We start from the raw sequence: 72,089 nt of genomic DNA, 5'->3' as shown, positions 1-72,089 counted from the left end.
GGGTGCATTGTAAGTAAAAGGTAGGACATTACCTGATATGTGTGGCATGTTCTGATAGTGAATTACAGCCAATTTCGTGTGTCACTATTGCAAGGTTTGTGAGAACAAAGATGGGTACGCAGTTCCCTAAGGGGGAAGGGGGAACGGGAGAGGAAGGTATGTTCTGAGAGACCAAGCTAAATCAAGGGTACCCAGAGAGCAAGCAAAGAGTAACCAAGGGAGAAAGGGAGGAGTCCTCCCTTTCGGGACCTAAAACCCTCACACACCCAGCAAGCTAGATGTCATGCTTCATCATATGGGTTTTTGCTCCTCGTCAAGCTGGCGGTGCAATGCCTGACGGGCACCCAGATGGGGCTCTTTATCGGAGATCTTTTGTCCCTGCCTGTTGGTGCATGCGGGTATAGGGGCCTCGTGTGAAGGGGTGTAGATGTGTGCAAGTGATGGTGGTGCAAAGTTAAAAAAGGTTAGGTAATCCACAGGGATTTTTATTAGCGTGGTTATCTACCTTAATAAAAAACAATGTGGCGAGATAGACTTCCTGGTGCAGTGATCCAGGACAGTGTACTCTACCATGTGATTAGTTGGTGTTTGGTCAACATGTTTCTTGCGGACGTTCTTAGGGATACAGCGCAATTCGTCAGGACCTATAAAATTACACTATCTACACAGTGTGAACGGCGAATCATTTACCTACTCCACATGGGGTCAACAGGTAGGTCGGTGGTCCTACCCAGTCTTAGTGCAATCTTGGAAGAAAAGAAAAATGTAAGGGTACATTAAAGCGTAAGCTGGCGTGTACATAGCCCAAGAGCTAGCAGTGCTTTCAGAAGGTCATACCTAAGGGAGGTGGGGGGAGTGAACTGGTTACCCTATGGAGTTAGCGTAACTGTTTACTGCTCATCATGATTAAAAACAAGGTTAAAAAACAACAGATGAGTACACAACAAGGTGACCTGGTTAATTCACTGTTACGTGACATTCAGAGTGAGAAATGACAGATATAAGTATCCTCACCCTAGTGTAAGGTATGTATTGCTTCAGCGATATCCTCCAGTCGTGTATTGACGATACAATAATAGTTTGCCTGGTAGGAGAAATATGGCAAGCACAGAAATGAGCTAATGCAAAAAGAAGGGGACTGGTAAGGTAATGATAAAGTCCACCACATGGGGCGGGGGTGTAATAGCAATGACAACGGTGTCTCCAATAGTGAAAAACACTTGTGCCAATGAGCCCCGCAAGTGCAATAATCTACAACATTGTAGGCGTCAGTCCGTGCACCGTGGCAAGCCTGACACGGCGTGTAGCGGGAGCTGAAAATCACCCACAGGGCGGCCGGGAGAGTTCTCACTACTTTGTTCTCACTACTTTGGGCACGTACGCTGGACCCTCTTGAATAACATCTTATAATCCTAACTGACCCAGGGAACATGGTAGAAAAACAAATTTAGTATCCTGGACTCAGAATGATAAAATACATCTTTTAGTAAAGTTGGTTTTAACATTCTGTGTTTGAAAATACCACTTTTAGAAAGTAGGTATTTTATTCCCTAACCATCCAGCGTGCCACTGCTAGGTTGTCTATTGACAGGAGGGCTTGGGCTCCAGCAGTGTGATGAGTCAGGGCTAGGCTGAATAGGGCCTTGACTGCACGGAGAGTGGGGGGACAGAGATTTCCTTTCACTCCCCTGAGAACTCATAGAATAGAGAGTAGGGGGAGGAGATTTCCTTCCAGCTACCTAGGCCAGGTCTGCCTTCAACGATGCTATCTCCACCTCCTGCCAGGTAGCCGCACAGAACTGGTTCTGGCTAGGTACAGGCTCCCTCTGCCCTCAGAGGACAAAGGATTTACTAGTATAAATATTGGGGCCCAAGCCCCAAGACTTTAGATCACTTCTGGACATCAAGTTGGACCTTTTGCCAAGTAGAAGAACCAGAGAATCTGCAGGAGTTGGACTGTCCCTGTGCCAGTGTGTTACTTTTTGGGGTTGGCCTGCAGTGGTTTCTTTATTGCCAAGGAAAGGAGAAACACTTTTATTGCAACTTTCATCATCTTGAAGAAGAATCTCTAGGGGCTTGAACGGTGCTTGCCTCCTGCTGAAGTCTCAGGGATACAAGACTTCACCCCCCAGCTCCCCCCTGAATTTCCTTGCTGGGAATTTTGTCTGCAGAAGCCTGCATGTTGTTGGGAGTTGGAAGCGCAACTCAACGAGAAGAGGCAGGTCGCATCCACAGCTTTTGCCGTCGCATCATCAGAAAAGCATGTCTCCACCGCAAGGGTCGCCGTCGCATCACCAGAAAAGCGTGTCTTTGTTGCAGCTGTTTGTCATCGCAACCCTGGAAAAGCATGTCGCCACCGCAAGGGTCGCCGTTGCATCACTGGAGAAGCGTGTTGCAGGGCCTGTCACGGCTCAGAAGTTCTAGATTCGCCGCACAGCCATCGGGCGTGCATGCATTGCCTTCACACCGTCGCATCGCATCAAGGCGCCATCTTGTCACATTGCAACCGGGACGCACCACAAGATCGTTCCATCACCTCCTCTCTGGTAAGGAACAGACGCATTGCCTACTTTGCGCAAGCACTGAGGAACCGACGCATCGCCTCCCCCGAAGCAAGGACTGACGCATCGTTCTCCCTGTGAACCTTTTGCTTATCTTGCGTGGTGCATCCAAAGGTACTTTGTGAGAAACGTGTCGCTTTTACCATCTAAAGTGAACTGAGTTTTTTCTACCATCTTCAAGTCATTTTCTTAATACTGTATTGTGGATTTTTGTCGTTTGGGCCTTGTGTTAAGGTTATATAAAGAAAACGTATTTTTATAAAACCTGTGTTGTGTCCATCTGTAGTGTTTACACTGAATTACTGTATGTGTTCACATATGCTTTACACACTGCCTCTGAGATAAGCCTTCCTGCTCTTGCCAAGCTATCACAGGGTTGAGCAGGGGTTATTTTAGGAGTGTAGCCCTCCTTACTCTGACTAGAAGCAAGGGTCCCTATGCGGACAAAGGTGCAAGCCATTGCCAACTAGAGACCCCAAGTTCTAACACCCAGATACTTGTATTTCACAGTGGTGCTGACAGCCAGACCATTTAGATGCCACCAGCCTGTCTTTTTTTATCTGCCTAAGATCATTATCCTTTTTTTTGCAAGGTTGATGGTGAACCCATTTTGATTTGTGTACAAAATGGACTGAGTCCAAATGCCGCTGTAGCCCCACTCTGGTCCTGGATACTAGGAGGGCATCAACTGCTTAGAGTACGCAATAGATTGGAGCATTCATATTCTCTTCCTCAAGGGTTTTAGAGAGATTCACAAGGAAAATGTTAAAAAGAAGGGGAGCGAGGACGCAGCCTTGTTTAAGGCCTGTAGATGTCTATATTTTTCGAGACAGGGATCAGACATCCCCCAGTTTAACTTAAAGCTAGGTGTTTGAGTACGTTAACAATGCTTTTTAAAAGGTGGACCGGGATATTCCTTACAGCAAGCTTCTGCTATTTCTGCTATAATAAGTTGCGTGGAATTGCATTTGCAGTCCACGAAGCAAAACTATAATAAGGATTTGTTTTTGGTTGTTTTATCCACTAGTTTTGACAGTGCAAGAAGTTTTGCGGTGGCTCTCAACGATTCTCTAAACCCTGCTTTGTGGGAGGAACAATGTTATTTTCATCCACTCATGTCACCGATTCTCCTAGTAGTAGACCTGCTTAGTATTTGGCTTCATTGACCAACAGGGAGATTTGTCTACAATTTCCCCGTTCAGAAGGCTTCCCTCCTTTGTTTATGGGGTGATTTATCACCCCTCTCCACGACTCAGGAATTAGTTCTGTGGTAACGCTGTGATTGAATAATGGGTTAAAAGGGAGATGCAGTATTCGAGGTTATCTATGAACAGTTGTTGTGGTAGGCCGTTTGGTTCTTGGGCACCTTCTCATCTGTCACTTGCGATAATGTCTAGAATCTGATCGCAGGAGTAGCCTATCAATTCTGTGAATAAGGGGAGGGCACAGGAAAGTGTGCTCTGCTGATTTGGTTGTCCATTTTCTATGCCATTTTCAACCCCAGTGGTTCCTGCTGCTATATACTCAGTACTTGCGCTGTTAGAGGGATAATTTCTGCAGAGGTTTCATCATCAATGATTTCTGCTGCTGGGAGACTTTGGCAAGCCATTGCATGCATACTTTGAGCCCTAGTGATTTAGTTTTCCCGTTGCTGCACGGCCATGTTTGCAGAGTTTGCCACTGGGTGAACTTCTTGGCAATTGTTAATGATCTCCCAGAACTTATTTGCTTTTCTTGGTTTGCTTGCAAAGAGGAGGGTTGCCGAGAAATTGTCATGAGCAGTGCCTCTGAGTACCTATATTTCATTCTTTTATAGATTCATGGTGGCTGCAATTGTTGCAGCTATTCCCATCTCAGTTGGGTTGCTTCTAAGGCTTTTGGAAAAATTGTGTAGTTTCTTTTAAATTACCCTTACATGAGGCGGAAGTTTGCAGTAGAATCTTTTGTTTTGTGTGAGAACCGCTGCTCTCTGTGACTGGGAGGGGAATACCCAGTGATTCATTTGAGCAGGTGATTTCCGGAGTTCAGTACTGGAACTTAATCGTCAACAGCGGTGCTTCTGATAGTCTGCCACAAGGTGGCACAGTCTGGCTAATTCAGAGATGACCATAACAACAGTTGATTATTAACTCAATATACATTTAAAATAACTGTTACCTGCCGTCCAAGCCATTCTTATAGCTTTGGAAACCCGAAATAGACCGAATTGTCACACTAGGAGTGTGATAGTAGTTGTTTTGTTACTATCATTGGCAACATAGCAAGGGCAATCTGTGGTGTAAGCTGCAGTGGCCTCCTGACGAGAGCCTTGGCACTTATTGTTTTAAACAAATTAAATACTAGGAATTTCTTAATCAAAGTTTTAGCTACAAGTTCCAAGGCTTTACTATGGCCCAGACCAGTTGAGGCCAGATTTTCCATGAACTGTTGGCAATGCTCCTCAAAAACCTTTGCAGGAGGAGGAGCTACGCAGCAACCAATATGGCCGCATAGGCTCCCGGCTCCGCTGACCTCCGTCTGCTGCTTGATGATCCTGCCAGATATCCTGATTTTACACCCGACCCCCGTGTGGATGATCTGTTGCTGAATCTGACGGTGCGGTCCCGAGAATTTTATCTTCCAGATTGACGGAGTTGTGTCGTGTTTAAGATCTCGGCCTAACCCAGCTTCCCGAGCTGGGGCCTCGAGTACTTGCCCAGCCGGGTTGCAGTTGAATAACATCGGCCGTGGGACTCAGACAGGGTCCGGTCTCTTGCAGTGGAGGTTATCCTGGCCTGTTTTTGGTGGCGAGCGTCTGGTCTGTTTTATACTGAAGGAGTGGTGATAGGCTTCGTCTGTGGCTGTGGGGGGGAGTCCCCGTCCCCGGCGACCCGGTCGCCACCTCCCGGGTCTGCTGGGCCGGGGCCATCGCTCGCGGTGGCGTACTGATCACCGATAATGCACCCTCTGTTGCCGTCCGCTCCGCTCTTGCCTCTTCTCCCGGAGAGACACGGCTCTCTGAGGAACCCACACATGCTTGGAACCGAGCGAGTGGAGGCGGATCGGACGAACTGTGAGCCGTCCTTGAAGACCGTAATGGCCGCCATTGGGGCACTTCAATTGCATCTGGAGACCATTGTCCATAAAGTGATCGCTGGTGACATCGAAACTGGGCGACCGAGTCTGGGCTCCGTTCTATTGCATGACTTTCAACAAACTGATTCTCCCACGATGCCCGTAGTAAAGGAGGGTGGAGACCCCGTGCGCGATAAAGTTTTGATGCCATTGACCTGTTTGCAGAATACTTGCGGAATTGTTTCTCTGGGGGTATCGCTGCATTCACCATCGCAGCCGATCATTGTGGAGCTACCTGGTTCTTACTCCTTGAGACTACGACTAGCAAAAACCGAAAGTCCCCACCGTCCCTTCCCGCCCTTGTGGTTCTTTTACATCTACGGAGGAAAGGATATCTGGACTGCATGTCGGTGAGGGAGATCTTACCGGTGGCGGATGCTTGCAGAGACTCAATTTGTTCGACTGGTCTCATATTAATCTTAATTGAACTTCCTATGAACTTTGACTCTCCTGGGGCGGTGATGGTGTTACCGGACAGAGTCCGCATGAAAGATCGGAGGGGTCAAGGATGAGACTGTTGGTCTGGGTCTGATTTCGGGGCTTTAGAGGACAAGGGATTCGTTAACGTAATGCTTGCGGGAGGTTGGGCGGTGTTCAACGTCTCCCCTGTCTGGCTCTGTCTATAATATTTTTGGGTACTCTGTGGTCTTAGGACAGGGGTTGTTCGTTTCAGGCGGGGGGAAAGGTGACCGGGAGTTTGTATGACATTCTCCTCCTCCATTCTTCTTTTACTTTTTGTAGTTTAGTTAGTCAGGGCGACAGGCACGGTGCTAGTTGGGGGTTAGGCGAAAGCCACATGCAGGGGTGCAGGGTGGGGGGATGGGTCTATAGTTTTGTTAGTTAGTTTAGTTTTTATGGTTTCTTTATCTCACGCTTTCCTTTCGCTCTCCTTTCATAACTTTGGGGTATTATCCTGATTTCGTATGTATTCCAGTATCTGGTAACCGTACTTCTTTTTCTATCCTGGAGTCAATGGGTGGGCGGGGTCTGTGTGAGGGCGACTGCGTTGGGTTATAGATTGCTTTGTCGTATATCCTGTTTTTGTGCTTGCTAGCGCAGGCGTCTCAGTCGTTCCCTTTAAATTGATCTGTGATTATTCTATTTTTGTACCTGCTCACTTTATCATAGTGTTTGAATGTATGGCACCAGATATGTCTGTTTCTTTTTTCCTGCTTTTTAGGTTGGGGGGGGGGTTAAACATAAAATGAAACCTTCGTCTTATCCTGTAACGTGTTGTGGTTCAATACAATGTTTATCCTGATTCGCTGCCGGACCTCAGGGTTGTCGCCTGAAGAGCTGTGTCATTTGATAATATAGTTGGTCTTATTCTTGTGTTGCGGCCGGCCCCTGCGGTTGTTGGCCCATGCTTGTAATTTTATTGAACTGTACAATAAAGGTTTTAAAAAAAAAAAAACCTTTGCAGACACGCCTTTCCATTTTAGTCTCTTTAGGCTCAACCAGCAATCAACCAGCAACTCACTGAACACCTAGAACACAACAACCTTGTGGACCCCACTGAATTCAGATCCCAAGCCTACCTCATTCCTGCTCCCCCTGATGCTGCTCATTCCGCCTCTGGTCCATTTGCCCGACTGCCTTGCTGTTCTGCCGGCTAGACCCATCCAGACTTAGTGCTTCTGAACGTTTATTTTTTATTTCACTATATATTTTCTTTTCCCTGTTTTGCTACGGATCGCACTCTCACTGCTCTCCTGCCTATTTTCCATTGCCATTTCCCTCCCGCTTCCTGCCTCCCACACACCCGGCCTAGGACCTACTTACTGGAGGCCACAGCATGACCCCATTAAGCAAGTCCTCATTCCTGATTCACCTGTTGCTGCTCATTCAGCATCTGCTCAATTTGACCCTGACTGCCTTACTGTTTTGCCTGCTAGACCAATCCAGACTTAGTACTTCTGCACTGAGAATTTAGCAGTTTTTGGTAGCCATATATTATTTATTTTTCTTGTTTCGCACCAGATTGCACTCTTGTCACTCTCCTGACCATTTTCGTCCATCATTTCCCTTCCACCTGCCCCACCCCCCTCCCAGGCCACTGTGCAGCCACATAGTGGACGCACCACTGGCGTACCAAAGGCAAGCCCTTCTCTGCCCATCTGCATCTAGACGCGACCAGTAGCAGTAACCCTGGCTCCTCCACAACACACAGCTACCCCGCCGCAGACCTCTGAGTCCAATATCCCGAAAACATCAACAAAAACTGCTACCTCACATCTCTGTGCAAAAACACCACAGAGATCTGGGACATGATTTCATCCTTCACCCTGTGTCATCTTCCTCTCAGAGACCTGGATGAACCAAGCCCCACACCGGACATGTTCACCCCTGACGGCTGCAAACTAGCACACGGGACAGAACCGAAGAACTACCGGCTCATCTCCCTGCTCCCCTTTATAGCAAAGTTTCTAAAGAAGGCAATCAACCAGCAACTCACCGAACACCTGGAACACAAGAATTTCCTGGACCCCTCTTAATCCAGACTCCTGAGCCAGCCACAGCACTGAGACAGACCTGATCGCAGCTGCTGATTACATCAGAGCCTTCCTGGACTGTGGAGAAATAGCAGCCCTCATCCTCCTGGACCTGTCAGCCACCTTCCACACCATCTCCCATCACATCTTAATCAACAGACTGCATGGCATTGGAATCCAGGGAGACACCCTCAAATGGTTTACCTCATCAGAAGAACCCAGAGAATCTGTCTCCCATTGTTCACCTTGGATTCCAAGAAGATCATCTGCAGCTACCCCCAAGGATGGTTTCTAAGTCCACCCTCTTCAACACATACCTCACCCCCCTGGCCAACCCTGCCAGATTGCACAGTCTTAACATTATCTCTGATGACACCCAGCTCATCCTCTCGCTGTCAGGAGACCCCTCTACCACCACAGCCAACCTCCACAGATGCATGATGAATGTCACCATGGAACTACACTTGTTGCCCTGTTGAACTCGGCTCTTCCCCTGCCCAGATGAACCACACCTACAACATTGGCATCATCATGGACAGAAAACTATCCATAAAGAAACAGGTAAATGCAGTTTCATCCACCTGCTTCCACACCCTGTGCATGTTCCAATAGATCTTGAGGTGACTCCCATCAAACACCAGAAGGACCGCCATGCATGCCGTCGTCAACAGCTGGATTGATTAGAGAATTCCGCTCTACGTAGGAATCACTGCATGCCTCCTGACGAGACTACAGACCGTACAAAACTTAGTGGTCAGACTAATCCTCAACCTCCCCAGACAAACCCACATCACACCTCACGTCAAGGAGCTACAGTGACTTCTGATCCAGAAGAGGTCACTTCATGATGTTGACCCACGCATACAAATCCTTGCACAACAAGGGACCAGCATACATCACACAAACACATGACCTTCCACCAACTGACCGGACACCTACAATCCACCTCCCTGTTCCTCGCAGACACCCGCCAAATCCACAGAGGCTGCAGAGGAGGACACTCCTTCTCACACCTGGTGGCCAAAGCTTAGAACAACCTTCCGCTGCACCTCTGGACTTCCACAATGCTCCAGCTATCAGGAAAGGACTCAACACCTGGCTGTTTGAATGAACAGATCACCCTGAAGCAGCCAACAACCCCAATGCCTTGAGACCCTTACGGATGATTTGCCATGCTTTACAATTGAGCAAGAAATCAAGGCGGTGAAAGTTGGTACCGGAGGCCGAAACTCTCTTGTTCTTCCATTCTAAGGCCATCTTGCAGGCATATGCCCTGAATCTTTTCCCCGAAATCTTTACGTCTCTTGGTGAAAGGGATCACTTGATGGGGGATGTATCAGAGGTCGTCATGTAGCAGTGTGGTCTAGTCTCCTTGGCTATTTAGTAATAAGTTTGAATTAAAATCACCTGATAGGATCATGTGAGCCCCTCCATGCATTAAGCTTAGAGTTGTTATTATTAACTTCCGTTTGGGTATGATCAACTGTTTGGAGAAAAGGTGTGGGTGAATGAAAATATTTAAAGTCACATGCCCAGTTGTGAACAAGTAGAGCCATAATCCATGGTTCGTGAAGGCTGATTTCCTTTGTGCAACATCCAAGTCTGAGGCAATGTAAATAGTCAGGTCGCCTTTGGGTCTGCCTCTTTCATTTGTTTTGATTGCCACTGACTAGAGCTCCAAGGGCTGTATTACATATTGGCATTGTTTGCACCCAGTGAACCTTTGAAAATGTGTGCAGGGCGCAAACAATGCCAATGCGCCCCATTATGGTGAATGCTCTGCCCTAGGGGAGAAGTGTGGAGAAGTGTGGCTCACTGGTTAGAGCGGCAGACCTTGATGCAGAGCTCTGGCCTAGGACCAGGGTTCGATTCCCGCCTCGGTGGGTCTTGGGCTCAAAAATTCCTCTGACCTGATATTCTCGCCTCAGTGCCTATTCTAATCATGGGTCCCACTCTGCAACTCTGGGCAATAGCTTGCTTAATCTCCACAACAGCCCCAACAGTGCTGGGATGCCTGGCCGCACCTGGGGAGTGCCCAGGAGTGGACATTTCACAGGGAAGCCAGGAGGGGTTCCTAAGCAGTATACGGGCAGCGCCGGGACACTTCCAGCGGAGGTAGCTGTGCGCTTTACAAATGTCGCTATTGTTATTATTATTAGGGGCAGCCGCAAACTTGCGGTGCCCTGGGAGCAGCGCATTCATATGAAAACACGGAGCAGCTGCTCTGTTTTCACAGAGCAGGTGGCATTGAATGCAGTGGTTGGAGCCGGTTCTCTGGTTTGGAGCCCTGAGTGCCCTTTGAGGCAATAGAAAACATTGAAGACGATGGGGGCATGTTTTGACTCCCCTCCTTGATGTTTTGACAGTCTGTAGTGGAAGGTGCAGTGAAGCGTGGGGAAGAAAAGTGATTTAGGGCTGATTTTTGCTGGGATCTTCCATAGACCTGTTCTGTCGCTACTGCCGCGCAGTGATTACATTAATTTTCGAGTTGCTTAGGACTTTAGGTCAGTGATGCTAGATGCAAAAACTTCTGTCAGGGTTGACAATGTATTAAGGATTGGTGGGCAGGCACATTTTCCTAGCTCAGGGAGTGCCAAAGGGTCAAGAGCCGGTGATGACCCTTGAGCTCACACAATGAGGTTGCTGTACTTGTCCAACTTGTCATCTATCCCTGATACAAACATCTCCAGGGTGTTTAAGAGATCCACTCGAATTTCTAGTTTTTCGGAGTGAAATTTGAGTGATTGCACAATGGAATTGAGTTTTGCCAGTAGTGCAGGTCAGCAGTCATCATTTGTGCTGGTGGCGGGGTTGGGGGGTTTGAGGGAGATGCTGATTGTATCCTGTGTACCCAAAGGGTGAGAAATAACAATGAGATAAGCAGGGAGTTCCTCACGCTCGTACTCTGGAAGTCCTGGTTGCTTGAGTTTCGATCTAGTGCAGGACCCCCTTGGGCCCTAGAGGAGGGGAAGCGGCAACTTCCCAACTTTATCAACTTCATCTTCCTTAGGGGAGGTGTTGTACTTGACTAAGCTTTCCATGTTTTCCACGGTTATGTTGGTATGGACAACTGGGAGGGGCGTGAAGAAACTGAGGGGCAGATTTACAAGAAAGTGCTGCAGCGCAGCAACACAAGCCTTTCGGCTGCGCCACGCTGCAGCACTTTCAAAGCACAGGAATACGACATATTTACAATAATATGTCACATTCCTGTGCTTTGCCCTGCACTGGCGCACAAACAGCTGCCAAGCGCGGGTGCAGGCATCCTTACACCGTGGTGCAAGGATGCCTGCATCAGGGAGAAATTGTTTTTGTGCAGGAAGGGGCACAAAATAAAAATAAACAATTACCATAAATATTTATGAATTGATTAATTAATATTAATGATCAACTAATTATTAAACATAAATAACTTTCCACCCTCTACCCCAATAAACACCACAACCCACACCTAAAAATCATTACACCATTTCCATAAGGAAGTTAACATTAATAAATTAATATCAATTAACAACAACTTATTAATTAATTTAAAAGATATTACTTCCCACCCTTTACCACTATAAACCCCACAACTCACATCTAAATGTGAGTTGTGCGGGGTCGATTCCCCGGCCGAGGTTATGGTATTTCGCGAAATCCATTCTCGCAAGGATATAGACCCGGAGGTTTCCAGTCCTCAGGGACTTTCAGTCCCAGGTTCTATCCTCAAAGGAATCGAGGAAGAGGACAGTTCAGGGGAGATTGAAGGCAAAGACAAGGTATGTTTGGTAAAAGACCTTTCTTCTATTCCGGTCAAATTGGGTGGCAGACTCGCCCAGTTTTTAGACAGGTGAAAGGGGATAATATCCGATCCTTGGGTATTACATACAATAAGTGGTTACAAGATAGACTCTGTGAGTATTCCAGTTCAGAGGAAAAGGTCGACCCCGTTGAGGTTCTCAAAAAAGGAAGGAGAAATGGTAGAGAAAGAAGTTCAAGAGTTGCTAGAGAAAGGTGCAAAAGAAAGGGCAGAGGATTTGTCTGCAGGGTTTGTAAGCATTATATTTCTTGTAGAGAAGAAGGACAAGGGTATGAGACCTGTCATAAATCGCAAGGAATTAAATGAATGGGTGGGATACAACCATTTCAAAATGCAGGGAATTCACATGTTAAGGGACCTCCTTAGGAAAGGGGATTGGTTGACCCATTTAGATTTAAAAGACGCTTACCTAACTATTCCAGTATGTCAAAGTCAGAGGGTTCTTTTGAAGTTCCAATGGAAGGGTTCCATGTGGAGATTCAAAAGCCTCCCTTTCGGATTAACATCGGCACCATGGTGCTTTACAAAAGAAATGAGACCAATTGTAGCTTGGTTGCACACAAGGGGAGTGAGGCTGATTGTATATTTGGACGATATCCTCATTATGGCCGAGAGCAAAGACCTAGCCCAAGTACATACTACTCTGGCTGGGCGTATTATAGAAGATTTGGGATCTGTGGTGAATAAGAAAAAGTCTGGTTTGGATCCAAGTCAAGAGACGGTGTTTTTAGGTTTTCAGATTTGGACCTTGGATGGAGAATTGAGGTTGCTGATAGAGAAGGTAAAAAGATCCACAGGGAGGTATGGAGAGCTTTAGTAAGCGAATGGTTAACTCTGAGACAGATTGCAAGGGTACTGGGACTGCTGTCTGCCTCAATTCAAGCTGTTTTCCCTGCTCCCCTGCATTACCATGCATTGCAGAGACTGAAGAGGACTTATTTGAACAGAGGGCTGAGATATTCAGACAAAGTTCAGACAGATTTCGAGACAAGGGAGAAACTGAGGTGGTGGCAGGAGAATCTAGATGCTTGGAACGGAAGGGCCATTTTCCGTCAAAGTGTGGATTTGATCATAGAGTCAGATGCCAGCCTTCAGGGTTGGGGAGCAAGGTGTGGTTCAGTAACAACAGGAGGGAATGAACAAGTCAGAAGAAGGAGATGAACATCACTTTTCTAGAATTACTAGCATGTTATTTTGCAGTGAAGAGTTTTGTGAGGAACCAGGTGAAGTTTTGTGTCCTATTAAAAATTAACAATGTGTCAGCGGTGAGATATGTAAACAAGCTGGGAGGCCCGCGTTCAAAGGCTCTTGCGGATCTGGCAAAGGAATTTTGGCATTTTTGTCTGGGAAAGAATACCATGATTCAAGCACAGCATTTACCAGTGGTGAGCAACTCTGTGGCAGACTGGAATTCGAGACAACTGAGGGATTTCAGCGATTGGAGTTTGAACAGTGAGGGGTTCTCTGCGATAAATTCAGTTTGGGGTCCGATGAAGGTGGTCATCAACACAGAAGGGGCCCAAGGCGGAAAGAAACAGTCAGGCCGCCCCCCACTCAGCAATCTATCAACAGAAAAAGACCTGACTGATAATATACAACACCCCTTATCTTTAAGACACTAGAGGGGTCTGTAACTTTCTTTCAGAAACTCCCTGTGTCGTTCTAACCAGCCATACTCAAGTTTATCTACAACGGCTACTCAACACATTGCATAGGTATGCCGACGAGAATTATCTTGAAGTCAACATCGACTAAACTAAAACACTGACAATAAATGGAAAAAAACAATCCCACTCTTGGTTACTAGGAAAGACTGCAATTACCAACTGCGATGTGTACAAGGACCTAGGTGTTATGATCGACAAAGGGGGTCATTTTACAGACCAGCTCTAAACCCTTAAGAGGAAAGGAATGGCAATTGCGACCACGTTAAGACAACTTAAAACAAAACAAACAGAACCAACATTCACTCCGTTTCTTCGTGTTGCGCAAGCAAAAATTCCATCATCAGTTACATATGGCAGCGAAGTTTTGAGAGTCAGGGATGCCCTACTGCTGGACACCATCATGGCAAAAGCATACAGAGTAATGTTAAACTTACCGCCTTATACGCCGCCAGCACAGATTCGGCTCGAGCTTGGTCTACCGAAGCAACTCCTCGCAAGGCGAGGCTCGTACATCACGTGCTGGCATAAAATTAAGAACCCCGCCATAAACACACTGAAATACCAGCTCTGGCAGGAACTGTGCAGCACTCCTACCCCACCGGCCAAAACCTACTTGGAGTAACCAGTCGCCATAACGGGACTATCCGACCTATAGGAAACTCCAACAATGCACTTGTACTTTAAACACACCACTAATAAGGTTATTAATAAACTTTCTTTCATAGAAGACAAAGCTACTTTTGCACACCGGAGCCATGCATGGATGACTCTATCCAATTATAAACCATTTGGATCACAGGCATACTTTAAACTTGGGTATTTAAGGAAGTCCAAAGAAGCCTTTTTAAAGCACAGGCTAGGAATCCTCCCAGCCACACCTCATCTTCCACCATGGCCAAGAAAGAACTACGGAAACTTAACGCTTAATAAGGAAAGGGTTGACCTGCTAAAAACTCATTTTAACGAACGAGGCATACGCACCCGGAGACAAGCAGTACTCGCATGCTTCAACCCACAGGATCCACAACCAAATGGGAAGCTCGTTAAGTTCTTATTTTTAGTAGCCTCCAAGCAAAAGATGCTTGGGACTCCAACCAGTATATAATTATTTACAGGCTCCCAGCAAAATGATTCTGGACACTCTGTACTTTTGATTTACGAATGTATGCATCAACAGTTAAAAACCTTTTAATAGAGCATTGATTGAAAAGTCATTTTTATAAAAATGTTTCACTTGAATGTAATTTTGTTTTGGTTTTAATTAATCAAAAACAATAAAAAAAATCTTAATTATTTACTTACAGTAGATTCCAGAGCCTTCTTTTGGCCCTTTTTTGTAAATCGGGACAATCTCTGCAGTAAACCAGGAACTGGGGATTGGGCTGCCTGCAAGTATAGAATGGAACAGTGCCTGGAAGTATGTGGCCGAGATCAAAGGTTCTGAACTTAAAAGGTCCCCGGGAAAGGAATCAGGACCGGGAGCTTTATGTACTGGGAGTGACATTATTTCCGCCATTACATCCTTAAGATGGAAGGCTAAAGGGAGACCTTCATCTAGGGGCAGACCTGAAACATTTCTTGAATAGGCATACTCTGAGTTGGGCTTAGCTACGTACATTTTTTTAAATGGTCCACCCAGGTCTGAGACTGTAAATTGTAATCGACACTGGTAGTAGCGTTAGGTCTGCCATAAGCCACAGTTCCCCAGAAAACATTAACATCCCCTGCCTTAACTGCAGCTAATAGGTCCTCCCACATCGCTTGTTCCCAATTAATTTTGACTTGGTTGAGTACTGCTTTATATTCCTTCCTAGAGTAAATTATTTTTGCCTATTTCCGTTTTTCGGACTTTGTATAAGGTTACCTCTAGAGTACCTGCAACTGGAATTTAACCAGGTACAGTGGGATTGGACCTTTTGGGTTTTGCGGACATCTTTGCTAATTATGGCTTTAATGGATCTAAAAAGACTTTTATTCGATATAGCAATAGAATTATGAACTATACTAGATGTCTCCACGGTGTTCAGTGCATCCATGGGATAGGCAACCCATTCCTATATCTGGGCCACCATTTTTGGGTCCTTACAAACAAACCCCATTTTAAAACTCTCATGTTGTTTGAAATTGGCAGAGCAACTCCAGAGTCCAAGGAAGCACATTGATGAGCACTAGATTTTTCCTCACTTTGGGATAGGTGAGAATTATGGTCCCTGTCATAGCGCTCAACAACTACCATGTATATGAGGGATGGCCATGGCAGGAGGGACAGGAATATGCAATCAATACGGCTCTTTTGCAATGCGCGCTTGAAGGTGTTGACACCACTAAGGTCTGAACGGGACTTATCTTTACAAGCCCCAAGACCAAAGTGAAGGGTTAGGCTCATCAATTGGTCAGCAATGGGAGAGCATCTTGTAGCGGGGCCTAGGTCTAGCTGAGGGACCCACCAAGCTGCATCTTCATCTTCAGTAAATTTAGAGGGCTCAGGCAAATAGTATCTTTGTATGTATATTGCTTGAGTCCTGGTTGCAACATTCTTTTAAAATATACAGTCATTTATTTATTAGAAGTAGTCCTACATCAATACTAGGCAGGAATTCTGAAGTATTGTCCTTGTAATGTCATGGGGGATTAAATGGCAGAGCACTATAATCTGGCATGTATCAGTCAATTTGGGTGCTAACTGATATTTATGGGAGGGGCTTAGGGAAAGGGTTGCACTTTTGGTTAGACAGGGTAGCAAGTGGGGCACTGCCATGAGATGCAGAACCAGGTACCAGAGGTGAGAACATTAAGGGGATATCAAGAGTATACTGTCAGGTATAGTGATTTCAGTCCGTTCCCCTACTTATTACTTTCCACAAAGCATCCCGGGCCGGCAAGAATAGTCCTACTTAAAAACGATAACTTTTTTTTTCATTCCGATTCCGGGCCTGCTCGCACTTCTCTGTTGAACTCCAGAGACTGCAGCAACCCCTCCCTGAGCTCTCACAGACGGTAGGCAGGCCCATTGTCTTTCCGATTGAAGCCGATTATCCCCTTTCGTATGACAATGCGCCTGCCCTTTGCCTTTAGCACAGGGGTTCCCAATCTGTGTGCCGCAGCACCCTGGTGTGCCTTTAAAACTAAACAGGGGTGCCGCGAACAGATGCTATAATTATTAATTATGTACCTCCTCTAAGTCAAAGTCTCGAGTAAACTTTTAGCTCAAATTTCAGTTCTCATCAGCCCGTGCGTGCTGAGATGCCAACGAATGCATCAGTGTGAAAGGCTGTTTGAACTCTGAGGCAGAAGCTGCAGCACATTCGTAAGGAGTATTTCACTGCAAAATATACGTTATGTTTTTTTACCACAAAATATGAAACCAATTGCCTTGAATAGACACCAATAGAAAGTAGGTTGCATCACTCATACGCATAGATTACTTATGCTGTTTGTTAGTCATTTTAACTCCAGCTGCACTCAAATTCCTGATTTTTGTTGATGGCTGAGTAAAAGTGTTTCTGTCTGAAGTCAGTAGAGGGCTGTGTCTTACAGGAGCCAATCGGGCTACTAAATGTTGCATGCAGGCCTCGTGGGCCAAGGGGGGCATTTGGAGGGCTGGGTGGGGGTGGATGGGAGATTCCAGCAAACGTCTCAGCATGTATCACTAGTTTGGGGTTTTATGCACGTACCACCAGAGATGGTATCAATGTTTAATTTGGTAGCCGTGCATGTTGAGGGGGATTTGGGTATGATAAACTGCACAAAAGAACAGGCACTTCCCTGCTAAGCTCCTAATTGTCCCAAGGATTGTATATGAACAGCAGGGTCTGGAGCTGTGTAGTGGACTGGGCAGAAGGCTGTTTGCCAAAACGAATTTCAGCTGGTTTGAAATTTAACAGCATTTGGCCAGCGAGCCTAAAGCTACAGCTCTTGAGGTGGATGCTACTAACTCTGAGTGGGCAGTCTGTACAGCAGTCTCACAGAACTGAGTTACTTCTTGGCACTATGTGAACTTTGCTGTGGTTTTTGTAGCTTTTAACTACATTGCTGCTTGGTAGTTTCCCCTGCTGTGCTGGACAGCAACGAAAACGGGTGTGGTCATGACGAGCTCAGCTCGCCATGAGCACCTGAGAGGTATAAGCCATGACAAGCTGAGCTCGTCATGAGCATGGAAGAGGTTAAAAATTGCTTTGTTCTGAGCCAATGGAATTAAACATCCCGTAAAGTAAATAGATTTTTGAGAGGCAAATGCTCTTTTGCTCAGTCTCTTACCCTCTCTTCTGAGAGTGCCAAGTTTTGCCACTTTTGCTTTTGTGCACTTCACACAGACCACCAAGTACTGTACCACATCTGACTGATTTAGACGACTAGTGACCTGTGTCCAAATTATGGAGTGTGATCTTTTTCTTACAAATAACATTTCATCATTATTAACATAATGCTATTTTGGGATCTTTAGTGCCCTTGAGGCATTGCACAAAGGTGTCATGTTGTGTCTTGGCTCTGCCCAGTGGAGTGTTCGTCCAATGGCTTTTTGGGTAGATTTGTTCATGTTCACTCGAGTGCTTGCATTGAACTGGATGACAAATAATTTGCTAACTATACTACTCTACATTCACCCTACTGCTGCTGGCATGCACTGGCACATTAAAATTTTGCTAAAGGTGTAAATGAGAAATATTTAAGTAGTCCCTCATCCATCACCTGTTCCACTCTGCTCCCTGGAATGAGCTCCCCTAGAGGCAATTTTTTAAAACAAAAGATAGTTTAAAAAAATTCCATATGCAGACCTCAGATTATTGTTTCTGGCTTACTTAACAAATTCAAGTTTTTCATTAAACAGCTGTCATATTTTTAATTTGTTACATCTACGATTATAATACCTTCATCTGCTTCATCCCAATTATTTTCAAGGTGAAAAATGGAAGTAGCCCCAAATCTGGGCTTACATCCTTTCGCCCACAAAAAAAAGTAAAATAATGGGGAGCCATGGCCAATAGGTCAAGGGAGCCGTAGGTCAAAAAAGTTTGGGAACCACTGCCTTTAGCATATCAAGTGCCAGTGAGATCGGAGTTGGTTATTACAGAGGGCTTTCCCCCAGAGTACTGTGGGGAACTTGAACCCTTGTGTAATTTGTCAATGTTGTACATGGAGTGAACTGGGCAGGAGCAGTGACCAGACAGAAGAGGCGACAGGAAAGGAGAGGTACTAGGGCAGGAGAGGTGACTGGGCAGGAGAAGTAACGGGCAGGAGAAGTAACAGGGCAGGAGAAGTGACAAGCAGGAGAAGTGACGGGGCAGGAGAGTTGACGTGTCAGGAGCAGTGATGGGACAGGAGAGGTGACAGGAAAGGAGAGGTGACATGTCAGGAGCAGTGATGGGACAGGAGAGGTGACAGGAAAGGAGAGGTGACGGGGCAGGAGAAGTGATGGGGCAGGAGAAGTAAAGGGGCAGGAACGGTGATTAGGCATGGGCAGGAGCGGTAACCAGCATGAGCAGTGAACAGTTAGGGGCAGTGAACGGATAGGAGCAGTGAACGGGGCAGGAGAAGTGATGGGATAGGAGAATTGATGGCATAGGAGAAGTGACAGGACAGAAAAGTGACGGGACAGGAAAGTGACGGGACAGGAGAAGTGACGGGACAGGAGAAGTGACTGGGAAGGAGAAGCGACGGGGAAGGAGAAGTGACGGGGAAGGAGAAGTGATGGGCAAGGAGAGGCAACAGGGCAGGAGAGGTGACCGGAGTGACCGGGCAGGAGAAGTGATGGGGCAGGAGAAGTGACGGGGCAGGAGAAGTGACGGGGCAGGAGAGGTGATCGGGTGGAAGGAGAGGTGATCGGGTACAAGAAGTGACGGGCAGGAGACATGACAGGCAGGTGACATGACAGGCAGGTGATGTGACGGGCAGGAGAGGTGACGGGGCAGGAGAGGTGACGGGGCAGGAGAGGTGACGGGGCAGGAGAGGTGACGGAGCAGGAGAGGTGACGGGGCAGTAGAAGTGAGGAAGCAGTAGAAGTAATGGGGCACGTGCAGTGATTAGGCTTGAGCAGGAGTGGTAACCGGGCAGGAGCAGTGAACGGTGCAGATGCAGTGAATGGGGCAGAAGTGGCGGGCAGGAGCAGTGAACCGGGCAGGAGCAGTGAACGGGGCAGAAGTGACGGGCAGGAGAAGTGACGGGACAGGAAAAGGCGACAGGGCAGGAGAGGCGACAGGGAAGGAGAGGCGCCAGGGAAAGAGAGGCACAGGGGAAGGAGAGGCGCCAGGGAAGGAGAGGCGACCGGGCAGGAGAAGTGATGGGCAGGAGAAGTGATGGGCAGGAGAAGTGACGGGCACGAGAGGTGACGGGGCAGGAGAGGTGACGGGGCAGGAGAGGTGACGGGGCAGAAGCAGTTATTAGGTATGAGCAGGAGCAGTGACTGGGCAGGAGCGGGAACGGACAGGAGCAGGGAACGGACAGGAACAGTGAACAGGGCAGGAGCGCGGAACGGACAGGAGCAGTGAACAGGGCAGGAGCAGTGAACAGGGTAGGAGCAGTGAAAAGGGCAGGAGCAGTGAACAGGGCAGGAGCAGTGAACATGGCAGGAGCAGTGAACATGGCAGGAGCAGTGAACAGGGCAAGAGAAGTGAACAGGGCAGGAGCAGTGAACATGGCAGGAGCAGTGAACATGGCAGGAGCAGTGAACAGGTCAGGAGCAGTGAACAGGGCAGGAAAAGTGAACAGGGCAGGAGAAGTGAACAGGGCAGGAAAAGTGAACAGGGCAGGAGAAGTGACTGGCCAGGAGAAGTGTCAGGCCAGGAGAAGTGACAGGACAGGAGAAGGGAGGGCAGGGCAATTGACGAAGCAGCAAAGAACATGTACCATGCATATCAAAGAGCAATATGTTTTGTGCATAGTTCAGTGGGTACTGCTTTGTGTTCACTTTCCAAATGAAAGGACACTTGAATACATATGGCCTGGCAGTTCGGGCTGGACTGTTCACATTGGGCACAGGATCAAGACTGATTTGCATATGGCTGGGTCCAAACTGGAATGGCATGGTGAGCAAAGAAACAATGGATTTAGGCCCAGATCTCTGTACTGGGGTGAATGTATGATATTGTTCTGCATTCTGTCCACCAGTTGTTCTTTTTGCTATATTATGATTGAGCAGCTAGCTGGCTGACATGAATATGAAGGAGCTTTTGTGGGTTTCCGTGAGTCTAGATTCTCCTGAAGAGTCCCTTTCTATTCTGAGCCCTGCTTAACACATGTGTACAGGAGGAGCCCTGTATTCATGACCTCAATGTTTGAGACTAAAAATAATCATGGATTTCTGAACAATGAGAGTAAAAGCATTAAGGTAACATGTTGTTCCTGCTTATATTTCACGCGCTTTACATAAACCTGTATTCCCTATGAGTGTTTGCTTTTTCCTGAATTAAACCTCAAATAAACATGTTTATCCATTGTTTTAATTAAATAACGTTATAAGCTGCAACTGGTCAGTGAAATGCTAAACGTACTTAAAATGTGTATGTTTTGCTATTTCTAGCCACACCCCTGACTCCGCCCACTGATTCAATCTTCGGTTATTCCCGCCCCCTCATTCTCCACCCACAGTTCCCCTACTTTTTTTCCCACTTCGACCACTGCTCGGGACAAGATGGCAGCACGCTGGCATCCCTCTTCTCAGTTCACTTGCACTCACGATATGACAGCACACACAAAGTTAATTTTGCATTGCGTATGGATATCGGCTGCCTAAATATTTGGCATTGAATGTAATTTATATGGACAAAACTTGCAATCGCTGTATATCATTATCAGATTATTATGGTGTTCTGTGATGGGTGTGAAATGCACGTTTTTTAATGTATCTGCGTGGCAGGAGATATAAGGTCGGGCATGTCCACAAAGTGCATTTGTTACACCCAATCAGGGCCGTTTCTACCATTAGGCCAGACTAGGCGGCCGCCTAGGGCGGCAAAAGGGGGAGGGCGGCAAAAAACATGCCAATGTACGGGCCATAAAGGTTTGGTTTAACCAGTGACCCAAATTATTTTACCCAGTGATTTTAATATGAACCTTTGCTAGGTTACGTCTATGGAACATATAATGGACATTATTGATCACATTTGGCATGTGCTGCCTATCCAAGTATTTAAACAAGCATTTGACAAAACATTTACAGAGACTGGGAGAAAATGCGCAAATCAACATTCTCCGCACACTTGCAACAATATCGAGGCGGTGTGTTCCTCATCACACATTGCTGCTTTTGTGCACTTTAGGGAGGAAGGGTATAGACAGAGTCTGTAAAGACATTGCTTGTAACCTGCCTATTTCATAGTGTTTACGTCTTTGCTGTGATGTGCCATTAGGCTTCTGCAGGTGCAGCTTTCCAGGCATATAAAAGATCATGTAAAGGCAGGCTTTCTTCCATTGAATATAGCGTGACAGTACAGCCTTTTCTGTATTATTGGAAATAATTTGATTTTATGTAGAATTTCACAGGGCACTTCTACGTATCTAGGCTCTAGTAAATAAAGGTTTTAACTTTACCTGTATGAATATTCCCATATACCACCAGGGAGATATTATGGATAGTGTGCAATGTTCCACTCTGGACGGGGCGCCAGGCATAGATTGAGATTGGATTCCCTATGTTCTTTGAATGCGATGTTCCCAATGCAAGCACACACTTCCATTTGTCTTTCTCTCTCTGTTCCTGTCTTTCTCTCTCTGTTCCTGTCCTGCTCTCTCTGTTCCTGTCTTGCCTTTCTCTCTCTGTTCCTGCATTTTTCTCTCTCTATGCCTGTATTTCTCTTTTTGTTCCTAATTTTCTCTCTCTCTGTTCCTGTCTTTCTATTCCTGTTTTTCTCTCTCTATTCCTGTCTTCCTCTCTGTTCCTCTCGTTTTCTCTCTTCCTGTGTCTTTTCCGCGCTTTCTCTTTTTGCCAGCTGCCATATACCCTGGGGAGCTGTGGACAGATGCACCGGTCGTCTGTTTCTGTCCTGCCTTTCTCTCTCCGTTCTTGCCTTTCTCTCTCTGTTCCTGTCTCTCTCTCTCTGTTCCTGTCTCTCTCTCTCTGTTCCTGTCTCTCTCTCTCTGTTCCTGTCCTGCCTTTCTCTCTCTGTTCCTGCCTTTCTCTCTCTGTTCCTGTCTCTCTCTCTGTTCCTGTCTCTCTCTCTCTGTTCCTGTCTCTCTCTCTCTGTTCCTGTCTCTCTCTCTCTGTTCCTGTCTCTCTCTCTCTGTTCCTGTCTCTCTCTCTCTGTTCCTGTCCTGCCTTTCTCTCTCTGTTCCTGCCTTTCTCTCTCTGTTCCTGTCTCTCTCTCTGTTCCTGTCTCTCTCTCTCTGTTCCTGTCTCTCTCTCTCTGTTCCTGTCCTGCCTTTCTCTCTCTGTTCCTGCCTTTCTCTCTCTGTTCCTGCCTTTCTCTCTCTGTTCCAGTCTTTCTCTCTCTATTCCAGTCTTTCTCTCTCTATTCCTGTCTTTCTCTCTCGCTCTCTCTCTCTCTGTTCCTGTCTAACTCTGTTCCTGTCTTTCTCTCTGTTCCTGTCTCTTTTTCTCTCTTCCTTTGTCTTTTCCACGCTTTCTCTTTTTGCCAGCTGCCATACACCCCAAGGAGCTGTCGACAGAGACACCGGTCATCGACCCTCAAAAACTGGCCTCCAGTGACCCAGACTCCACCCCGCCTGCTGGGAAATGCCTGCTGAAATAAATGGCCAATCGGACCTCGGCGATTATGCCTCATAAGTGCACTCAGATTCTTAGCTTGGAACTGGGCTCGGCCCACAATGTGAAAAGTGTTTTGGCCGCGAAAAATGATGTTTACTTAGGTTGTTTCAGTAGCAATCACTAGTGAGGCAGCTGTGGGGAAAGTGGCACATGATCTATAAAATAAAAAGCTGAGCTTGCAAAAGAGAAGTTCGCAGTGCAGGCATGGGTGCGCAGGCCATGGTTTGAGGGGAGGGGCAGGAGAGGTGGCGGGAAGAAGAAAATAGGATGAAGGTTCAAGCTAATCAGTTATTCCTCATTACTTTGCCTTGAATTTTGCAATTTGATATATTGACCGCCTTTCTATTTTGCACATATTAGGCCCATGCTATTGACTCTTCATTCTACCACTCTTTACTTTTCAATCGTTGGAACATTTCCAGCAGCATCAGCAGATGCTTCCCACAGGGTCCGAGTAACATAGGGGATCTGACGAGACAGCCAAGGGCCAGGAAAGTGAGGTTCATGGAATGGAATGTGAGTGCTGCACCAACGAGACGAGAGCAGTGTGCGGGCCTGTGAGAGCTGAAGAACACAGAGTAGAGCGTGCTGCCGAGCTAAACGGTTTTGAGACAGTGACCGTCACGGCACTGAGGCAGGAAAGCAAAGTCAGTATGTATCGGAACAGGAGACAGCGTGAAGTAGCGTCAAGGAAGAGAGAGCGGAGGACCCTTGTAACACTCAAACGTGACAGCAAAGAGAGGTGCCTGCTGCGTGTTACTGTGAAGAAGGGGGCACCTCCAGAGCAGGCGGCTTAAGCTACGCACACTAGTCCCTCTAGTCCCGACCTATATTGCTTGGCACACCGCAGCCCCTTCCAGAACATACCCACCCCAGGCCCCCAGAGAACACTCTTCATCAGAGCGGCCTGTCCCGTCACGGACCCTCATGGACTTCTTTGCTTTTTCTTTTGTCCTGGCCGCCATTTTGCTGCTGTTCTCAGCCGCTTTTTTCTGGACCCTGACCCGCCATCTTGTCATTCCTTTACCCTTTTCCCTCGTTTCCCCCTTGACGATCCTCAAATGTTTCTTCCCTTTTCTGTTTTGCCTTTTCTCCATACCCTTGTATCCCTCCCACCCTCCCTGGGTGCTGTGACTGCGTGCCCCCTCCGCCCCCACTTAATGGAATTCTGCTCTCCTGGGTTTTTTTGGGGTCTTGACCTGAGAAAATCTACTATGTGTTTATATATGTATATAGAGATAACTCTAAACACTGGTATATGCAGTAGACCTTTGTACTCTCTACCTTTCCTATGTGACTCTTAGAGTATATCCATTTGAGTGACTTTACTACTTGTACATTTGCAATTTTTCTTTCTGTTTGTATCTCTTCCTTGTGTGACTTTACATCTTGTACATTTGCAATTTTTTCTGTTTGTATCTTTTATGTAATGCATGTAATCCTAAATCCTTATGTTTTGCAACTGGTTCTTATGTAAAGCGCTCTGACACCTTCGGGTAAAGTTTGCGCATTAGAAAATTGCATTAAATAAAATAAAATTAAAAAAAAAATAAAAATACATTAACGTTATTTACTGAAAAACTCAGAATCACCAAAAGATTATTTTGGTGGTTCTGAGTTTTTCAGTAAATAAGAGAGCAGAGAGGGCCACGTCTTTGAGCGCTATGATGTCATGGGTATTCGATATCCAAATATTAAATGCCTTTGCATTTAGCGATAACATTAACAGAGTAAAACAAGATACCTAGGTCCGACGCCCCAGTAAAGCTATCTCGGTTCCTTTTAGCCCATGAGAGGGTTAGAGACAGGGAATAGTATTTTTAAATCTTTTTTGAGTGATAAGGGTGTTAAAAGACTGGGACAGCTGCGTAATGTGACCATAAAGGAGGAAAGGGCCTTTCGACACTAATCAAATTATGCTTGGTAGCGATGGGTTTGAGAGTGTGTGCAGCCGACCTGTGGCATCTTTAAAAAGTTGTGGGAAGCCTGTTGGAGCCTAGAACGTTAGTAGCTTCTGGGTCCTGGGAGTTTTCCAGGTGAGAATTGAAATCGTCATGAATAGTAAAACTGGGACTTTGAATGATAAAAGGTGCCAGCAAGGAGCACATGAAGTGAGTAAACCCTGGTCTGAGGCCTGGGGGAGGCAGCTGTGCCTGAAATGGCATTTATTTCACATTTATAGCACAACTCTACCCAGCTACGGTGTCGGTGCTCTTACACAACAGCAGAATTTGAAATGTCAGGACTTAAGAACTTAATAAAACCAGTTACCTGTGGTATGAGATGCGTGAAAATATCCAAACTAGCAGAAAGCGGGAGGGAGAAGAGGCGAGAAAGAAGTGAAGTCTAAAAAGGTAAATAAACAGGGGGAAGGTTTGGGCAGTGGGGAGAATAAGGTGGAACTAATGAGAGCAAGGGTGGGGGCGGCATTTTTCAATTCTCGCCTAGGGCGGCGAAACACCTAGAAACGGCCCTGCACCCAATAGCCCCTTAAGTCTGAATACATAGTTAGAGCAATACATTTGTGCCGCTATAGTGCAATGTCAATGGTTTGTCAGTTTGTGTTTCTGATATTAAAAACCCGGACACAAATTAGCTTGTCTGTAGGTATGTAGCAGCAAAAATGGTTATTGTCAAATGGACTTTGGGAAGACTGAGTCAGCCTTGCAGTGATTCGAACATCTAACTCACTAATCACAACAACATTCGCTCAACCCCCTGAGCTAAGGAGTAGTGCATGCTTTTGGCCTGAGTTTCACTCTTTACAGGTCGGCAGGTGCATTCATGGCTGTACAAAAGTGACAGGAGAGGATACACACATTGCTTTCTCAAATATGCTTGAGAATGCACCATTTGCTCCCACTTTTTTCAAAAGTTGCTCATGGGACTTCCTGAATCCCCCCCCCACACCCCCCCATATAATGGGCGGGTTCTCTCGCGCCGCTTGTCCGCCACTGAGTACTTATCCCAAACTTTTACGCCTCACCACTTTCAAATGTCACCAGCCGCTTCTGCCAGGCAGCCTTGGCATTCGGCATCCTCGGCAGAAATGGCTCCGAAGAACAACTTTTAGCATTTTGTTCTTTACGAAATAATCACTTGAAAAGCAGGTGGCTGCTGCCACCTGTAGGCCAATACCAAAATTGTGTGTCTACAAACTTTTTATTAAAATTACTTCCTACTTTTCCTCTCTTTAAGAAAGGGGAATGGGGATGTTCTTGAACAGGGTTCATCGTCCATTTCTGTCTTCAATCTTACTAAATTACGACTAAAAGAACCAAATATAAACAAAGACTAAACCAACAAAACAAATGGGGCAAATGGTGTGTGGACTTCACCATAACAACTTCATATGGTAAGTATGTCTCTTTTAATTCTTTCTATCACCAGTAATAAAGTAAAGTGGAAAAACTCAAATGCTATACCTAAGAAGCCACATTGGGATAGTTAAACTATGGTGTAATGTCGGGAAAATGTAAGAAAAAATAGCACTACCAAATTAGTGGATCTCTTTGCTTTCACACCCAATGTATGTGCAGCAAAGTGCATTCAGCATCCTCATGTTTTTCTAACATATCAGTGTTCCTGAAAAACAAAGTTGAAGGCTGTCTGTACATATGGGTTTTTTTCTTCACAGTTTCCCCAAAAGAATTCCTGCAGAAGCTGAAAGAGTGTGTTTGGTAGTGTGTAAGATTTTTAAATACCAAAGGTAAATTGGACAAAGTCAAAAATGTTATTAGAAGACGGGAGGCTCTATTATGTGTTCTTCCCTTTACTGCTTTTTATAACACTTGCCACCAAAAGATGAAAGCAAACTTAACCCCCCCAACAGCCCTGTTACTTCTGGGCTGGAAAAGCAAATAATGTTAACGCCCACCCCTGATCTATAATAGCCCATTGTCCGGCCAGACTTTCCCATTGAGTGTTGTGTGGTTGGTTTTGTACTGAACGCATTCAGCGTTTACTCCCCCCCCCCCCCCCCCAACACAATGCTTCGCTTGAGGCTATACATCTGACAGCCATTGGGGACCATTCTTGTCTTTTAATGTAACCATTGCTTTTGATTTGTAGCTGGCATGCTACCATTCCGGAAATTAAAACGTTGGGAATTGACTGTGTAATATTTGACTCAGTGCCTTCGTATTTCCAATAGTTTTCTCATCCAGTTAGAGGGGTTAGGTACTAAGGGGCTTATTTACAAGCCACTTGTGCCACTTTTGCGTCATTTCCAACATGGGAAAAGTGACGTATGGGTGACGCAAGGGGCTTGTAAATATGCCACCAACTTTGAGGCAGATTTGCATGCCCCTTGCGACACTTTTGCGCCGCCGGTGCATCACTTTTGTGACGCGGCGGCGGTGTAAAAAACTGCAGCCAATTTACAACGTGACGCATCTAGGGAGATGCGTCGCGTTGTAAAGCCCTGGGTCACATTATACCTGCATCAGGTCTAATGTATGCAGGGTGGGAGTTCCCACTCAAAAAGCCATGTAGAACTGACGCAGTGAAATCTACAATATTTCACAGAGTCACTCTACGCCTTCACTGCGTCAATATCCCTATGCCTGCTCAGACCAGGCATAAGGAATAATGCAGGGCTGTTTGACTGGGACTCACCCATCTGTTGTGGCACATTGCTGGAGTTGCGTCACTTTCATGAGCAACTCCAGAAATATGTCACTTTTGTGCCAACAGATACATCAGAATTTCTGACGCATATGTTAATCCGTGCGCCATGGAGCACTGTATTTTAAATACAGCGCATCCATAGTGAAAGTCCACATTTGTAAAGTCCACATTTGTAAAGCGCACAATCACCCGTAAGGGTCTCTAGGCGCTGGGGGCCGTCGGGAAGATTAAGCGAGCTATTGCCCAGAGTCACATGGTGCTGGGCTAATCTGTCGCCGGAGCCGGGGATCGAACCGTGATCCCCAGATTCCAGCGTCAGTCGCCCTGGCCGCGGCGCCACACCTGTTAGTGCTGCAAGGACATTCGCCGCTGACGCAAGGAATCTGACACATTTATGCAGATGCGTCAGTTCCTTGTAAATCTGAACCTTCCTTTTTAGATAACTGGATCTGCTGCACAATATGGAGGTGGGTCAGGACCGTGCATAGGAGGAGTTAAGCGAAATCTATATATCTTTTTGGACGCTTAGGCGTCTTAATCAATCCAGAAATTAGTTGCTGAGACAATCTCTGAGAATGTGCCCATCTCTGCTAGCAGTAGCAGGCTACTAGTACGTTAGAGCACTCCTCTGATATCCAGGGAGCTGATTTCAATATGTAAGGGCAAAACACCATCAGTATATGGCAAACCTATGACTAAATTATAATATATTTTCTCAACTTATAACTTACAAATGATTCCGACACAGTAACTTCAATGGTTACCGGTCACTGTCCACAGAGAGATGTTGACCTACTCTCATTTTTGACCCTCAAGCCTATAGGTGGAGCATACACACCATAAGAACTACAAGTATTAAGGCCGGGACTAACAGGAAAGACTCTTTAATTTACTATAGACTCCTTGTGATTTTATCATTGTGCAACCCTTTCTTTTGTAAAAGCCCTTTTATACAGTCATTGACTTTTTATCTATTGTGTAATATTGTGAGTTTTTATTAACTGTACAATAAACAAATTCAAATATAGGTGGAGCATGAGGCATGAACGCATCATAGTGATTTATTGGAGCCATCAGAGATACCTGATGACGATGGTGATACATTTATCTTTGATGATTCTTATTTAGATGCAGAATTCCGTGAGGATGCGGCTACTAACTGGCATGATATGTCTAAAAGATAGAACTTAGAAGTTGGCAATTCAGCCTATTGACCGTGATGATGATTTGCAATGCTGTTCTGGGTTTTTTGCGGGTGTCTATTGGCAGCCTATGTTCAATCTATTCCTAATTCAGCACCCTAATTCTTCAGAATGGGTCTTTCCTGGCCACAAAGTCCACTATGTTGAGGGTAGACTTAGGTTCCCTTTTGAAAAGCCCATCAGGTCTAAAGCGGCAGCCAAATGTCCAAGACCCACGATTACCGACAATCTACTGGCCGCACCAATTCTTGGTCAGAAGATAGTTACTTATCTTACCAAAGGGGGTTGTCATCCTCAAAGAGGTATCGCTAGAGCTTAGTCCTCATTTCATGACAAGCTGCTTTATGATATGGTTACCCTCAAAAAAAGAATATGCTTGGCTGTAAACTCCAAGGATTTGGGGAAAACAGTGGACACTGAAGTTTTATCTAACTTGGCCAAAAGAGTTTTGTGCTTTCTAGGGAACGCCAATGTGGCTACCTCTTTGGAGTGGAGGCAGGGTCTGTTGATCATAATAGTCCCAAAATTGAGAGAAATAGCAGGTTTTAAGTTTGATGCAGAATCACAAGGTCCCCTTTGTGGAAATCTACTTATAAATGAGATTGGTAAATATGTGAGGCACTCTCATTTCTAGTTAAAGCTCAGTTTCTGTTGACTGTGTCGTCGGGAGACATTTTTCCAGGGCTGGCAGATACAGAAACTGATTTGCCAGTCGCTTTGCCTGAGGCCCAGTTCTCCCTGTTTCAATGGCCAACGTTCTCCCTACTGAGGTGAAGAGGAGGAGAAAGAACAATCAAAACCAATCATGGTAAGCACTTTCTCCAACACCAATAATCCCTGTAATAGGAGGCAGGATTGCCTCATATTTCCAAAATTGGCAAAAATATCAAATGATCCCTGGGTTCTTAGAACTGCTCCTGGGTTTGTATAGGATTCTATGCCGACCCACTTCAATAAACTCTCCCCAAACATATTCACTTCTCAGAGATGGAAAAAGATAATCAAATTTCTCGAGAGGTGGTAAAACTGGAATCAAAAGGTGGAATGGAAAGGTGCCGTCATCATCCCAAAGCATTTGTGAGCAATATTTTCTTAGTCAAGGCAAAAAAAACTAAGAAAGTTCTGTTCTAAATCTGAAACAATTCAATCAATTTGTACTTTTTCTGCATTTTAAAATGGAAACTATAATTCAAAACAAGGATATTGTTTTTCCAGGGGACTGGATGGTAATAATAGATCTCAAGGATGCATAACTATCAATTCTCATCTTTCATCCTCACAGGAAAATGTCTTTATTTTATTTGGCAAGATCATGTGTACAGTTTCACAGTTCCCACTTTGGTTTATCTTGGGCTTCACCAATGCTCTGAAACTCCTGGTTGCAGCACTCAGAGCGCTGGCCTTTTGGGTGTTAATTTACACAGTCAATGTGATTTTTCTTGGCCAGAAAACACGGGGCTGAAATCCAAATAGCTATTCAGCTCAACCAAGATTTAGGCCTTGAAGTAAATTGGGAGAAATCAGCCCTTGTCCCTTCGCAGTTTTTTGGTGAATTTCCAAACGGAAATTGTAGAGCCCTCACTTCCTAAATTAATCCTGATCAGGAGGGAGTTAAGGCAGATTCAGATATTCCCCACCATTTCCCTTCATCAACTCACCAAGCCGGTAGCGTCCTCTATACAAGTGGTACTTCCGGGCTGTCTTCACGAATGGGCTCTTTAGCGATGTGGCACATATAAAGAATTTTTTTTTCTCATACCTTGTTTCTGTTAGACTGCAAAACTTCGGAACAGGTAGCAATGTGGCTAGATCATCCAGACACTTTGAACAGACATGAGATTTCCTGCGTCCACAGATCTTGTCTTAGAATCATCAGATACTAGCCATTGGGAGTGGAGAGCTCATTGTGGCCCATTCTCCACTTGCTAAAGATGCTCATAGAAGGAGTCAGCAAGGTATGCAAACTGTACAGAGCTTCTTGAAGTCTCTTCTGTGATCCCCAGCTTTGTGAAAGGCAGGGCAAGGTGATTGGCCCTATTACGCATGACAACAGTCAAATATATAATTCACCGGGGGCGTCAAGTCCAAACCATTAGTGGAAAAAACGAAGGCACTTCAAACTTTACGTTTAAATCATGGGATCTCTCTCAAAGCGGGGTATCTCCTGAAGCCTTACATTATGGTTGTAGGTTGTTGTTCTAGGACTTTACTCAATTACTTTGATTGACAAATGCATCCTAAGATATATTTCTGTCTATGAAAAGTTTTGGGGCCTCAACAGATGTATTTGTATCCAGTTTAACCTCATAGCTGGATTGGTTTTCAATTGGAGACAAGATCCTTCTACTCTAGTGGAAGTATGCTTTGTTTTTTCAAGACTGGTCACTGGGTGTCTTTCTTAACTTTTGCAGTGATCTTCAGGTGCCTTGTCCAGATCTGCAAAAAGAAGACTCAGGCGGTTCGTATTGCTCCACTGTGGAGAACTCTACCATGGGTTACCACTCTCTTAGAGCTCTCTATTCTATAAGAAATGTCAGTTCTTATTCCATATAAACGCTCATTGTTGAGGCATTGGAGTTATACACACAAGATGGTTCTTTCAGAGTCAAAGACAGGCTGTGATGTTGTTAGCTGACATTGCAAAATCTCTCGATTCCATCGGATGGGATTTCCTGTTTGCACTTCTCCGATGTCTTAACTTTGGTCCGAAATTTCTGACCTATGTCAGGATACTATATACGGACTTGACGGCCTGTGTTCGAATTTCCGATATGCAGCAGAATGAGACTGTCCTCTTTCACCACTACTTTTTGCCATTGCCACAGATCACTTGCCAGAACTTTGCATTGATGCTCAGGTCACGGATTCTAATGGTGAGTGTGGAACTCTAATAGAATAGCCTTGTACGTACATGAAGTTTTGATATTTTTAACAGACTCAGAAACTTCGGGCCTATAGACACATCAAATCCTACGTTTTTAGGAAAGCATCAGGTCTGTTTTGATGTAGCCATTAATGTGGCCAAATACATGGTCTTCTAAGTTAGCGCTTACCCTCAAGACCTAGGTTGGGCAGCAGACCTGTTCTTAACTTCATAGGGCTTCTGTTATTTGGGAGCGCATATTTCTATGGACGTCAAAGAGGTATGGGAAAAGAACATCCAACTGATGTCTGACATTAAAATATAGTCGGCTCTCCGATGCTGTTCCTGGTTGCTCCGCCATCTTCAAAATGGTGTCACTCCCCAGGTTTTTGTATCATCTGCAGAACTACCCCAATATTTTGTGCTCCCTTTTTACAAGATTACCTCTCTGCTTAGCATCTTCATATGGAATTAGGGATTTCCTTTGCATTTCCTTAACTAAATGTTTCAAATCCATGATTGATGGCAGAATAGTGGCAGGAGATATTGAAACCTATTACAGGGACTCCCATCTGATAATTATAAATAAATGATGGTCGAATACCCAAGAAGTCTTGCACAAGCCTCAGGAAAATGGGCGCTCCAAGGCACACCGATTCATCATGCGCTCTATTGGAAGAGAGTACATCCTCCACTCTTGCCAGTGACTGCAGTAGCAATCCAGATATAGAAATCTAACCTACAGCTCATGTGATTGCACAATAAGCTGATAGAACAGACCCCACTATGGGTGTGCACGGTCCTGGGGCAGGTGGCTGGACTTGATGGATTTTAGACATGGGATCCTATAGGGATTTCACCCTGATGGAGGGCACAGACCTTAAAGTTAATCAGACCCCACAAAAAGAATTTGAATTGCACCACTGCCTATTATCATTACTTACAACTTAGGCATGCCCTGACCCCTTAAATCCCGGAATGAGAGGACCCCCCTGAATTTAATCAATTAGGGTGAAGTCTGCTCATGAGTGTCTTAAGAGATCACAAAGTGACACAGGTGTACTGCACAGTAATATACCACACAGCGGATTCCTCTGATACCGTTTGATCAGCCTGGGAGTGGGATCTTGGTACCCTCATAAATGAGGAGTCGAAGGAAGGCCAGGCCAGCTACGAGACACTTGGCAATTTCAGCTAGGCTGCGCCTCCTGAGATTGAAATATCTACACAGAGTTTACCGCACAAGACACACGTTGAAGAGGGGTGCACTGGACTCTCCTGCCTGCCTCTGCTGTTTGGCAGTTGAGAGGGATCTTCTCCATATGGTCTGGAGCTGTACCAGACTAGTTACGTGAATTAAAATATGAGGGACATGGGCAGATTATGAGGGTATTGACATCACTCTGGGAGACACCAGGACTGCAGCGTTGGAGACTGAAATACGTAACTATGAAGGTAGGCGCCCAGAATGGATAGGCTGGTGCCAGTCTCTGAGCTGGAGAGGAGTAATTGGGGTGTCGCGGGGAATGGGATTGGAGGGAGCGAGGGGTGTCTGGATAATATGTGCCTCTGTTCTTTTTTTTGCCTTTGGTGGAGCAGAGATACCTAAAGTATGGTCCGAGCGCCACATGCGGCCCTCCTAACCTTTAATTGAGGCCCCGTGGTGAATAGTAGCTCTGGGTTATTGTTCACTTGACAGAGCAGGAGCATTCAGAAAGCTGTGAAGCAGACAAACTTTATTTGCACATTAACTAAACTAAAAGTAAAGAAGCAAAGAATGTTTCATAGACAGCTTATCTCCAGCATGCATCTGCTTCGTGTTCACTAAGGGGTCTCAGATGTTTGAACCCTTGATATCTCTACAGTACAACCCTAACAACATCCTCCTATCAGCTACTGATATTCTTCTGGAAGCATTATGCTTCAGTGCCTCTGCGTCACTGCCCAGATGACTTAAATGAATAATCTCCCTAGCAAGGGAGATATAAATTATTGTGGGGTATATTCTGTGAGGGTTGCTATGATTTCTAAAGCGTTCTGGGCCAGAGCAAGACTGCAAGATATTCTTAGGTGTGCTGACTGGTCCCAGGTTTCTGTGTTTAAAACACCCGTGGACAATGCCTTGTTTGCTGTAACTCACACTTTAAACATGCATTATAGAGCCTAAGATCTTCTAATAAATTTCAGATTTTCCTAACAGTACAGTGGCAAAATATCCTGATTTTATCAGACACAGGGGCACACTTTATCCCACCTCTTTTAACAATATGCAATTCCCGTTTACCCTGCCGTGAGTGGTCATAGTTTGGTCTCATATTCCTGTTTTCGCTTGCCTTTGTCCTGGTCTCCACAACTCCATCCTCTTCCTAAAAATGCATCAAATTGGTTGGGAGTCACATTTGAAGTTTGGATCTCTCAAATGGACAGGGAAGAACAGGTAAGCACATATTAAGTTGCTTTGACTCTACTGGGATTTTTGTTATAATGAAGTTTTTATTTTGTTCATCCATTATGAGCCGCTATGTATTACGAAAAGAGGTCAGAAATTGAGTAGGTCCTCCTCTTAGGGACTAAGGATGGTCATTAACGTTATTTCCCTTTCCACCCTGGAAATTGCAGGACTAATGGGAGATGTAGTTTTCTTTTAGCTTTCTTTGGCTACTGTTGCATAAAGTCGGAAAACAAGAATGCATAAAATTCCCCTAGGTGCCTTTAATTAAATCAGGACTTTACTTCACTAATTAGCTAGTAAAATCAGCATTTATACCAGATGACATTTTTTTCAAATTCCCCCTCCATCCCCCCAACATCCCTGCCTTCCCAAGAACCACTTCCCGATTCACAAAATTGTGGCCGCAACGTTTCTTTCAAGTTGTGGTCAGCCAATCCTGGCATTGCTGTTGGTGCGTAGATCTGTGTCTCTAGATATACTTACATATTTTTTTCTTTATTAACTCCAAAACTACTGAACAGATTTACACCAAATAATAAAAAAGCACTCTTTTTGGACCGAGACATAGCTTTCTGCGAAATTTTGTGTCATTTTTTAAGTGGTTCAGGCTGTAGTCGTGTTTAAAATCTATATGGGAAATTGCATAGGGAAAACACGTTTTGGGACACCCCCTTTTTTCTCTACTCAGGCTTGACGAATCCCACCACACTTTCCAGAAAGCAGCTGAAGTTACTGGCACACTAGTTTTGAAAATGTCATGAAGATTCGTCAAATGGCATCAAAGTTATTACCAAACAGAAAATGTGTTCCCTATGGAAACTAGTTCCTAACTATAACTACCTGCTGGCAACTGCTAGTAAGTAATATATATGACATTTGGGTTAACTTCCTCCTCTTAAACTTCTCTTCTTGCCTACAAACTTCAGCATACTTCAAGTGGCTTTGCCGTAACATAAACTCTGCCTGCCTTTGTGATCATTTCAATGCTCGTATGTTTAGCCCACAAATGCCTGGGCCGAGTACGACAAACAACTTTTTCAGAAAATAAGTTCTCCCACTGTCTCGAACTTTGGTAAGGTCAGGACATTTTACTCACCGGTACTCTCCTAATTACTTTTTCTCTCATGCCTTACTAACTTTGCAGCAGCTACTTTGAAGATTGTGAGCGTCAGTCCAACTGTGCATGTTTACATAGACAGGACTGATAACTTGTGGCAACCTGTGAGCGAAAAGCTGAGCACATTCTGTGGAACAGTCTCTTGGGAACCCCTCAAGAACTTCAGTAATGAGAGGCCACCCCCGCGACTAGAGGAGGGGGGCCTTTAGTGGGTATTCCGTGCCTGCCTCGGTGGATAGGTTTCGTTTCTGGGTTGGGACGTCATGGGGAGGGTGCCTAGGGAATATGAGATGCTTGGTGGGCGTCTGAGGACCCTCCTCCCTAAGGGATAAAGGAGAGCAGCACCCCGGGAGTAGCCCTCTTTGTCTTTCGCCTGGGAACAGGAAGGCCAGCTAAGAAGGAGTTGCGGAGTTGCGTGTCGGGCCTGGTGGCCTTGTTGTTCGAGAAAGCACAGGTGAGAGGCCATAGCGTAGCGAGTTGGGGCAGTAATGGATGGGGCCGGGAGCCGCGGGTTCGGGCCCCGGTGATGCGGATGGTTTTTGTTTAATTTTGTTTCCATTAATATAAAAAAAAAAAAAAAAAACGAATACTAATAATAAATACAAATAAATAAATAAATAAAGGGAGAAAGAAACGCATGTGGGCCGGACGAGGAAGCCTGCTTGGTTTAGTAAGTCTGTTAATGATGTAAGCGCATGGGGGTACTGGGCGGCGATATCGCAGGCGGGATATCAGTTAGGCGGAGGGAGGGGGATCCCTTTCACCCGCGTGGCGTGCAGCGGTGCGCGTTGGCCTGGGACTCCCTATGACAGCACGGTTCAAGTCTCTATAGAGACGCGGCGATATGGTCTCAGTGGCAAAATGGAATAAAAAATAAAAAAAAAAAAAAAAAAAAAAAAAGAATAAGGGTTTAAAGTAAGGAGAGAGGACCGAGGGTTGTAATGGGGCGCGACGCCTCGGTTGAACGCACGTAGGGGGAACATGCGGTGAGTAATGTGTCACTGCGAGACACTGGGGTTCGAAGCCGATTAGGGACGGCACATTAGCATTTAGGACAGCAGAGCGCAGATTTGGGGCTGCAGGGTATTGCGGCAGGGATGTGGAGGAAATGGGAAGGGGAGCCAGAGCGCGGTGTCAGGATGATTGATGGGCCAAGGCTCCGGGTTAGTATTCAGGGTTAGGGGATACGTCCTGAAGAAACGGGGGGGCGCAGCTTCATGGCGCTGCATAGACAGGGCGCTAGCTAGTTCTCTATGCTTTGCACAACAGATAATTCGACATGGGGATGTGTTCATAAATGGTATTCAGGTTGAAAGAATTTGGGATTAGATTGCAGTGGCTGCTTCTTTCATTTAGATGCAGTGCATTTCAGTCAGGCACGCACAGGTGGTTTGGATATTTCACGGGGATCCCTGCACCTATTTAGCAGCATATTCAGTCAGTGCGCCAGAATGCTATGTACAAGCAGGGTTGTGTAAAGGGATTGCGGGGTGGCATTTTTCCAGCTTTTGAATACATTGCCTTGGGTTAAATGCAGAGAATTGCAGCAGCAAAATTATGTAAAGGACCTTTAGAGGATTGGTGGCGCGCAGGCAATTGGGGGCGAGTATGGTGCTTGGGCCCAGAAGGGCAGGGGTGGCGCAGGCTAGGTGGCGCGCCAGTGCAATACCGGCTGGAAGGGGCAGGCAGGTGTGACTCATTAATGATTATATTTTCTGTCTTAGTAGGTACAATGCCGCCCAAGAGGGCACGGGGGGGCAAGGAGGCCCCTGCATCAACAGAGGAATTTCGTTCGTTGGCGGCATTGTGGGAGGTCGCAAAGAAAGGAGGTATCGATTGGGCTCTGAGGACCCTATCGCAAGATGGGGGTGCGAGTGGGCAGCAGGAGTCCACTTTGGCAAAACGGGTTCGGCGGACGCCCATTCGCTTTATGGATGGGCAGCAGCAGAAGACCAAGCGGGTCTCAGGACAGCGAACGACCGATCCAGGTGAGGCGATGGCAGAGGGCCTGCCCCTGGTGGTCGAGGACACAAGGCGGGTGGCGAGCGTAGGCGCGACGACTGAAGCAACTGAAAGGGGGTTGTCCCCTAGGGAGGGGTCAGCACAGAATGCAGTGGTGGCCAGGGGGACAGCGACAGAGGGGGGCGTGTCGGGCGTGTCGGTTGCGGCAGCACGCACCCTGGTGGAAACAGTTCAGGCCCCGGTGGTGGCAACACAAAATGGTGGGGTGGCTCAGGTATGGGTTCAGCCAGGGGGAGTAGTACAAGCACCTATGGTGATGGCTACCACAGCTCAAGGCCCAGTGAACAACGCAATGGCTTTGGGGGCGGGGCCAGGTACGATGTCCCCGACTCCATCTAATGCTACAGTGCCATCATCGCATGCTCCCCTTACGCATAGCCCAGTTTTATACGGATCAGCATCATTGGCAATGACACCGTCGGCGAGTATAACTTGGCACGTTCCGGCAGATACAAGGGAAAAGATTTTTAAGGGGGAGTATGTGGATGTGTTTGATCTGATTAACGCAGGGGTGGTTCCGGGGAAAACCAGATCAGGTAAAGACGGGGAAATGAAACAGAAGAAGGTTTGGGTGGAATGGTCATTGAAGAACTGGGTGACTGGGTTTGCTATATATGCAGCAATTATGGTGGAACGTTTCCCTGCATTGGCGGCACAGTTGATAAGTTACATGGCATTGATTCATGGGGCGGCTTCAGAATTTCAGGGAACGGCATGGTTGCAATATGACACAAAATTCAGGCAGATGAAGGCGGTGAAACCCGAGATAGCATGGGATCAGCGCGAGATTAATATTTGGCATGGGGAGTTTTATTCAGCGGTGCCAACTAGCAAACCTACACATTCGTTTCGAGGAGACCGGGGTGCCGGGGAAAAGAAACAGGCATGCTGGCAATACAACAAGAATGAATGTAATAGAGGGACGGCTTGTAAGTTCAGGCACATGTGTTCCTTCTGTGGGATGTTTGGCCACCCAGAGATCAAGTGTTTCAAGAAGGGCGGAAAGCCTAAGGAGCCCCGTCCTCCCCCTGCAGCTCCCGCTCAACCAAAACCTCGCCCCTCTCAGTGAAGCTCCGAAACTGCCCACGCCCATAAGCATCCCAGTATTAACTCATCTGCTCGCAAGGTATGAGAGGGGGTCGGAAGCACAATTTTTGTATGAAGGTTTTAAGTACGGTTTTCACATTCCCTCGACTGCAGTGCCATCTGCAGTTCCTCCCCGCAACCAACGGTCAGTGCTACGGAATCCAGAAGTAACGTGGGAGAAGATTAGGAAGGAGTTGGTTTTGGGGAGGGTGGCAGGTCCTTTTGAGGCAATGCCTAGGCCGGACCTGGTATGCTCCCCCCTAGGGCTAGTTCCCAAAAAAGAGGTTGGAAAATACCGTCTCATTCACAACTTGTCAAGTCCGGCAGGTGGGTCAGTCAATGAGGGTTTGGATCCAGAATTGTGTGCAGTTCGTTACACCACCTTTGACTCTGCCATTCAGAAATTGCAGCTGCTGGGGGGAGGGGCACTGATGGCAAAGGCTGACATTGAGTCGGCCTTTCGCCTATTGCCGGTCCACCCGGAGGACACTAGGTTGCTAGGCTTCACTTTTGAGGGCAATTTCTTTGTGGATCAAGGTATGCCGATGGGTTGTTCCATTGCATGTGCAGTATTCGAGACATTCAGTTGCTTCTTGGAATGGGCAGTGCGGGAGGTGATGGGCGCGCGAGAGGTTGTGCATTACTTGGATGATTTCCTGTTTATGGGAACGGCAGGCGGGTCAGAGTGTCAGGAGGCTCTGGTGGGTTTTCAGCGACTGGCGGGGGCCTTGGGGGTGCCTCTGGCGGTGGAGAAAACAGAAGGACCAACAACCCAGTTGACGTTCTTGGGTATTGAGATAGACACGGTTGCAGGAGTGTGCAGGCTACCTCAAGAAAAAGTTAAAGCGTTTCAGGGGTCCTTGGATCAATGCTTGAGGGCACGCAAGGTTACTTTGCATCAGCTACAGGTGTTGGTGGGTCAATTGAATTTTGCACTGCGAGTGATACCTATGGGCAGGGTCTTTTCCAGGAATATTGCCAGGGCGATGTCAGGTTTGAAGGAAAAGCACCACCACACTAGGTTGTCAACCGAGATGAAGGAGGACTTGGTCACATGGAGGGATTTTTTGGAGGATTTCAATGGGTCAGTGATATGGCAACAACCAGCGCAGGACAACAGAGATTTGGAACTTTACACGGATGCAGCAGGTAGTGTTGGGTTTGGTGCTGTGTTAGGAGCAAGGTGGTGTATGCAGCATTGGCCAGCAGAATGGTTTGAGAGGGGGTTGGTTCGCAACATCACATTTCTGGAGTTATTCCCCATTATTGTGGCTCTTCAGATATGGGGCGATTTGCTGGAGAACAAGAAAATCGTGTTTTGGTCTGACAGTATGTCAGTGGTTTTGGCGGTGAACAATCAAAGGGCCAAATGTCCTTGGGTGCTCCGTTTGCTGAAAGTGCTGGTGCGGGAGTGTCTGCGGCGTAATGTGCATTTTATTGCAAAGCATGTGCCAGGTGTGGTTAACACAGTAGCTGATTCTCTGTCTCGTTTTAAGTTGACAGAATTCAGAGCGCGATGGCCACAAGCAGACGCTCAGATGACAGCCTTCCCGGAAAGCCTGTGGAAGCTTGGTGCCCCATTGCTCCCGATCTCATAGCAGCGTCGGTTGCTCCCAAGACTAAGAGTAGGTATGAGAGGGACTGGCAGGTTTACATGGCAGTCTTGCAGAGCGAAAAGGGTGTGGGGGAATTTACACCACAAGGCGTGCTCAGTTTCATAGTTAGTCAGAAGGATGAGGGAAGGTCTCTGGCTCTGGTGCGCAGACAATTATCAGCGATAGCCTTCTTTGCAGGGATAAAAGGGGTGAGGGATCCCACTAAAGACCTTAGAGTTAGAAGGGCTATGAGGGGATGGGAACGTTTGGTTCCAGGGGAAAAGGATACCAGGAGACCGATCGATTCCAAAAGGTTGGTGAATATCTTGGGGGTTTTGCCACAGGTATGTTGGTCGCATTATGAGGTACAATTGCTGCAACTAGCATATTCTTTAGCATTCTTTGGGGCATTCCGGGTATCAGAGCTGGTGTCAAACTCCAAGAGGGACAGACAGGGGGGAATTGCTGTTGAGGATGTGGTGATTGCAGCAGGTTTGCTGCAGGTCAGGGTACGGCGGTCGAAGACTGACCCACTGGGTAAAGGAGTATGGGTGCAACTGAGGGCAAGTCAGGGGGCAGGCTATTGCCCGGTGATGTTGATGGAGAGGTTCATGCAGATGAGGCCTGGATGTGAGGACAATAGGCTGTTGGTGCATGAGGATGGTACACCGCTGACAAAATTCCAGTTTACGCGTATATGCAAGCGGGCTCTGGAATTGTTAGGAGAAGACGTAGTTCATTTTACGTCACATTCGTTCCGTATTGGGGCAGCTACTACAGCTGCGGAATTGGGATTATCACAGGGTGCAATCAAGAGAGTGGGCAGGTGGAAGTCAGCGAGTTTCGAGCGCTATGTGCGACCACAGCTGGTATAGGTAGGGGGTATTCTCAACAGATTGGTATTTACCCACTTCTCTCTTTCTATTTTGTCTTTGGTCTCGCTTGCAGGGGTGGTAAGCCAGAGGATGCAAGTATGCTGGTGTGGAGATTCGGTCATATGCAGAGCGGGGAAGTGGTTTGGAGAATCTGGGGTGGACAGGACGCAGAGGGCCTTGGGAAGGGTCCACAACTGGTTAGGGTTGGAGGGTCTGCGGGCTGAAGGCGTTTCAATTCTTTTGAGGAGTGCGCTAAATTCAGGTTTGCCTATTCCAGACATGCTGGTTATTCATGTCGGGGCTGAGAATATGGTCCCGGGGGGCAGACGAGGAGCCAAGGAGGCATTATTCTCTCTTCTTACTTGGAGCAGAAGGGCATTGCCGGACACAGCAATTATGTGGTCAGAGGTTCTCACTCGGAGGGAGTGGGGGGGTGATGTGCCGTCAGCAGCAATGAATACGTCAGTGAGAAAAATGAACAGAGAGGTGGAAAAGTTGTTGAAGGGTTCACAGATACTGGTTATTAGACATACCCTGCTGCAGACATTGACTCCTGATGAGTATCGGTAAGGGGGAGTGCACCTGACCAGGGTGGGTTTGGAGGTGTTTGTGCAAACTATCCTGGGGGCCATTGAGTTACACCCTGGTAGAGTGGCTGGGAGTTAGTATGGGGGGAGGGCAAGAGCGCCAGTGGGGCTCCTTGCCCTGTGGCGGGGTCCCTGATAAGAGAAAAGGTTGAGGGACTCCTTTTGGACGGAAAACGGTTAACCCTGGAGCAGGGGAGGCAGTTCTGGCGGCTCTAGGCTGGCGGGAGAGGGGGCCGTCCTGCTGGTGGTCCTGGACTCTCTGGCTCTACCCTAGTAGCTGGTGGCTTGGAAAGGGGTAGTGTTGTGTCCTGCTGGTACAACACTCCTCTAGAGATGCCAATTTGTATATATATGGTAAACTGTGGCGCATATGTATGGGCGCAGCATTTATGTGTGGATTTAATAAATGGTAAATGTGGGAAGTTTCATCCACAACGGAAATGGAATGTGGTATTATAATAAAGCTACGCAGAGGACATCAATCATTTGTAAGTGTCTTACTGGGAGAGGGGTGAGCCTGGTAAAGAGGAATGGCGGGGATATCCCCACTATGAGAGGCCACCCCCGCGACTAGAGGAGGGGGGCCTTTAGTGGGTATTCCGTGCCTGCCTCGGTGGATAGGTTTCGTTTCTGGGTTGGGACGTCATGGGGAGGGTGCCTAGGGAATATGAGATGCTTGGTGGGCGTCTGAGGACCCTCCTCCCTAAGGGATAAAGGAGAGCAGCACCCCGGGAGTAGCCCTCTTTGTCTTTCGCCTGGGAACAGGAAGGCCAGCTAAGAAGGAGTTGCCCACCCACCCATCCCTAAATTCAATTGTGAGGGGCGGGGCGGGGTCCCTGATAAGAGAAAAGGTTGAGGGACTCCTTTTGGACGGAAAACGGTTAACCCTGGAGCAGGGGAGGCAGTTCTGGCGGCTCTAGGCTGGCGGGAGAGGGGGCCGTCCTGCTGGTGGTCCTGGACTCTCTGGCTCTACCCTAGTAGCTGGTGGCTTGGAAAGGGGTAGTGTTGTGTCCTGCTGGTACAACACTCCTCTAGAGATGCCAATTTGTATATATATGGTAAACTGTGGCGCATATGTATGGGTGCAGCATTTATGTGTGGATTTAATAAATGGTAAATGTGGGAAGTTTCATCCACAACGGAAATGGAATGTGGTATTATAATAAAGCTACGCAGAGGACATCAATCATTTGTAAGTGTCTTACTGGGAGAGGGGTGAGCCTGGTAAAGAGGAATGGCGGGGATATCCCCACTATGAAATCCACCTTTTCCACTAAGATCATTCTCCTGTGCTCCCTAGAATGACAATCTCATAGTTTTTACACAATAGATCCCCAGTGTTAGGTAATGGTATGAATATTTGAATAGTGCACTAATCACCCATGAGGGTATTCAGGCACTTGTCCTGGTGTGTGGTCACCAAGGTGCTTATGCAAAGAGCCAGGTCTCAAGCTTCGACAGTCTCATGGTATATGGTTTGAGGACTTCCTGGTACTATAGTTTTGTGGGTTACACACAACGCACCCTAAGCACTACATCCTTGCGGGTTATAAACAATACACACCACTAACAACAACCTCTTGTCTACAGTTTACTGGATAAATTGTTGACTTTCCGACCAGCTTTAGGGATGTTGAGCTTAATTTCACCTAGGCAAATGACGTTATCTCCCTGTGCCTGAAATTGTAAATATCTTTCATGTAAACATGCAAAAAGTAATTTACAGTGTGCTGTTTAGTAGGTTGTGAATTACATGCATCTGTCAGTTGGTTTCTGCAAGCCGGTCCGAACTGACACCAAACTGCTTTATATGCAGACCCTCAACGTTCAGCTACATCAGGTCAAATAGAACGAATTTCTGTAAAATGCTCCATTTTTCCTTGGAGCTAGGCTGTTCTACTTCAAATACCTAAAATAAAATTAATTGACAGGGTTTTATAAGTTGAAAGAATCTGCCAGCCAGCACTACATTCTCTGCAACTGTCCATTCAGCATGCGGTACTTGTCCCTTTGGTTATGCACAGTACACCTTCAGTACTACAGCCTCTTTTAGCTCACAGTGCGCCGAGAGATCCCTACTGTAAACTACTTGACAGCAAAATGATATCTCCGCAGTTGTGTAGTCTCACAGACCCTACAGGCGATGACAATAAGCGCCCCATACTCAAGAACCCCGAGGTGTGCCTTTCTGATTCCTGCAGTAACCTGTATGAACTAAAAAACCACCCCGATGGTGTTGTAAGGCTTTTTAAGGAGAGACTGGACAAGCACACGTACTACAGCGGCAATAAACTGACAGTTTCTGCATTACTAACAGGGCAGGGCTGAGTTGTCGCAAGGAAAATTTGCAGTTTGGAGAAGCGAGGTAGCCCCGCCTGTCTCAGGAATGGTTTCCTCCTGTCTGGGATAATATAAAAGTGTATCCCAGCTCTCAGCAGAGTCAACAGGGCACCTCAGAACTAAACTGTCCCTCTAATTTCATGCACTGCAATAAAACAATGAAAAAGGAGCTGTGCACCGCCGCCTTCACTCGCGCCTTCATGGCCGAGCTTCTAGGCACCATGCTATTTGTCTTCTTGGGTCTGGGCTCGGCCCTGAAGTGGAGCGCCGCCCTGCCGACCATCCTGCAGATTGCACTCACCTTCGGGCTGGGCATAGGCACCATGGTGCAGACGTTGGGGCACATCAGTGGGGCGCACCTGAACCCGGCAGTGACCCTGTCGTTCTTGGTGGGGTCGCAAATCTCCCTCCTGCGCGCTGTCTTTTACATCTTGGGTCAGATGCTGGGAGCTGTGATTGGAGCAGCGCTTCTGTACGCATTCACGCCGGAGAGCGTCCGGGGGAGCTTTGGAGTGAACGTGGTAAGTGGGGGCCATCACACTCCAAGGGTGGGTGGGTAGCCGTCGTTGCGCAACGCATCACGCGGACTTCACAGACTGGACCCTGCGGGAGATTTTATTCGGGTGGAGTTATTAAACTTGCAAGATATTGTCTCTGCGGTCCAGCGCATTTTTCTTAATTTGCAGGGCTAAGGGCGTGCTTTAACAAATGAAGGAAGGGATTACTCTTCTGCTGGTTGGATTTGTTAATGCCACTGGCATTTCCAGGTGGCAAAATGAGGACAGCAATAAATGCTATGTGTCACCAGTCTCGAGTGCACGGCTCTTCCCAGGCCAGTAACCAAAACCTATAGGATAAAGTTTACGTTCATTCTGTGAAGGATTCCGCCCTCCGTGATGAAGTGGGTACTTGGGGGAGTGTGGTGTTTGCTAAATGTAGCTCATCCGCGGCCCCCTTCTTCACACAGGGGGGGAGGGGGAGGTTCTTGTCATTTTGTGTGACTTCAAAGAGTGAGTATCCTTCCCTTGCACCGCGAATGAACATCTGCCTGCCCACAATTTCTTTATGCAATGCTTCTGCCAAAGAGAACTTTTTGCTGGTTTTGGGGGGAAGGGGCAGGTACACCTTGTCTTTGAACGTCCAGGGAAAGGAGCACAGGCAGGGTAAGGTGCATTTAATCCGAGTTTACCCCTTACCTGCCCTCTTCTTTTCCTGCACCATCCGGCGCCCGCATCCTGAATCGCAGTCTCCCATAACCCGTATTAAGGTTTATGCATGCAACGATATAGGCAGGAAAGACCGAAAGGGGGTGTTGGACAAACATATGGCGCTTTCTATGGACTGAAAATGCGTTAAAAAAATACCTTGGATAGGAGTTTGGGACTGGCTAAGGTGGAGGTTTGGCCCGCGCTTTGACCACAACAATCTGTTGTTCTTTGCGGACAGGGAAGTGACCAGCCTCGCTAACGGGTGGCCATCGCTGATTTTTGTCAGGTGTGTGCAACATGATAATTGACTGTATAGACGATGTTATCTACACTGTATTTAATGGGGCTTATTTACAAGGCCCTTGCACCACTTTTTCGTCATTTTTCCCACATTAAAAATGACGCAAAAGTGGCACAAGGGCCTTGTAAATCTGCCTCATGTGTTTATAATTTCATATCTCACGCATCCAGTCGCACCTCAGCATATGGGATTTACTGTTGTCATGAGACTTCTCAGGCTTTTGTGTGTTTATTAGCTATGGCCGTCCACAAACCAACGGGGGGCGCTGTTTCCTTTCGCACGAGGAAACATGCAAAACTGTGCAGCATATTAAAAATGATTGCAGTTGCTATCGACAGATTCACACTGCCAAAGAAATCACCGCGTGCCGCTCATTTCTGGGCCTTTTTATGTTTCTCATTCCAGCCCAACAGCAGCGTCAGCTCCGGCCAGGCCTTCGCCGTGGAGTTCATTCTCACCCTGCAGCTCGTCCTGTGTGTGTTTGCCTCCACCGACAGCCGGAGGACAGACAGCGTGGGCTCCCCAGCACTATCGATCGGCCTGTCTGTCACCCTCGGACACCTGCTCGGGGTATGTACACTCTCAGAAATCTCTTCCAAACGCACGCACGAGAGAAATGTCCAACAAAGCTGGAGTGGGGAATGCAGCGAGGCTTCGGTGGCGGCTACCTGGCAAAAGGGCAGGTCGGGCAGGTACTTGATACTTGTCACAACAATATGCCTGACAGACCTCAAGAACAACAGCAGCTCAGGTGCTCTAATTGACTAATGAATATGCAAGGACAGGTATTTGTTTATGGTAACTTATACACCACAAGCCTAGCCCAGGGGCAATGGGGCTCCATACAAGGCGAAGGTCAAAATACGGTCAGGAGGTCATTTGTAATATGAATGGGGAACAGACAAGAGAAAGGTGGGGAAGGGGGCGTCCACCCCTCACATCCCCTCCACCATCACACTACAGGGTGCTGCGTCCTAAATCAAGATAAGAGCACCTTTCTGGAAACTGACCCATGACACCACCACGCTTCTCACATACATTCATTGCAAACACATCACTCTTTCAACAAAATACTCCCCTGCTTCCCACTTGCATCCATTGCAAACACAGCACTCTTTCAACAAAAAGCTCACCTGCTTCCCACATGCATTCATTGCAAAGACAGCACTCTTTGAACCAAATATTCACTCGCGTCCCGCATGCCTTCATTGCAAACACATCACTCTTTCAACAAAATACTCCCCTGCTTCCCACATGCATCTATTGCACACACAGCACTCTTTCTACAAGGTACTCACCTGCTTCCCACATGCATTCATTTCAAACCCAGCACTCTTTCTTCAAGGTACTCACCTGCTTCCCACATGCATCCATTGCAAACACAGCACTCTTTCAACAAAATACTCCCCTGCTTCCCACATGCATCCATTGGAAACACAGCACTCTTTCTACAAGGTACTCACCTGCTTCCCACATGCATCCATTGCAAACACAGCACTCTTTCAACAAAATACTCCCCTGCTTCCCACATGCATCTATTGCAAACACAGCACTCTTTCAACAGAATACTCCCCTGCTTCCCACATGCATTCATTGCAAAGACAGCACTATTTGAACCAAATATTCAATCGCTTCCTGCATGCCTTCATTGCAAACACATCACTCTTTCAACAAGGTATTCACCTGCTTCCCACATGCATTCATTGCAAACAAATCACTCTTTCAACAAAATACTCACCTGCTTCCCACGTGCATTTATTGCAAACACAGCACTCTTTCAACAAAATACTCACCTGCTTCCCACATGCATCTATTGAAAACACAGCACTCTTTAAACAAAAAAACTCACCTGCTACCAACATGCATCTATTGCAAACACATCACTCTTTCAACAAAATACTCACCTGCTTCCCACATGCATATATTGGAACCACAACACTCTTTCAACAAAATACTCATCTGCTTCCCACATGCATCTATTGTACACACAGCACTCTTTCAACAAAATACTCCCCTGCTTCCCACTTGCATCCATTGAAAACACAGCACTCTTCAACAAAAAACTCACCTGGTTCCCACATGCATCTATTGCAAACACAGCACACTTTCAACAGAATACTCCCCTGCTTCCCACATGCATCCATTGCAAACACATCAGTCTTTCAACAAAAAACTCACCTGCTTCCCACATGCATTCATTGCAAAGAAAGCACTCTTTGAACCAAATATTCACTCGCTTCCTGCATGCCTTCATTGCAAACACAGCACTCTTTCAACAAAATACTCCCCTGCTTCCCACATGCATCTATTGCAAACACAGCACACTTTCAACAGAATACTCCCCTGCTTCCCACATGCATCCCTTGCAAACAGAGCACTCTTTCAACAAAAAACTCACCTGCTTCCCACATGCATTCATTGCAAAGACAGCACTCTTTGAACCAAATATTCACTCGCTTCCCGCATGCCTTCATTGCAACATGGCTTTTGTAGTTCGGACTGGACTGTTCCCATGGGGCACAGGGTCAGCGCTGATTTGCATATCGCCATTGTCTAACCCAGGGTGGTGTGGAGTGGAAAAACGATGGATTTGGGCCCAGATCTTTGGACTGGGGTGAATGTGTGACATTGATCCACATTCTGTCCATCATTGTTGTGTTTGCAATTACCGCTCTAAGTGTACTGGGGATGCTCAGACGTGAGTCCCAGGCACTCCACACCACTGGAGTCAAGCTAGCCGGGCTGATGAGAGGTGTTACCTCGAAACCGGGCCGGTCCTCGGATGCTTGATTCCGTTCTGGGAAGGACATGGCTTTTGTAGTTCGGACTGGACTGTTCCCATGGGGCACAGGGTCAGCGCTGATTTGCATATCGCCATTGTCTAACCCAGGGTGGTGTGGAGTGGAAAAACGATGGATTTGGGCCCAGATCTTTGGACTGGGGTGAATGTGTGACATTGATCCACATTCTGTCCATCATTGTTGTGTTTGCAATTACCGCTCTAAGTGTACTGGGGATGTTCAGACGTGAGTCCCAGGCACTCCACACCACTGGAGTCAAGCTAGCCGGGCTGATGAGAGGTGTTACCTCGAAACCGGGCCGGTCCTCGGATGCTTGATTCTGTTCTGGGAAGGACATGGCTTTTGTAGTTCGGACTGGACTGTTCCCATGGGGCACAGGGTCAGCGCTGATTTGCATATCGCCATTGTCTAACCCAGGGTGGTGTGGAGTGGAAAAACGATGGATTTGGGCCCAGATCTTTGGACTGGGGTGAATGTGTGACATTGATCCACATTCTGTCCATCATTGTTGTATTTGCAATTCATTGCAAACACAGCACTCTTTCAACAAAATACTCCCCTGCTTCCCACATGCATCTATTGCACACACAGCACTTTTTCAACAAAATACTCACCATCGATGCAGCATGCTACCTGTGCAACTATGCTCTGCAGCTCTCAGCTCCCCCAGTGGGGTACAATACATATCATACAACTGAAAATCACTGGAGTTCGCAAGTTATGGGTAGGACTGTGTTCCTTGACTCGCATAACAGGCATGCAAACCATAACTCGCACACCAGATGCAATGCTCTTGACCTCACTGTTTATGTGACAGATGTAATTACCAATGCCGTGAATAACCTTACAGGTAAGGTTACATATCATAATAATCTTAAACTGTGAAAGAGACAACTATCAATCTACCATTATTTATTGGTTTGAATATGCATTGTTATTTATTTACGTTGTGCATTTAGGAGTTGCTTCTTATTTGGATAACTATTAGGAGATTATTAGCATTGCATCTGGTGTGTGGGCTATGGTTTGAATGTCTGCTACACTAGTTATATATTGAGGCCCTAGACCTAACTTGCACATTTCAGTGTTTTTTTCTGTTTTAATTCTCAACCATACCGCCGCTTTAAATGTTTTTTGAGAATTTCTGTGTTTTAAACATATGAAGTTTTATAATCAAAGCTAACCATAACATCACCATTTTTTAGTGATTTGTTTATTATCAGGAACCACATACAACAGTTCCCTATGCCCTTCCTTCAATGAGCTGTCAGCCTCCACAGCGCAGGCCTTTGATTGTGTACCATGGGGGTTGGCCCCACGGACTGGCCGCCAACCCTCATTTGGCTTCGTGGGGTGGGCTTGGCCTTCGCCCACACTCCGAGCACAACTCTCCGTGGGAGGCCAACCTCCTCTACACACAGACTTCAGCTGTGCATGTGGTGGTTGAGCAAAAGTGGTCAGGCCCTTTGCCCAACTTGCATCATGAGTGCAACCCTTGCTACACAATGCCTTCAGGGTCTGTAGCAAGTGGCAGAATCCAGTTGAGTTACACTTGTTGCATAAGGCCTTCGGACATGCGGTGCTGGGCTTGCCACCAAAGTACTGGACTGAGACCAGGCCATGTCCCAAACCGCTGCATGCAGCTAACCCATGTGTTGCAGCTGGGGCAGGTGTAGCAGTAATGACCAGGACACTTTGTTTACATTTTTCCAGGATTTGTGAATCCTGTAATGGATTCTCAAATCATGAGGCCTCAGGCGTGTCCCTTGCACCCAGGGAGAGTCCAGAATTCACAAATCCCACACAGGATTTGTGAGTCTTGTTACAAAAAAATCATTGTTTTGATATTTATTTTATTGTCTAAGAGTGTTTTTGGATCCCCTCCCACATGGGCCTTGTTAGACCTGGCATCATTGGCATGAGTCTCTCCTCCATTTTTTCTGTTTGCCTCCTCTGTTTACGATGTTTTTGCTGGTATATGCTTTGGGCACTGTGCCACTGCTGATCAGTGCCACAGTGCAAGTGCTCCCTATGTGAAATTGCTGTATTGATTTACTTCCATGTTTGGCTTATTTGGTTTACTATCAGTCCCTAGTAGAGTGCACCAGGAGTGCCAGGGCTTGTAAATACAAATGCTGCTAGTGGGCCTGCAGCACATGTTGTGCCACCCACAAGAGCGGCCTAGTAAAAGTATGTCTGAAGGTCTGCCATTGCCAGACCACGTGCAGTCTGACTGTCACGAGGACTGCGCAAGTACACCTACTTGCCAGCCCCTAAACCTTCCCTTAACTTCATGTCAGTCACCCCTATGGTAGGCCCACGGGCAGGGTGCATTGTAAGCATAAGGTAGGACAAGCCTGACAAGGTTGGCATGTCCTAATAGTGAATTACAGCCATAGTCGTTTTTCACTATTGTAAGGTAACCTGCTCTCCATCAGTTAGAATGGGCTGCCAGGATTATTAATGCTATAATCCTAGCGGGCTCGGAGAGCATGGTGCAATGTCGAGTTTGGTATCCCTGAACTCAGGGTTTAATAACGCATCCGTTTGTGTGGATGGTTTTTGGACTCTGTGTTTGAAAATAGCACTTTTAGAAAGTAGCTATTTTCTTGTCTAACTGTCTACCGGTCTCTGCTGGTTCTGGTGTGCGTGTGACAGGAGCTGGGTGGCTCCAGAGAGTCTGAATGAGTCAGTGTGGGATGAGTGGGGCATTTACATTGAGAGTAGGGGAAGAGTAGCTCTTGATAGCCTGCCCTGCCTGATACAATGTTGGCTCCGCCCCCCTGCCAGGCGACTGATGACTGTGTGCTTGCCTGGGACTTTCCTGGCCCGCCTCCTGCCGGGCAGCTGATGGCCCTGCCCCTGCCAGTGACAATGCTGGCTCCGCTCCTGCTGAGCGGCTGAGGACTCTGCCCTGCCCAGTGAATAGGCCAGGTGCTTCGGCCTGGCAACACCCACAACAAACCCCAGATGGGGGGAAATTCCCCTGCATGGACAAAGGGATCAAAGCCAAAAAGGGGTATAAGAGAAGGACCCCTGAACCAAGAATTCAGATCACTTCTGACAAGGAAACCTGAACCAAGGACAAGAAGCCTGCTGATCTAAAGGACTGCCTACCCCTTCTGCCAGAGTGCTGTTTGTTGGGGGAATCCTGCATTGCTTCTTTATTTTTGCCAAGGAACCAGGAGAGAGGAACTGTGTGTGTACTCTCACTCTTTGCTGAGAAAATCTCCAAGGGCTGGAAGAGTGCCAGTCTCCTGTTGAAGTCACAGGGCTAAAGGACTTCATCTGCTTAAAGTGCTATTTGCTGGAATTTGTGAAATCCAGCACCTCTGAAAGAATCCAGCAATCTCGACGCCGACGGACGCCGCCGAATCCAGCTCGACATCGTGAGTAACGGCTCCAGTGTCCCGCTTCCTTGACGCCGGCCGCCGGGCCCGATCGACGCCAGCCGCAACGCCAGTGAGTAGTGAGTTCGGCTCCAGCTCCAAGTGACCTCGTGTCTGCACCGCCGCTGATCACATCGACTCCGAGCCCTCTCGACGCCGTGAGCGCTGCTCACTCTTGCAACCTCGACATCGACGACGTCGTATCCTGCTTCATCCCGTGAGCGCTGCTCCCGCCTGACTTCGGTCGACGCCGCTGCAGATCGCCCCGACTCCGAGGCCCGATCGACGCCGAAGACGCGACGCCGGACATCTCGACGCCGCTGATCATCGAGTGCTTCACTTTTCCAAGGTACTGTGTTGTTGGGGTCTGTGCGACTCCGGGCTCGACGTAGCGCTCCTCGCGGTCGACGCCGAACCTTTGGATTAACTTTGCCTCGACGTCGTGTGACTCCCGTGTGGGTTACATTGTTGCCAAGAACTGTGTTCTAGAGAAGAAGAGTTGCTTTTGATACTAAAGACTTTTGTGCTAAGAAGAAACCGTGCTTGAACTATTATTTTTCCTTCCAAGAGTATTTATTAAGATTGTGGTATATTTTTGTCGTTATTTGGTCTTGTGCTAAGCCTTATATAAAAATACTTCTTTTTATAATACTACTGTGTCGTGTCCATTTGTAGTGTATTCACTTTATTACTGTATGTGGTCATAAATGCTTAACGCACTGCCTCTGAGATAAGCCTGTCTGCTTTGCCAAGCTACCAAGGGGGTGAGCAGGGGTTATCTAAGTGTGTGATCTCCTTGCCCTGACTAGAAAAGGTGTGTCCCTATTTATCAGAAGTGTATACCTCTGCCAACTAGAGACAGCCGCTTCTAACATTGGTGGGTCAGCGGTGGGATTTTGAACTTTGCATTTATGACCCATGTGCAGTGATTAGTGTGCGCTACATAGTGAAAGCAGACCATAGCGCAGCCACAATCTGTTTTGGTTGGATATTCTATTTTTGTTCTCCAATTTCCTGAAGCTTGATTTTTGAAACTACCAGTTTTGACCATGAGTGACGCCGGAGTCACTGCCCCTGTTGTTGCTGTTGTGGAGGAATTTGATAGGAGTAAGATAAATGATTATTCCTTAAAGGAGCTGAAACACTTTTGCAAGCAATTGAAAGTCCCTACTCCAGGCCTCTCCAAGAAAGCAGAATATTTCAAAGCATTGGAAGCCTGGTTAGAGGCCAGAAATCCCTCTGATCCGGTGGTGGTACCGACAGGGGAAGGGGAGGAGGAAGTGCCCGTGACTGGGCCTGTATCCCCTCCTGGCAGCAGTGTTTCCTCCAAAGGTCTTTCCCCTGAAGAAAGAGAAGAAAGGGCGAAGGAGCGAGCCTACAACATGGAAATGGCAAAACTTAAGATAAATGGGCAGTTGGAGATAGAGAATGCAAGAGGCAGGAGAGAAGCTGATTTGGAGATCAAAAGGTTAGAGTTTGAAAGAGAGAAGTTAGCTTTTGAGCGTGATACCAAGTTGAGGGAGTTGGAGCTCCAAGCTAAAAAGTTAGAATTGAATCCCTCTGGTGGCAGCGTCCCATCTGTGCCTGCAGAAAGTAGGTTTTATTTTCCCAAAGATGTGATCAAAGATTTTCAGAAGAATGAGGATATTGGTCAATGGTTTAAAGCATATGAGTTAGCATTGTTGGCCCACCGGGTCCCTGAGAAGGATTGGGGAGCGGGGTTGTGGGGTCGCTTTGTGAATGAGGGAAGAGATACCCTGTTAGACATGCCTGTTGAGAATAGGACGTCTTATGCTCATATGAAAGATGCTTTAATGTTAAGGTATGGCCTAACCCCAGAAAAGTACAGACAGGCCTTTAGAGAATGTAAGAAGTTGCCTGGTACCACGTGGGTGGAGTATGTGTCATATTTTTGCAGAGCCATGGATGGTTGGGTAAAGGGCAGCAAAGTGGAAAGTTATGATGCTCTTTATGATTTGTTTGCTTGGGAGCACTTGTCTAATAACTGTTTTCCAGAGCTGCGCCAGCACCTTATTGATAGCAAGATATCTAACCCTAGAAAACTTGCTGAAGAGGCGGACCGCTGGGTCAGTACCAGGGTCCACAAGGGTCCAGTGGGAGACTCAGCCAAAGGTGGGCAGGGTCCCCAGCAGAAGAGGGGGGGGGGACAAGGGTAAACAGAAGGAGTCCCAGAAAGGGCCCCAAAGTAATCCCCAAGGGAACCAAGGGAAGGGTTCCCAGCCTCCCCCAGATAAGAAATCAGAGGCCCCGACAGGTAAACCTGGTCGTAGGGGCCCCATGACTTGCTTCGCTTGTAAGCAGGTGGGACACCGTTTTTATGATCCTCAGTGTCCCTTGAAGAACTCTAGTGCACCACCCGGTGCACCACCACGTGCCGCCCCCAGTCAGTTGGCTAGTGTAGCTCTGGGAGGGGAGGAGATGGTTGCCCATGGTGGGGATGGTCCCGCAGAGATGTCCCTGGTCTCCCTAGGAGACATGGAATTGGTCCCGCCACCCCCTCTGCCTAGTAACACTAAGAAATATAGGCAGTGGGTGACCATTAATGGCCATAGAGTGGAAGCTCTCAGAGACACCGGAGCGAGTGTGACAGCTGTCAAGTGTCACTTGGTGTCCAGAGAGCAGGTTGTTCCCCACGCATTCTACCCTGTGATAGCTGCTGACAACTCCCAGAGAGAGTGTGAGGTAGCTCAAGTTTCCTTTGAATGGGGGGGAGTTTCAGGTACTCTTCAAGTTGCTGTAAGGCCCGCCATGCCTGTTGATTGTCTCCTGGGCAATGATTTAGAAGACTCCCCTTGGGCTAAGGTGGAGAGGGAGACACATTTGAAAATGTTGGGTGTGCCAGAGTGGGTGTGTGCAACCACTCGATCCATGACAGCAAGTAAGGGTGTTGATGGGGTTCTGGAGCCTGAAAGTATGGCCCAGGACCCAGCTGTGAAGAGAAGAGGCAGGGGGCGCGGGAAACCGTCCCCCGTAGTTCCCGTGGTCCAGGAGGAGGCAGACCTTGAGGGGTATGCCCTTGAACCCACAGGTGAACAAGTTGCTGAACTGGGAGACCTGCCCGAGCTGACCCACTGGCAGCAGGATGGTGGTCCCTCCAGGGAAGAATTCTGTGCAGAACAGAAAGTGTGCCCTTCTCTTGTGGGTATGAGGCAGCAGGCCTCAGCCCAAACCTCAGGTGATCAGTCAGGGTCACATTTTGTGTACTGGGAGAACGACCTCCTGTATAGCGAGCCTAAGGCTGCTGAGCCTGGGTCAGCCCGTGTGCTGGTGGTACCCCAGCGCTTCAGAGCCTTCCTACTGGGTTTGGCTCATGACGTCCCTTTAGCTGGACATCTGGGGCAGGACAAGACCTATGACAGGCTTGTCACCCATTTCTATTGGCCTCAGATGCGAAGGGACACAGATATCCATTGCAAGACCTGTCAAACTTGCCAGGCAAGTGGGAAAAGCGGGCGGAAGCAGAAGGCTCCCCCCCAACCTTTTCCCGTGGTCAGTACCCCCTTTGACCGGGTGGGGATTGACATTGTTGGGCCACTGGACCCCAAGACAGCCCTGGGCAACAGGTTCATCCTGGTCTTGGTGGACCATGCCACACGGTACCCGGAAGCCATCCCTCTCAGAACAGTGACGGCCCCCGTGGTGGGACGGGCACTGATGGGTGTTTTCTCCCGAATGGGGTTCCCCAGAGAGGTGGTGTCAGACCGGGGCACCAACTTCATTTCCAACTATATGAAGTCTCTGTGGAAGGAGTGTGGGGTAACTTATAAGTTCACCACTCCTTACCACCCTCAAGGTAATGGGTTGGTTGAAAGATTCAACCGTACCCTTAAAGGCATGATTATGGGTCTTGAAGAACCAATGAGGCGTAAATGGGACGTCCTCTTGCCATGCCTGTTGTTTGCTTACCGTAAGGTGCCACAGAAGTCTCTAGGGTTCAGCCCCTTTGAGCTTTTGTATGGTCACCCGGTAAGAGGACCTTTGAGTCTGGTCAAAGAAGGCTGGGAGCAATCTCCCAGGAAACCTCCCCAGGATGTATACAGTTACATGCTGGCCTTTAGGAACCAGACTAGGCGCTTCAGAGATCTTGCTCAGGCAAATCTGGAGGCCAGCCAGGAGGAGATGAAGCGGTGGTACGACCAGAAGGCCACTCTGGTAGAGCTTCAGCCTGGACAGAAAGTTTGGGTCATGTCCCCTGTGGAACCTTGTGCGCTCAAGGACAGGTGGACTGGACCATTTGAGGTTGTGGAGAAAAAGAGCGATGTCACCTACATGGTGGATTTAAAGTCTCCCAGGAACCCCTTGCGGGTCCTGCATGTCAACCGTTTGAAGCCCCACTTAGAAAGGTCCGAAGTGGGCATGCTCCTAGCTACAGATGCTGGAATGGAGGAGGAGAGTGAGCCTCTTCCTGACCTCCTGTATGCAAAAGAGCAAGATGGGTCAGTGGATGGTGTTGTCCTCTCTAACACACTGACCCCTGAACAGCAGCAGGATTGCCGCCAATTGTTGGGACAATTCCCTGATCTGTTCTCCTTGATTCCTGGTGTCACTCAGTGGTGTGTCCATGATGTGGACACCGGGGACAGCACTCCTGTCAAGCACAAGGCTTACAGAGTGACTGACAAGGTCAGAGCATACATCAAGGAGGAGGTCTCCAAGATGTTTGCCCTAGGGGTGGTTGAGTCCTCTAGCAGTCCTTGGGCCAGCCCCGTGGTCTTGGTCCCAAAGGCTGCAGCGCCTGGTGCTTCACCGGAACTTCGGTTCTGTGTGGATTACCGAGGACTCAATTCAGTCACCAAGACTGACGCGCACCCCATCCCCAGAGCTGATGAGCTCATAGATCGGTTAGGGGCTGCCCGGTATCTTAGTACGTTTGATCTAACGTCTGGGTACTGGCAGATCGCCTTGACCGATGGGGCAAAAGAGAGGTCAGCATTCTCCACACCAGATGGGCACTACCAGTTCCGGGTTATGCCCTTTGGGATGAAGAATGCCCCTGCCACCTTCCAGAGGTTGGTCAACCAGGTCTTGGCTGGACTGGAGGATTTCAGTGCCGCCTACCTGGACGACATCGCAGTGTTCAGCGCCAGCTGGGAAGAACACTTGTGCCACCTCCAGGAAGTGTTGTTGGCCCTGCGCAGAGCAGGCCTCACAATCAAAGCCAGTAAGTGCCAGATTGGGCAGGGTTCAGTGGTGTACTTGGGGCACCAAGTAGGGAGCGGCAAGGTGGCCCCCCTGCAACCCAAGATCGATACCATCCTGGCATGGGCACCGCCCAAAACCCAGACTCAGGTGAGAGCCTTCTTGGGGCTCACGGGTTATTACAGGAGGTTTGTCAAGGATTATGGTAACATTGTGCACCCCTTGACTTCGCTGACTTCCAGGAAGCAGCCACGACTTGTGAACTGGACTGACGCCTGTCAGACGGCCTTTGACACCCTGAAAACTGCAATGTGCACAGCACCCATACTCCAGGCACCCGACTTTTCTAAAGAATTTGTTGTCCAGACGGACGCTTCAGAGCATGGCGTGGGGGCTGTTCTAGCTCAGGTGAATGAAGAGGGCCGAGACTTACCTGTAGCCTTCATCAGCAGGAGGTTACTTCCCAGGGAACAGAGGTGGAGTGCGATAGAGAGAGAAGCATTTGCTGTGGTCTGGGCGCTGAAGAAGCTAAGACCCTACCTGTTTGGGACTCACTTCCGGGTTCAGACAGACCACAGGCCCCTCAGATGGTTGATGCAGATGAGGGGTGAGAATCCAAAGCTGTTGAGGTGGTCCATTTCCCTACAGGGGATGGACTTCACGGTGGAACACCGCCCTGGCACAGATCACGCCAATGCTGATGGTCTGTCCAGATTTTTCCGCCTTAGTGATGAGGACTCCCTAGGGTAAGGGTAGTTCTCCCCACATTTCAGCTGGAGGGGACACGTGTTAGACCTGGCATCATTGGCATGAGTCTCTCCTCCATTTTTTCTGTTTGCCTCCTCTGTTTACGATGTTTTTGCTGGTATATGCTTTGGGCACTGTGCCACTGCTGATCAGTGCCACAGTGCAAGTGCTCCCTATGTGAAATTGCTGTATTGATTTACTTCCATGTTTGGCTTATTTGGTTTACTATCAGTCCCTAGTAGAGTGCACCAGGAGTGCCAGGGCTTGTAAATACAAATGCTGCTAGTGGGCCTGCAGCACATGTTGTGCCACCCACAAGAGCGGCCTAGTAAAAGTATGTCTGAAGGTCTGCCATTGCCAGACCACGTGCAGTCTGACTGTCACGAGGACTGCGCAAGTACACCTACTTGCCAGCCCCTAAACCTTCCCTTAACTTCATGTTAGTCACCCCTATGGTAGGCCCACGGGCAGGGTGCATTGTAAGCATAAGGTAGGACAAGCCTGACAAGGTTGGCATGTCCTAATAGTGAATTACAGCCATAGTCGTTTTTCACTATTGTAAGGTAACCTGCTCTCCATCAGTTAGAATGGGCTGCCAGGATTATTAATGCTATAATCCTAGCGGGCTCGGAGAGCATGGTGCAATGTCGAGTTTGGTATCCCTGAACTCAGGGTTTAATAACGCATCCGTTTGTGTGGATGGTTTTTGGACTCTGTGTTTGAAAATAGCACTTTTAGAAAGTAGCTATTTTCTTGTCTAACTGTCTACCGGTCTCTGCTGGTTCTGGTGTGCGTGTGACAGGAGCTGGGTGGCTCCAGAGAGTCTGAATGAGTCAGTGTGGGATGAGTGGGGCATTTACATTGAGAGTAGGGGAAGAGTAGCTCTTGATAGCCTGCCCTGCCTGATACAATGTTGGCTCCGCCCCCCTGCCAGGCGACTGATGACTGTGTGCTTGCCTGGGACTTTCCTGGCCCGCCTCCTGCCGGGCAGCTGATGGCCCTGCCCCTGCCAGTGACAATGCTGGCTCCGCTCCTGCTGAGCGGCTGAGGACTCTGCCCTGCCCAGTGAATAGGCCAGGTGCTTCGGCCTGGCAACACCCACAACAAACCCCAGATGGGGGGAAATTCCCCTGCATGGACAAAGGGATCAAAGCCAAAAAGGGGTATGAGAGAAGGACCCCTGAACCAAGAATTCAGATCACTTCTGACAAGGAAACCTGAACCAAGGACAAGAAGCCTGCTGATCTAAAGGACTGCCTACCCCTTCTGCCAGAGTGCTGTTTGTTGGGGGAATCCTGCATTGCTTCTTTATTTTTGCCAAGGAACCAGGAGAGAGGAACTGTGTGTGTACTCTCACTCTTTGCTGAGAAAATCTCCAAGGGCTGGAAGAGTGCCAGTCTCCTGTTGAAGTCACAGGGCTAAAGGACTTCATCTGCTTAAAGTGCTATTTGCTGGAATTTGTGAAATCCAGCACCTCTGAAAGAATCCAGCAATCTCGACGCCGACGGACGCCGACGAATCCAGCTCGACATCGTGAGTAACGGCTCCAGTGTCCCGCTTCCTCGACGCCGGCCGCCGGGCCCGATCGACGCCAGCCGCAACGCCAGTGAGTAGTGAGTTCGGCTCCAGCTCCAAGTGACCTCGTGTCTGCACCGCCGCTGATCGCATCGACTCCGAGCCCTCTCGACGCCGTGAGCGCTGCTCACTCTTGCAACCTCGACATCGACGACGTCGTATCCTGCTTCATCCCGTGAGCGCTGCTCCCGCCTGACTTCGGTCGACGCCGCTGCAGATCGCCCCGACTCCGAGGCCCGATCGACGCCAAAGACGCGACGCCGGACATCTCGACGCCGCTGATCATCGAGTGCTTCACTTTTCCAAGGTACTGTGTTGTTGGGGTCTGTGCGACTCCGGGCTCGACGTAGCGCTCCTCGCGGTCGACGACGAACCTTTGGATTAACTTTGCCTCGACGTCGTGTGACTCCCGTGTGGGTTACATTGTTGCCAAGAACTGTGTTCTAGAGAAGAAGAGTTGCTTTTGATACTAAAGACTTTTGTGCTAAGAAGAAACCGTGCTTGAACTATTATTTTTCCTTCCAAGAGTATTTATTAGGATTGTGGTATATTTTTGTCGTTATTTGGTCTTGTGCTAAGCCTTATATAAAAATACTTATTTTTATAATACTACTGTGTCGTGTCCATTTGTAGTGTATTCACTTTATTACTGTATGTGGTCATAAATGCTTAACGCACTGCCTCTGAGATAAGCCTGTCTGCTTTGCCAAGCTACCAAGGGGGTGAGCAGGGGTTATCTAAGTGTGTGATCTCCTTGCCCTGACTAGAAAAGGTGTGTCCCTATTTATCAGAAGTGTATACCTCTGCCAACTAGAGACAGCCCCTTCTAACAGGCCTAGAGGTAAGAGTAAGTCCACCATGCCTCTTAGGTCATTTTCCTTTTTCTTTTTCCTAACACAGTGCTTAGTGAACCATGTTGGGTAATGGTAGCCGCAACAAAAAGTTTCCTGTGATGACTAGTTAATCAGAGCATGGCAGACTCACAACTGGGCATCTGGATTCCTAAATCAACAGTGGGTGCCAAGAGAAAAAAAGCTCCCTAGTCCTGTGAAGTAGTGAATTCATGGGAGATCCACAAGTTAACAGTTCATATAGCTTAAAAATGTAACTCCTTCATGCCCAGATCATAAAACGTTTCAAAAGCTAATTTCTCAAAAACTACTGAACGGATTTACACCAAATCAAGCAAAGGCATTTCAGTGAGTAAACTTTATTTTAAATGTGTAGTTTAGTAAAACTATATTCTGACTTTTAAATTAATCAAGCAGCATTGACTCCTAATGGAGTTAACATTGAGAATTTCTAGGCACCCAATTGATAAATCTACGCTAAACATGCCATGAAGAACCCAGAGAGGACTTACTATTTTCCCAGTAAGTTTTGCGTAGATTCATCGAACAGCACCATACTTATTCACACATTTATTACTGCAATGCGAAGGTCAAATTCCATGTTATTACCTTAGTACAATGCACGACTTGAGAAAAACTTACTTGATGCCTCACAGAATGCATATTACGATGATGTTACACAGAAGAGGAACTCTGCTAATATGCACAATATCAATGCATGGGTTTAAATCTTTGTATCATGGATCTAGTTCAATATCTTTGTTTATAATTACCTCACATGTCAAAACAGTATGTCATAAACCATAAATGCTGATCTTCAGTGAGCAATATGCGGTTTAATACCACTGTTGAGTGTGGGCTGAGAAGAGAAGCCTTTAGCAGGCCATGGTGCACAGTGCTTCTACAGCCAGTCCTAGCCTAGGGAGGGTTTTAAGGAACTGTGCGGACGTGCTGACTATGGAACAGATTACTTCCATGTGTCCCAGTGCTGTGAGAACAGCAATATGTTTGTCTGTGGAGGTGTATTCTGTTAAACCAGTCTCTCTCAGAAGAGGTTGCTGAAAAGACACACCCAACAGCACTGACTGCAAGCTCCAAGCCGCTGAGCCTCTGGCAGCATGCGATACCCTCTGCAATGGAGTATCAGTAGCAGTGGTGAAGGAGCTCACTGTGCCTGCAGCACCATCTTTTCTTGGCTTTAAGTACTGCAGATGGTGGTGTTGGCTGTGAGGGTCTGAACACTTCATTACTTTAGAGGACACCTCATGCTGACAGAGGTTTAGATGCAGGCCGGGTCTCTGTACTGGGGTGAATGTATGACATTGTTCTGCATTCTGTCCATCAATTGTTCTTTTTGCATTTGTCACCCCGAGTGGGACGGGTATGCCCAGACGTGGATCCCCTGCTTTCCTGATTTCGGCCCAGATCTCTGGACTGGGGTGAATGTATGACATTGTTCTGCATTCTGTCCATCAATTGTTCTTTTTGCATTTGACAGAGGCTCGGTACGCACTAGCTGAGCACCTGCAGCCAGCAGTACCGGGCGTGTCTTTTTTAGCACTTTTAGCTGAGATTCTGGTTTAACTGGTTAAGTTCCAGCTGTAATCACTGACAGACATTGTAAAATATGCGTGCTCACTCTGGCTGGTGAATGAAATACACAACCTGACTGTGAGAAGGGAATGATATATGCGTGGGCTGTGGGTGGAAACGACACACATGTTCTGACTGCAGATAAGAAATGATGTAGATATGCTGACTATGTAAGGAGTGAATTATGCCATTAAATTACCTGTTGGTAGCAAATTGTGATAACTGTTGGCAGCTAATGGTGCAGATGTGTTGACTACAGGCATAGGATCATAAGGATTTCACACCTTTAAGTAAGGAATGATGTGAGTGTGCTAACTGTAGGACTAACACATCTTTTTTAGTCGCTGGCACTTGCAGTCCTACGCGAGACAGTGTTATGATATGGAGAAAATGAAAAGCATACCCAGAGTTCAGATGTTCAATCTACTTCCCTCTAATCCTATTCCCTATCAATTTGTAGATATACTACACTGGTTGCTCCATGAATCCTGCCCGCTCCTTCGGCCCCGCAGTGATAACAGCAAACTTCTCTCATCACTGGGTAAGATTTTGATTCGCAACCTGACAAAAATGGAACAAATATTTGTATTTTTTTTAAAGTGGCATGTGCGCTCCAATCGAATGCTGGGAATGATTTCTGTGGGCTGCTGGGACTACATAGTATTAAAAGTAGGGCGCGGGAGGGCTTTGAGAGCCATGAGGAAAAAGCAAAGCAAGAAGGCTTGTTCTGTAGGTCTCCAGCCCAGGTACGACCACAAGCACGTGGCCGTGCAAGGCCTTGCGTGCGACGTCACGGTGGGCGTGTGAGGAGGACTGACCACGCCCAGTCATAAATGACCCGCACCGCGGCGGTCAACGGGTTAATCATGCATGTTAAGAGCCATGCTATGGAGATGGCTGGCTCCTAGGACAACCAAGAAGGGTGGAGTTGCTGAGGCTCCCTCCTGGAGCTCAAACTCCCTGCCAGGGCCGGCTTTAGGCATGTGCAAGCTGTGCACCTGCACAGGGCCACCAAACCCCAGGGGCCACCACGCCAATATATATCCTTAATATATTAATCCTCTGAAGATGGATACATATTTGCGTGGTGGCCCCTGGCAGGGATTTGGCAGCCTCCGGCTCTGTTCCACTTCTAAACACCCTGACCCCCTCCCCTCTTTACTGGCCTGCGCGCTCTGCCCCGCCCGGACCCCCTCTTCCAGGGCCCCCTACCTACGCTCCCTGCCCAGGGCCACCATGAGCCTAGAGCCGCCCTTCCCTGCTCTTAAACTCGTTTCTCTTTTTCCGCAGATCTTCTGGATCGGACCCATGACAGGTGGGGTTGTGGCATCCGTGATTTACAACTACGTGCTCCGCCCTCAAAACAGAAGCTCCTCCGAAAAACTGGCCGTGCTCCAAGGGACCTTTGACCCCGAGCAAGAGCGGGAACGGGAAGAGCACCGGAAGCAGTCGGTGGAGCTTCACTCCCTTTACAGCATTTCAAGAGCGCTGTCGAAAGCATAAGGCGCCTGGGACTGTTGTACATACAAACCATATATCAATGCCGTGCTTAGTGTATAGAAGGGAAATCAAAACTTGGTGTCTATAAGAATAATCCAGACACTAAACATGGAAGACTAAATCAATGCAAGACCGCGGCCAATCAGAGGTTATGTAAGAGGGAGTATGTGTTGTGAAGAGACTGCATGCTGGTGGAAGACTTTTTAGTGATCTGTATGTAACTTGGTATGAAAAATAGGTTGCACTTTTTTTTTCTCAAAGAAGGATTTTTTTTCGTACGTCCTTAGTTCAAATAGCACTTCCCAGAGAACGTTTAAAAATGCATTAGTACATTTAATTTAAGGTGCTATGGATGGAGTATTTTTTCAAAGGGAGATCAGAGGGTACAACCTGGAGTTGGTTTGCAGATGAGAGCGGGATCTTACTAAACTCCAGATGTAAAGCTGAATTATCATTCTTTGAGGCACTGAGTTGCTAAAACAGATTCAAGCTTTTAATTTAGACACCGGAGGGTTGAGAATATGCGAACTGATGCTGTGAAGTTCAGTCTCATTTAGGATAATTTGTTAAGGGCATTTTTAACTGGACATGTGATATTAGTCAAAATGAGTAGAAAACCAATATCGGGGGCGACCCGAGCGGTACAGGTTAGAGCCCCTCCCAGACGTTTATCTGAAGAAATATGCTTCCGTATGTGTCATTTCCGGCGTGTGCTTTTCACATGCTGATGTTCCAGAAATAACACTTTGTTTGGTAATAAACTGACTGAAACAGGGGACAATAATGACAAATAATAGTCAGTAATTATTGAACCTTGAATGGATCAATTAATGCAATCAAACGTCAATTTGCCCCACAAAGAAAGTAGATCCAGAGCTTACAGTGTGGGTTAACCTTGGAGCAAAGGAAGGAAACTTTCCATCTCAATCTAGTGTACACCAGATACGGAATGTTTTGGGTGTTAGCAGGAAGTGCAGAATCGCATAGTTTATGTGTCAATAGTAAGACATCAGCAGTTCTGAGAAGATTCTATCATCTTATACCTAGAGTCTGGAGAAGATGCAACAAACGTGCATAGGCAAAAAGGGAGCCGATTTAAGAACACAAATATTGGGGCTTTGGGCTCACAATAAAAAGCACCACACACCGCTATGCAGTGCTTTGGGTATATGACCCATGATGCATACTTAAACTGTGATTTAGAGGAAGGTAGTAATAGATAATCCACCAATTATGAAATAGTCAAAAATCCACTGCCTGAATTCCCTCCTTCATTCTATCCACATGGTAGAGTAAATTTCACTGGTTGATTTTATTTCAAATTTTCCATTTCCTCCGACAGCGATAGGAGGATTTTCCATTACTTTCAACTCTGTATCATGCCTTTGGTCATATCTTTCTCCCGGCCCGGGCTCACGCGTAACCCAGGTATGAAAGGGTGCCTGCTTATCAACCATACTTGGCATACTTGTGAACAGTGCTGGTTCAGCTACCTCGTCATCTATTAGCTGCCTCACACAAGGCGAAGGGCTCATTTCTAGTCTATAGCTTGAGGCTGCTCTGCAGTCAGTACAGATGCTACTCCAGGCCACCCACAATTGCTTGCCCACTGTTTCACCTTCTTGAACATGCCATTTGGGTAATGTCTTACTAAATTATGCTTGTCTTTGACATGGTGCGGATGCAATCTGTCGTCAAATTGAGGATGCCACAGGGATCTGCATGACATGTAATGCGGGTGTCACTGTTGAAACGACCACGATGTACTTCATTTAATGTTGGCCAGCGGGCCTAACGTAATGCCTTGCATGTATAACTTGTGGCATTCAGTTTTGTTTAACAATGGGGTCCCTTCCATTTTTTACATTGGTGTGCCATTTATTCTGCCCCAATGGGTTTTCTAATTCTGAATTATTGCAGCACTTTCAGGCATCTTGGGTCACTTTTACTCAACCATTTTTTTATTAAAAGTGCACTTCATCTTTATACAATACCGATGCTGAATGCCTTTTGTTGGAAAACTATTCAGAAATATGTATATTTGTACAGTAATTGTGATACTTTATGGACACTCAATAAAAATAAAATTAAAATTAAAGCGCAAATGTGTCATTCTATCACGGCATGCACTTTTAATACATACATTATGTTCTCTTTAAGTGTGATGCTTTTGTATATAAAAAAATGTCGGGAGCACAAAGAGAAGTTATGTTGTGATATAATTCTAGTTGGACGAGGAAGCACCTCAGAGACATGTCTACTTTACTTCAACTAAACTGAAATCAAATAACAGTGCAGGCTTATATCCTCCCAGGGCATCGGCTCTGCATGATACATAACACCACCGCCATGATATCCACCACGTGTTATCAAATCTAAACAATTACTCTTAACACTTCCGCATTACGAGCTTCAAATGCTCTGAATAATCCATCAGTGACATCCAAGTATTTAACGTGCCACCCTATATCTATTTTGGACGGCAACCAGGTATGTTTACCACATTTATTTAGCAAGCAGAATCTCATGTAAATCCGGATGTTTGGGCGACCTGCAGCTCGTCTAATTTTCTCTTTTCTTATACCGTTGACGACGGCGTAGATTTATTTTGCATAAAACTTGTACCAGACCGAAAAGTCTCAAGAGTAGCACTCGACTGGTCTGTGGGCGCCTGTGAGGCATAGTAACACAAGCTCATTGGACACTTAAGAACAGATGGAGAAAATGCAGATCTTATAGTAAAAATCTTCATGAAAATCCAAATTTTCAGGTGGGCTCACACTCACGCCTAGAAAAAACGTACTATGAGAGGAAAACACCTATGTGACTTACTGAGCTAAAATTGTTTTGCTCCTAAGAGAATGACCTTTTAAGCCTTGTGTTTCGCTGCTGATCTGGGATCTGTATATTTACTTGGTCCTTCCTAATGAAGAGCAAATATATCTATTTAAATCTTTATTTTTAAAATTTCCTCCATACAGAAACATTAACAAAAAAGATAAGAACCTAAGCAATCAAACACATTATGGTAGGCAGTACAAAAGGAGGCTTTAAATGCGGATAATAGTATTTAAACAGTCCCCAAGGAGGTTTCCCACTTATCTTGCTTCCTACATAAGCCACCCAGTTCTTCATGTCACTTGCAATCCAGAGTATGGCGTTGTTGTATCCTATTTTTCCTTTTCACTATTGAAAGGAAGAGGACCTCATCTTCAAGCATCTCCGAGTTAGATGTTCTTCTCATATGCAGTGCTTTAAATGGGAAAAAATAAGTGCAGGTACTCATCAATTTAAGCAAGGAATGGAGGAGGAGCAATATGGAGGAGGAGCAATTGTGGGGGGGTTAGAGGCGGAGCTTGGAGGCAGGCATTTAATGGGAGCCACATTTTCTTGGTGGCAATTATGTTTGATAATATAGAATTATTTCTGCTATTTGTAGAGTATATGTTTTCTCCTCCCATGTGCAAAAAGATAAGTTTATTATTTTGAGAATGTCATACCAATGCAGATTGTCTCTGAGCCTATGCACATATGAAACATAAAAGTCATGATTTTTCTCAGTAAACTTCAAAACTGAAGTCACATTACCAACACAAACGAACAGTAACATTTTCAATCTGGTCTTCAACACAATACTGTCTCAGCCATCATCTATTATACAGCAGGCACCAACTATGGTTAATCAAAATCATCCACAGCTCCTTCAATGGTGGCACGAGGTACCTAATGTGAGCAGTGGGCAAGTGAAGTGATTACAGGGAACTCGAGTGGTGACACATGTGATGAAGGGCTTCTATAAATGGCTGAGATGAACGCAATGGGATGAGTTGAACTAGCATATGTCAACGTAAAGTGAATTAAATGAATAACGAGAGGCACTAGGGTAAACAAGGCAAGCACAGGGCAAATGTGCCTTGAACTAGCTGGGTCAGGTGAGAATTAAGTGAGGAGAGAAAGGATGAATCAGTTAAGGCAGGTTGAGTATATCAAACATGGCGGGTCAGTGCAGAGTGGAAGAGCCAAGCACATCTTACATGATGTAAGCAAGGGTTGGCCTGGAAAATACATGGTGGGTGAGTCAAGAACAGGTGAGCACATGGTGGTCTAGATGATGACCGGTTGAGTAAAGGAAATGATCTGGGTCTGTTACAGAGGCAAGTACAGCTTGCATAAAGCAAACAGAAGATATGCAAGGCTTCTACAGGCTGGATAAATCCAGCACATTATAAGTACAGCGGGCACCTAAAGGCCTGGAGACTATGGGATTTTAAGTCATTTTTGTAGCATGGACCAGGCCTCCTAGGTATTGGAGAGATGTAAAAGATGTTAGTACAATTTTCTAGCATTTGGGTATTCCCTACAACATCCCTCAAGATAGTACATGCATAGACATTGAGAAAAAACAGTTTGGTTTCAGAAAGAGCTTCATATGGAAGGTGCAAGAAACAAAAATGGTTCCACCCTTGCGCCTCTTCTTTCCAAAATAATGGACCACCAACAAAAGACTTTATGCATGGTTTGGACTTTATGCGCAGTCTGGATTTTGTGCGCGGCCTGACTTCCACAAACAAAAGACTCTGGCTGTAATTCTGGCCCAGAATGGAAAGACTGTGTTGCTTTTCACTAAATGTAATTAAATCTTAGCTTAGCTGCAATATGAACCACAGGCAAACTCACCTCTGTGTCTTAATGCCTCTCATTGAAAAACAAACAAACAAATTCAATCAATCAATCAAGCATAACACTTGTATAGCACACTACTCACCCGGAAGGGTCTCAAGGCGCTTGGGGGAGGGGGTCCGCTACTGCTCGAACAGCCAGGTCTTGAGTTGTCTCCTGAAGGTGAGGTGGTCCTGGGTCAGCCGAATGTGGACGGGGAGGGAGTTCCATGTCTTGGCCGCCAGGTAGGAGAAGGAACTGCCTCTGGCGGTGGCTCTTCGGATGCGTGGTACGGCGGCGAGGGCGAGGCTAGTGGACCGTAGCTGGCGGGTGGGCGTGTAGAAGGTCAGGCGGTCGTTGAGGTACTTGGGGCCCAGGTCGTGGGGAGACTTGTGTGCGTGGGTGAGGAGCCTGAACGTGATCCTCTTGTTGACGGGGAGCCAGTGCAGGTCCCTCAGGTGGCCGGAGATGTGGCTGCGTCGGGGGATGTCCTGGATGAGTCGGGCGGAGGCGTTCTGGATGCGTTGGAGTTTTTTCTGTAGCTTGGCTGTGGTACCGGCGTAGAGGGTGTTTCCGTAGTCCAGTCGGCTGGTGACAAGGGCCTGTGTGACCATCTTCCTGGTTTCGGTCGGGATCCATCGGAAGATCTTGCGAAGCATGCGAAGGGTGTGAAAGCATGATGAGTAGACGGCGTTGACTTGTCTGGTCATCGAGAGGGAGGAGTCCAGGATGAAGCCCAGGTTGTGTGCGTGGTCTGTTGGCTTGGGAGCGGTGCCCAGGGCTGAGGGCCACCAGGAGTCGTCCCAGGCGGCGGGCGATGGTCCCAGGATGAGGACTTCCGTCTTGTCTGAGTTCAGTTTCAGGCGGCTGTTCTTCATCCACTCGGCGACGTCTTTCATCCCTTCGTGTAAGCTGGTTCTGGCGGTGTCGGGGTCTCTGGTGAGGGAGAGGATCAGCTGGGTGTCGTCGGCGTAGGAGATGATGTTGAGGTTGTGTTGGCGTGCGATGGCAGCAAGAGGTCTCATGTAGACGTTGAAGAGGGTGGGGCTGAGTGATGAGCCTTGCGGGACGCCGCAGATGACTTCGGTGGCCTCGGATCGAAACGGGGGGAGGCGGACTCTCTGTGTTCTTCCGGCGAGGAACGAGATGACCCACTCCAGTGCCTTCTCTTGGATGCCGGTGTTGCTGAGGCGTTGGACTAGGGTGCGGTGGCAGACAGTGTTGAACGCTGCAGAGAGGTCCAGGAGGATGAGTGCCGCTGTTTCCCCGTTGTCGAGCAGGGTTCGGATGTCGTTGGTGGCTGCGATGAGGGCGGTCTCGGTGCTGTGGTTGGCTCTGAAACCGGACTGCGAGGGGTCGAGGGATCCGTTTGTCTCGAGGAAGGCGGCAAGCTGTCTGTTGACGATCTTCTCGATGACTTTGGCAGGGAAAGGGAGGAGCGAGATGGGGCGGAAGTTTTTGAGGTCGGTGGGGTCCGCTGTTGGTTTCTTCAGTAGGGCGCTGAGCTCGGCATGCTTCCAGCTCTCCGGGAAGGTGGCGGTGTTGAAGGAGGTGTTGATGACGTCCCGGAGTTGGGGTGCAATAGTGGAGACGGCCTTGTTGAAGACGTGGTGGGGGCAGGGGTCGGTTGGAGATCCGGAGTGGATGGTGTTCATCGTGCGGGCTGTGTCTTCGGTGGTTACCGTGGTCCAGGTGCGGAGGGTGGCGGTGGGGTGCGTTGGTTCGACGGTTGGGTGCGTGGATGGTGTGTCGAAACTGTTGTGGATGTCGGCGATCTTGCGGTGGAAGAACGATGCGAGAGAATCGCAGAGATCTTGTGAAGAAGTGATGTCGTTGTTGCCGGTGCTGGGGTTGGAGAACTCCTTGACGATGCTGAAGAGTTCCTTGCTGTCGTGGGCGTTGTTGACCAGTCGCTCCTTCAGTGATTTCTTCTTGGTGGTGCGGATGAGCTGGTGGTGCTTGCGGGTGGCGTGTTTGAGGGCGGTCATGTTGTCCGTGGTCTGGTCGAGGAGCCAGGCTTTCTCGAGGGCGCGGCAGGTCTTCTTGGAGTCCTTGAGTTCGTCGGTGAACCAGGGGGCCCTCTTGCTTCTGGGTCTGCTGGGAGGGTTCTTCAGTGGTGCGAGGTCGTCTGCCCAGGTGGTCAGCCACTGCGTGAAGTTGCGGGCTGCTTCGTTGGGGTCCGTTGTGCTGGCAGGTGGGTTCTGGCTGAGGGAGGTGGTGAGCTGGTCGGCGGTGATCTTGCTCCAGCTCCTGTTAGGAACCTGTTGCGGGTGGTGGTGGGTTGTGGTTTTTCTGAAGCTGAAGTGGACGCAGCTGTGGTCGGTCCAGTGGAGTCCGGTGGAGTGGCTGAAGGTGATGTGCTTTCTGGATGAGAAGACGGGGTCAAGCGTGTGGCCGGCGTAGTGGGTGGGGGTGTTCACCAGTTGCTTGAGTCCGAGGTTGGCGAGGTTGTCCATCAGGACGGCGGTGTTGCGGTCCTTGTTGTTCTCCAGGTGGAAGTTGAGGTCCCCTAGGAGGATGTAGTCGGCGGAGGGGAGGGCGTGCGGGCTGATGAAGTCCGTGATGTCTTCGCTGAATTGTGTGCGTGGTCCCGGGGGTCTGTAGATGAGGGTGCCTCTGAGGGTCGTCTTTGGGTTGGTGTGAATCTGGAAGTGGAGGTGCTCGGCGGCGGTGAAGGTGTCGTTGGAGTCGGTCGTGATTCGGATGGTGTTCCTGTGGATGATGGCGATGCCTCCCCCGGTCTGGCCATCTATTGAATACTGTCACACTAGATCCTAAACCCCAACCTGACATCATCAAGCATTCTAAGGTATCTTTTTTAAATAACTGCTCGCCTGGGCTAAGAGAATTATGTTTTTACTTAGAGTGGAGAGTCCTTTCAGGGGTATGAGTTCATCAGTTTTTCAAAAATAGGACACCACCGCACTTAATGCATAATCCCAACATTTCAAAATCACCGATGTTGTGAGAGGCTCAGTTATGACAATGTTTTTTTAAAAAAAGGGTTTGAGGCAGTGCCTGAACAAGAAGACAGAATGTGAGAAAGTTACACCTGGACACGATCACACTAGTCATAAAGATCAAAATCAGTTTGTATCATGAGCGTGTGTGTTATTTTGAAGACCATTCTTTTTCAAGACACTCATTTCCCTATGTTTTTCTTGGCCATCTACTTCTGCATCTCTAAATCCATGAGTTTTTATTCAACACATCTTTTTCAGTTCCCAGGAAACCTGTTTATTATCCACAGTCTGTTGAACCCTGGCATCCATGCTTGAACACCACCCTCAACCTCTTGCTTTCTCACCTTCATTAACTGCTTGCTCTCCTATGCCTAGAGGATCTTTATCTTGCGTTCCGGGGGGCCTCTGCCTTTTACCATCTGTTTGAGAAACCCAGTAGTATTGACTTATGCTGCATCTGGTTCACACAGGCATTGCTGGATTCCACTAGGTGGTTGTGAGCTTGTCTTCCCAGACTAAACATGTTTATGCACACATACTCACCCATCACTTAAGAAACTCACACACATTCATGACCACTCACACACAACTTGATTTAGATAATTAGCTTGCACATTTACCTCATGATAATAGCCAGAAAACCTGTTCTCGACCTGGCCCTTCTGGGCCTATGGTGGACACCCCTTGTCCATAATAATCTCTTATAAGTCAGAAAAAGTGATATTCATGCACACAATAAAAGGCATTCAAACATGAGACAAGGTTGCAGATTACAAAACTGATATTGGAGTTCATTTGTAATGGGCAACTAAACTAAAGACATTCAACCCTGACCTTACGGGCAAGGGAATTTAATTAATTGTTGGTAGGTCGATATCATTGATTGTTTGTAGAGTACTCACTGCCCATAGGCGGCCTTTTGGTATTTTCAAATCTTTTTATCATAAAAAGGATTAAACTCACAACTATAGAATCAGATTTTCCTTCAAACCTCAAGTCTGTCTAAATTACTCCTTCCCAAAGTTCTATTAGAGATATATGTAGTGGATTCGCAGGTTGCTTGCTTTAGCGCACTCTGCCCCTTGAAAAGTCAATGGAACAATTGTAGTGCGCATGTCAATAAACTAGATTAATACTGAAATTCTGATGAGTACATGAAACTTGTCAAATGGACACAGATGGGCTGGGACGGGTAGAGACAGAAGTGTGCATACTGATGGACTGTCTGCTGCCCTACA

General features: G+C 47.3%; 1 protein-coding gene across 1 annotated transcript; it reads left to right on the top strand.

Moving 5' to 3' along the window:
* Nucleotides 1-44,222: 44,222 nt before the first annotated feature.
* LOC144833018 (aquaporin-5-like) lies at nucleotides 44,223-65,327 on the top strand. The gene is made up of 4 exons (XM_078689137.1): nucleotides 44,223-44,625; nucleotides 46,019-46,183; nucleotides 62,190-62,270; nucleotides 63,020-65,327. Exons 1-4 carry the CDS (start codon nucleotides 44,245-44,247, stop codon nucleotides 63,230-63,232), a joined length of 840 nt encoding a protein of 279 aa, XP_078545263.1. The 5' UTR covers nucleotides 44,223-44,244; the 3' UTR covers nucleotides 63,233-65,327.
* The last annotated feature ends 6,762 nt before the right edge of the window (nucleotides 65,328-72,089 follow it).

Source organism: Lissotriton helveticus, chromosome 1_1 (genome assembly GCF_964261635.1).
Source record: "Lissotriton helveticus chromosome 1_1, aLisHel1.1, whole genome shotgun sequence".
Lineage (NCBI taxonomy): Eukaryota > Metazoa > Chordata > Amphibia > Caudata > Salamandridae > Lissotriton > Lissotriton helveticus.
Note: the sequence above shows the minus strand (reverse complement) of the source record. Positions and strands in the feature narration are given on the sequence as shown.

Bases quoted from the DNA above. Each gene is read 5' to 3' on its own strand.
- LOC144833018 (XM_078689137.1), top strand. From the start codon at position 44,245: ATGCACTGCAATAAAACAATGAAAAAGGAGCTGTGCACCGCCGCCTTC. The intron at 46,184-62,189 runs GTATGTACACTC...ATCAATTTGTAG, and splicing joins CCCTCGGACACCTGCTCGGG to ATATACTACACTGGTTGCTC. The intron at 62,271-63,019 runs GTAAGATTTTGA...CTTTTTCCGCAG, and splicing joins CAAACTTCTCTCATCACTGG to ATCTTCTGGATCGGACCCAT.